General features: G+C 36.6%; 2 protein-coding genes across 3 annotated transcripts; both read right to left on the bottom strand.

Moving 5' to 3' along the window:
• Window positions 1–22,807: 22,807 nt before the first annotated feature.
• On the bottom strand, window positions 22,808–26,611 carry LOC110463726 (volume-regulated anion channel subunit LRRC8B-like). The gene is made up of 2 exons (XM_021518546.1): window positions 26,529–26,611; window positions 22,808–25,642 (listed from the first exon to the last, which is right to left on the bottom strand). The coding sequence occupies exon 2, from the start codon at window positions 25,635–25,637 to the stop codon at window positions 23,637–23,639; it is 2,001 nt and encodes a 666-aa protein (XP_021374221.1). The 5' UTR covers window positions 25,638–25,642; window positions 26,529–26,611; the 3' UTR covers window positions 22,808–23,636.
• A 9,038-nt stretch (window positions 26,612–35,649) lies between these two features.
• LOC110463672 (late secretory pathway protein AVL9 homolog) lies at window positions 35,650–68,377 on the bottom strand. Of its 2 annotated transcripts, none has more exons than XM_021518468.1 (16): window positions 68,164–68,377; window positions 65,449–65,569; window positions 64,221–64,306; window positions 63,394–63,465; window positions 62,639–62,795; window positions 61,186–61,265; window positions 55,460–55,529; window positions 53,243–54,756; window positions 51,279–51,413; window positions 50,421–50,562; window positions 48,644–48,724; window positions 47,354–47,468; window positions 46,839–46,892; window positions 45,420–45,508; window positions 44,457–44,535; window positions 35,650–39,398 (listed from the first exon to the last, which is right to left on the bottom strand). In XM_021518468.1, the coding sequence occupies exons 1-15, from the start codon at window positions 68,242–68,244 to the stop codon at window positions 44,462–44,464; spliced, it is 2,871 nt and encodes a 956-aa protein (XP_021374143.1). In that variant the 5' UTR covers window positions 68,245–68,377; the 3' UTR covers window positions 35,650–39,398; window positions 44,457–44,461. The 2 variants fall into 2 exon arrangements, 1 of the variants encoding a protein (XP_021374143.1); XR_002464415.1 differs by lacking the exon at window positions 35,650–39,398 and adding an exon at window positions 40,088–43,103 and having other exon boundaries at window positions 43,290–44,535.
• Between the last annotated feature and the right edge of the window lie 3,712 nt (window positions 68,378–72,089).

The raw sequence follows: 72,089 nt of genomic DNA, 5'->3' as shown, positions 1-72,089 counted from the left end.
TGTATATATTGTGGGTATGGTTGTATACATTGTGGGTATGATTGTATATATAATGTAAACATCTCTACAAGTGTAAACCAAATTAAGCATTATTGTCACATTATAGACATTAGTATCATAAAACAAATTTAGGCACTTCACCATCCAGCCTAACATCTTAGCTTTGTTTTCCATGTGTGCTAAATTCTTCTTTGTTTATATGTTTTTACCTCCCCTTTTCACCTTTCTCAACTTTGACCTGTCCTATCTTGACCCCTACTATCGAACCTTCATGTCTGAGTGCTTTCGTTGTGTAGTAAAACACTTGTGTGTGCGCGTGGTGTTCACGGTCGACCGCCTCTTTATACATGCTGTATTAATGTTTGACGATCATGGGTAATGATTTAGTTCAGTATCGGGTGGCGGTCGGTTGTTTCTACCAACGCACACACGGTGCATTGTCTAAACATAAGTTGTTATTTCACATTGATTTACAACAAATATTTACAAGCTGCAAGTCAGGTGTATTGTATATTATAGTAAATCTCCTATACGCTGTACATCTCACCCTATCTAGTGTTATCAACAACTCAAGTTTCCTTCTCTTACTACATCTCCTCCTTCTATCTTGTAATGACGTTCATCCTAACCCAGGCCCTACAAATCATAGTAACGATATCTCTATATTTCATTTGAACATTCGCAGTCTAAGAAATAAGTTATCGTATTTAGAACATGTAGCAACTGACTATGATATTGTTTGTGTCACCGAGACTCACCTTGATATATCTATAGCAGACGACGATATACTCCTAGGTGGCTATGAATTGTACCGCAAAGACCGTGGGTCTCCGGGTGGGGGGATAGCTGTTTACACATCCAGTCTCTTGTGCACCCGTCGTAGAGCTGACTTGGAATTTGGGGTGGGTGAAGTGGTTTGGACAGATATCCAGTTTCCAAATAAGAAATACCTCCTCTGTACACTCTATAGACCTCCTAATAGCACATTCTCCTTCTGGAATCATTTTCGTTTCTCTCTGGAAACTGCCTTACACGAAACTCCGTATGTTGTGATAGTTGGAGATATAAATGTTAATCTTTTAGTTGTAGAAAACACTCATGTAATTTACGATATTATAAATTCCTTTCACTTGTCAAACGTTATTAACAAACCGACTCGCATTGGACGCACGTGCTCTACCCTGCTTGACCCTATTCTACTCTCCGACACATGTGTTTTTACGTTCGCTGACGTAATAGACATAGACAAAGACATTTCAGATCACCAAGCGACGACCGTGGAATTGACTGTTGGGACAAATATTGAAAGGACATATAAAAGGAAAATAACTCTTTATAGTGACGCAAATTACGAATTATTTAAACACAAATTAGATGAGACAGATTGGACAGACTTATTTTCGCGGGTGCACTCCCTGGATGATAAGTGTGAAATATTTACAACGGCTTTTTTGAACCTAGCCAGGGAATGCATACCAACAAAATTAGTGACGATTCGACCTAATGACAAACCATGGTTTAATTCTAACTTACGACGGGAAATCAGGAAAAGAGACAGACTATTGCACTTATTTAAATCTAATCGTTCTCCAAATAACTTGACTAATTTTCGGAAACAACGGAATCATGTGAATAATCTTAAGAAAAGGACAAAAGATTTGTTTTACGCGGACATCAATGGCATTTTAGATCAATACTCTGATTCGAACCCTAGAAATTTTTGGAAAATTGTCCGCAGATTAATAAAAACTTCAGATAATTCTAATAGTATACCTCCCCTGAGAAACAAAACCGGAAAATTAGAAATGGCAAACGATACCAAAGCTAATATTCTAAATGATTACTTTGTTTCCATCTCGACAATCGATGATACTAACATTGACGTACCGACAGTAGAACTTCGGACAGACTCAACTTTATCTGACATACCGTTCCACATGAATGACATTATAGACATTTTAAAATCTTTAAATATTAATAAAGCTGTGGGTAGCGACACCATTAGCTACAATATGTTGAAAAATACAGCAAGTTCAGTAGCTCTCCCTCTATCCCTTATATTTAGATCTTCTTTGGATTCTGGTATCTTTCCAAACCAGTGGAAACAAGCTGTAGTGATGCCTTTATTTAAGAAGGGGGATAAACATGAATCTGCTAATTATAGACCAATATCATTACTTAGCACTGTTGGTAAAGTTTTTGAACGATTGATTGTAAAATATTTAAACAACTATTTGTTAGATAATTCATTAATATATAAATTCCAATCTGGATTTCAACCTGGTCACTCTACTGTTCATCAAATGATAGAAATTTACCACACTTTATGTGAAAATTTAGAAAAAAGACATCCTACCTGTTTAGTTTTTTGTGATATATCTAAAGCATTCGATCGTGTGTGGCACAAGGGACTGAAAGTGAAACTAGCTAGTTATGGTATATCGGGAAAGTTATTAGCCTGGTTAAGTAATTATGTAAGTAATAGACGACAGCAAGTTTGTATTGGTAATGATAAGTCTTCTATTAAAACTACTAATGCTGGAGTACCTCAAGGCTCAGTACTAGGCCCTTTACTTTTTATTTTATATATTAATGATATATCTGATAATCTTGAAAGCTTGTCTAAATTATTTGCTGACGATACGTCTTTATTATGTTCTGATGCATCCCCCCAGATTATCGAAACTAAGATCAATAATGATTTGGAAAAAATTCAAAATTGGGCTGAAATTTGGCTGGTTAAATTCAACCCTGCAAAAACGAAAGCTTTACTGATCTCTAACTTTGAACTCGAGTATTTTATCGATTTAAAATTTAATAACGTTAGTGTTGATTTTGTTGACAATCATAGGCACCTTGGAGTAATTTTGGATGAAAATTGTAAGTGGAGTACCCATATTGAAAATATTTGTATAAAAGTATCGAAACAGTTAAGCGTTTTACGTAAATTGAAATTTATTTTGAGTAGAAGAACTTTAAGTAAAATTTACAGATCGTACATTCTTCCTCTATTAGAATACTGTTGTGAGGTATGGGATGGGTGCACTCTCGGTGACGCAGACAAATTAGAAAAACTTCAGCTTGAGGCTGTAAGGATTATCACCGGGTTACCATCTTACTCAAGTAGAGAATCATTGTATTTTGAAACTGGTCTAGAAACGTTATCTGAACGTAGAACTCGGCGGAAATTACAACTATTTTACAAAATCCATAAGAATCTTACACCTAACTATCTTACCTCTTTACTTCCCCCTACAATTTCAGAAAGCACACACTATAACCTCCGTAATGCTGAAAATTACTGTATACCTAATTCACGACTTCAATTAACAAATTTGTCCTTTTTCCCCTCCACAATCCGACTCTGGAACCAGTTAGACCTTAATATAAGACACAGCGTTTCATATACAGCTTTTAAAGACACTCTTCGCAGGCTTAATACTTCAGAAGTCCCTATATATTATCTCCTTGGTGATCGAAAAAGTAATATTTTACACACCAGATTGAGAAATAACTCTAGTACCTTAAACAATCACTTATTTCATGCTAATTTAATAGATTTTCAGCACTGTCAATGTGGACATCCTATCGAAGATACATATCACTTCTTTTTTACTTGCAATAATTATGTAGATCAGAGAATTAAACTCTACCGCAAATTAAATGATTTCATTCCACTTAACTTGCAGCTACTACTATACGGTAAAAGTGAATTGTCGTATCAAGAAAACACCCTAATAGCCAAACAGACGCAGCAATTTATTCTAGATACTAACAGATTTTGAGTATATTTTCCTGCACTTCTTATATTAATGTTTACTAACTAATCCGAATCTAGCTCTCTCTCATTCTCCCTCTCTCTCCTCTCTCTCTGTCTCTCTTCACCCCCCCTGTCTCTCTCTCTGTCTCTGTCTCTGTCTCTCTCTCTCTCTCTCTCTCTCTCTCTCTCTCTCAATTAAAGCAAATGTGAATATATATGTTATATGCCATCTTGATCATTTGTAGTAATATATTGTAGGGAAAGGGCTTAATATAAGTTGTAAAACTTGTGCCCAACTCCCATTGTATATAAATTACAATAAAATATGTTTAAATCAAAAAAAGAGCCGCTGCAGATCGTTTTCTGATTATTTGCGTCTATTGACTTGTACACGATCGGTTAAAGGGGCATCACGCTGAAGTAACTATTTTTTGTCTTTTTTTCAAATACTACATAAACATATCAAGTGAGAATTTTTATGGAAAATAACGATCGGGTTTGGCTGAAATAGATTCATAAAAATGATTAAGATAATCATTGGCATTTTGTTCAGGGATTTCCCTCTACTAGCGCATGCGCATTGCACACCATTTCTTCATACAAAATGGCCGTGTGAAGTAAGCCAAAGAAAAGTGTTGTACCGTGTGATCAGCTACGAAGCGAAAAGTTGACAAATGGTCAAAAGATAGCGCAAGGAGTACGTTACGAAATCATTATTACAGGTGGGAAGTATTCAAAGGAGAAAATAACTGCCCAAGCAGTTAATACGGTGCATGTATTCTTCCGGATAGCGGCCGGTTAAGCTGAAATGGAATCGACAGAAATGCTGGCGTTGTTTATGTTATGAATAAATATCTAAAACTATTAACCTCGCTAGTATCTTTGTCTGAGTTTGAACACAGATGTACTTAGTTTAATATGTGAATGGGCATGTATCGGAGAAAGTTTACTTTGTGTTTCTATAATTATACAGTGTTTTATGCTAAAGGAAGGGATAAGTGACTGGTTAGTTTGATTTTGTCATGAGGCCCTCCATAGGTTAAAGTTCTGTTGTGATAGCCACGGCGTACTGTCTCTGTCGGTACTCGTGATCGGGGTCAAATGAGATACGTGCGCTTTTAGATTTACATAATTTATAATATTGCCGGGTTCAGTAAAATGGTATGATTTGATTATATTGCTTAATTAAACGATTTTTTGTTTGTTTTTACATACAAGATTTAAATTAGTACTAATATGAATAACCGGCTTCCTCTGGCGCGACGACGCAATACAAAAAATCTCTCGTCGTCAGAAAGCTACATTATCGCAGCTAGATTAAAAATGTCAAAATGACGGGCCAGGATGAATAACTGAGGAAGGAGAACCTACTTCTAGTAAATAGGATCGCGTAACATTTTTTTTAAATCGTAATTTTTCAACAGCTCAAGTTTTCATATGTTGCTGACTTAGAATGTATGATCATGTAACAACCTTTTCTCTATAAAGAATTAATTTTCGACTTCGGATAGAATCGGAATACAAATTGAAAACAGGGAAAGAAACATTTGTTTACGTTGTAAAAATGACGCGTGCTGCCGATAACTACGGCTTCTGTTTCGGACAAAAATGAAATGATTAAAGAAAAGTTGGCTCAACATAAAAACGGGTCCATTGACAAGAATGTTTAAATCTATGAAAAGTATTGAAAAAAAATCATTATCAAGTATCTCAACACGTCCCATATCTGACACATATTCTACATGTACGCGTAGTGGTTTTGCCATACAGTTTAGTGTGTGTGATGGCTAATATGACTTACTAAGTGTTAGCGTATGGAAACAGTGAAAGTGGGAAAGAAAATATACATAAATTTATATGCATGGTATAGAAAATAAATTGACCAAAGATATTGAGTTGTACAATGTAATAAAAAAACACACAAACGTTTCTCTTTTTTATACGCGTGTATTTTGTCATTGCATGTATGCACTTTATGAAAACATTTGAAAAGGGATATTCGTCTCTTGAATATTCCTTTTTACAGAAAGGTTTGTCCATGGTTGAAGAAAGGTGTTTAGCCCCGTATAGATGTCACATTCTGGTACTAAAGTCAATATAGATTTATATATATATACTTTATGTTTATGCCTATTATCATTGTTGACATTTAATTGTAAATGTATGACGGGAGTAGGCTGTGATAAATTGTAAAAACGTGTGCCCCATCCCTTGTTCAATTTTATTGGCAACAAATATGTTTAAAGCTAAATAAATTTAAATTTTGAATATTGGCAAATGTGCAATTAACTTCTGATGATGAATAACTACTGTTCACTGAGTTTTAATACGGACTTAAAAATCACATCTCGCTCACACCACTTGTGTTTACTGCCTAGTCATGTGACGTTATCGGCGTTATTTTTAGATGGGCTTTCCCGAACAATTCAAGTGGTCAAACTGGATATTTGGAACGGACTAATGAATATGGGGATAGCGTGGTAACATAAGTGGAAGTGCATACAATACATACATTCATTAAAAAAATATGGCTCTTCACGTGATGTCCCTTTAACAAGAGTTTCTACAATACGAACTTAATCGTAATGGTATCGTTTATTTTGGTACCTACATCTCAAAATGGCGCCAAGCCTCACGTCTCGTACACGCCGTCCTGTCTATATATATATGTGAAATAATATACGTCACGATGTCGTATGCTTTCATATTTTTATAACGATTATAGTTATGATCTCTATGTAGCAAGAAAATTACACAGAACCCTCATGTTTATATGATTTGCCGCTCGATATTCGAGAAGACGGCAAAGATACGTATTACAAACGTATGCTCTAGGAGCTTGTATTACACATATTTACATTAAACGACCAACACGGTTTTCATCAAGTAAATCGTATAATGTGTTTTTTTTTGGTGCAGTTGTTCATTTCTTTAATATACATTCGTCTCAGCATATATTTTAAGCAATACCATAGGTACACAGCTATTTCAAATTTACAACCACATACATATATACCCTCTCGTTTATCTTTTAAAGGTTATATCTTGTTTGATTATACAGGTTTGATTAATATTCCACTGGAAATAGACAAAATATAACCAAAAGTGTTATCTCGCTATGTAAACTGTAGTAAACTTGACCCCTCCCAAGGGGGATGGGTGACCCGGGGGTAATACAATTCACAATTTTGATAAAGCACTCTAGAACCCTTTTATCCACGAAGAGTATTTTATTCCAGCATATCTTGGTCTCGATAAGAAGATTGATAATTTATTTTGCAAATTTGACCCCTTTTTGCCCCGCCACTTACGTCTCTTTGGAGTTAAAATTTCTACATTTATTTCTAAGTGGTAGGTAGCAGGTACCTTGCTTATTTTCCACTTAGGAGAGAACTGATTTCATTTTAGTACATAGATTATTAAATATTAAAACACAAATAAACCTGCCATAGCCACAATGGTCTTTCCAAATATGCAAGCACTCATAAATCGTGCAAATATTCAAAATCTGTCAGTAGTTGGTGTAACGGGTTGAGTTAACTGTCTCTAGTGGGGACTCGCTTGGCAGAATATTGAGGATAACATAACACATAGTACACAATCGTTCATTTTCGTGATCTTCACTTTTATTCCCTTCCAAATTAAAGAGTTCCCTTCAAGGGAGAACATGCATGATGTTACAATTGGCAAATGATATAATCATAATTGGAGTTACTTCCCTTACACCAAAAACATACAAATGTAACTATAGTACTTATGTAATATTAATTAATCACACAATTGGATGGTTCACAATAATATATGCTACATATAACATTGGCGTTATATTACAACTCTCTTGTGAAATTTAAATTTTTGGACCAAAAGATTATAAAACAGCTATATACCGATTTGTATTCTTAGCAATAGCTACGGATAAACTAGAAGGCGTCTGCTTTACTTCACCTTCATTTCGGACTTGGTTTGTATACGCCCGTCAAATTTGACCGAAGTATTATGGTATTGGGTTGTCCGTCCGTCCGGCGTAAACTTTTGTTTGTCCGGCAATCTCCTCCTACATTTTTCGACCGATCTATTTGAAACTTGGTATACATTATAATCATGATATGAAGTTGTGTCTCTCTGAAAGGAATTTTGATTCGACAAATTTTCCAAAAGTTATTGCCCTTTGTTCATTTCAGTATTTGATTTTTTGTCCGGAGATCTCCTCCTACATTTGTTGACGGATTTCTTTGAAACTTGGTAGGCTAAATTATCATGATATGTTGTTCTCTTTCCTAGAAAAGAATTTTGATTCAACACTTTTTGCATAAGTTCTTGTCCTTTGTTTATTTCAGTATTTGATTTTTTGTCCGGAGATTTTCTCCTACATATTTTATAGCATGTCAGCTAACCACTCTTAGAATGACGCAGATCTTATTTCAATGTTAGAAAGTATTTATATTGCATTCGACGCGCGTATATTGTTTCGCCCCGCGGTACTCTTGTTACGTAAGGAATGTTAATTGATATGAGAAGTAAAGTAAGATGTGACGGCCGCTATCGGCCATCGCAATTTCATAAATTGATAATGCTATGTAGCTGGTACCAAGACGAGCACATATTCCAACGTCTATGTTATGTAAGCAAATATTGGAGGGTGTGGCCCTTCTGAGTGCAGATAGAACAAGGCCCAATAGGGGAATTTGAGGTTTAAATCTTTAAAATCCTTCTTCTTCTGTACCATTGGAGGGATCTTTCAGCAAAAGGGAACTCAATTTGGTATAAAGGGAGATCGTGCCCAATCCCTGGGGGCAGAGGGTCGAGGCCTATTAAGGGGAATCGTAGAAATACATGATTAAAATATTTTTTCTATTGTATGATTTATGGATTTGAACCAAATTTTGTGTACAGCATTCTTGGGCAAATGGGTCTCGATTATGTACAAATGGAGGGTTGTATTTAGGGGGCAAAGGGGCGAGGTCAAATAGGGAAAATTGAGGTTAATGATTAAAAACAAACCCCAATTCACACGGGCAGAAAGAAAGGACTTAATGAGGGATGAGTGTTGCTGAGAGACGGAGTCAATATTTGGAAATATTTGAAGTATCATATATGTAATAAGAAAAAAAATCCATGATTGCTGTAATATCCAGGTGAGCGATACATGCCCTCTGGGCATCTTGTTTTAATTTCATTATTTATTATTAATATTTCACAGCATATACATGTCTTGAACTCTACTTGTCGAAATTTTGTTTGCGTTATTGTTCTACCTATATTGTTTCAATGTTGTTACACATTTTACAGTGTTGTATCATACCAAAGTCTTTAAAATGATAGTTGTTATTCCCTGCTTAACGTTCAGCTTTATGGGTAATGGTAACAACTGGTTCACCCGTTATCAGTATCATGTGATCGGGCGGAGTGCTGTGCTGGGTGCCTTCGGCATGGTATTTCAATGAGGTAGCACTATACAATCGGCATCAGGTCCGCGCTATCACAATAAGGCAAGAACACCAACATACCCTCTCTCCGGCACACATACACACATGCACGTTTGCACAATATACACGAAGGCAGTCCTTAAATGACATTACCTGTTCAAACCAAACCCGTGTTGTACTATTTTTGAATTCCCCATCAAAATGACATGAACTTTTTATTGCCATTAAAACTGAAACCCACCTTTATTATTTGTATCGCCCCTGATATCAATTACGATTCACAAATTGAAATGTAAAAATTCAGCAAGACTATAAAAAAATTGCACCACCAGAAAGGACTGTGGGTGTCAAATCTAGCATTGGTTATAGGTACAGTTTACAGTTTTTATTAGCTGACGCGTCCTTCTCAAAGCTAAGGTCAATTTGCAGGCAAAACGCGAAGGAATTCTACTCTATTTTTTCGTACATAAAGGAACCCTCTCCGCCTTTATATCGTTTTAAACTGTACGTGCCTTGAATTGTTTTAATTAAGCGTTTTATAAACAGCTGATGTCATTCAACAACTCTGTTTGTATGATATACCCGTGTGTGCTGGGAGCGGTATACTCGTGTATTTTGTCTCTTTGCTGTAGCGCGGAAGTTTTTGTTTTGCATAAAGCATATCAATGTGATAATTTAACAACCTGGTCTAGGCGGCTTTCGGTGTATGTAGGATACTATTCACCGATTTCAGGTTTTATAGAGTTATTTTGTTGTCTACGCATTAATTCCATTATCTAACCACTTTGTCCTAGTCAATCTTGAAAAATGGAAGTTGAAATCAACAGGTGCCATCTATCTTTTCACTACCTGGGTTTCCCCACATGTCTATCCGATAAAACATTGGCGTTTCTGAGAATGCCACGCCATGCGATAGCCTCTGGTAATATGTGCACAATATAATTATAATAACATATGCAAATAAAAAAACCAGCCCGTTCTTATTAAATGAAACGCAGCCGGCCTTACCGCATATCGTGTCAAGAACCATTTTAAGGTCGGTTCTAGTAATCTGATGCTGCTTTCAGGCGAGCCTGACAAAGCATTTCATGACCTGCATAAACATTTGCTATTCCGGCTGGATTTACACCCGACACAATTGCAGACACAATAAACGTCAATTATTCAGGGCGATCAAGACAGGGACATGAAAATTAACATATACATTTATAATACCTTTACATTTTATAAGCGAGATCCATCTCAAGTTGAAATGGATACACTGGAAAAAAAGAGGCCCAATTGGCCTGAATCGCTGACCTGGTATTAATACAGCTACATGGAAAGTATCAGCTTTTGATTCAAAAGAATATATTAACAGATTGAAACATATGACTCTGTGACCTTGAAAGTAGAACAAGGACATTCAGTTAAAAGACTTTATAGCCTTTCATCCCAACATGTTACTTGTTATTTTACCCCCTGCGACCTTGAAAATGGGCGAAGGTCATTCATTTTAACAAACTTAGAAACCCTATATCCCAACATGCTACTGGCCAAATCTCATCACGCTGGTCCTTTTGGTTATAAAGAAGTTGTCGTTTACAGTTTTCAACTTATTTGACACCTATGAACTTGAATATAATTCAAGGTCACTCATTTGAAGAACCTAGGTAGCACTTTATGTCAGCATGTTACCCTAGGCCGCTTACTTTTTCAGAATAGCGGAGGTCATTCATTTGAACACTCTTGTTCGCCCCTCATTCCAGCATGTTACTGGCCAAATATCATCATCCTATGCTTTTTGGTTACTAAAAAGAAGTTGTTTAAAGTAAAAAGTTGACACCAGCCAATTTATGGATACCAATTATTATTAATATTATCAATGCTTAACGGCCAATCAACACCCAAAACACACACGCATACACTACACGCATTCATCTTGCACACAGGGGAGGCCGTCCTTAAATGACTGTAGCTGTTAATAGGACTTTAATTAATATTAAACTAACCCCAACCAATTCAGAAAAGGTTAGAGTTGTAACGTTTTAAAGGTTTTAACGTCATATCAACAGAAAGATCACTTAAGAACGTGCCTCTATGTCTGTTGTACCTGTGTGTATTCATGCCGGATATTGGTGTATTTGCTTTCTTGTGATAGCGCAGATACACTGCCGAGTGCTGAACTAAAGTAGTAAATAACGACTATAATTTTTAGGACTTCGGTGTGTCCCGGCCTGGGGACAGAACCCATTGCCTTCTTCACCTTTCGACAGCTCCAGTTTCTGATTACTATTTGCAAATTAGTACCTGGCAGATCTATCTCAAACTCCAAATTTATCTTCACATGACCTACTTTGCTTGTAAATAATTCAAACTTCCACCCCTCATTGAAAGTATAATGTCACACATAGCAGTATGAGAATCAAAACTTACCACAAAGCGCATATACATGTACTGTTCACATGACTCGATCGAACAGATAGGCGAAAATAAGACACAACGATCAATATTGGCACCTATGAAAAATGGCACGACGGTGGGTGCAATGATCCCTCATGGAATTCTTGTTCAGAAAATACAGGAGGGAGTTTTTCCAGTTTCCCATGAAGATTTCCAATAGTCCCTAATAACGCCAACCGATTTTCAAGACGTATCAGGAAAAAGGAAAATGGCCAACGGGTAGCCCTCTTAAATATTTAAAGCTGAAGATTATTTGCGTTATTTTTAAGAATGTACTTAAGGGATCTTTCTCGATTTTCACATGAAGGATTCGAATGGCCCATATAAATGCATATCGAACATAGCAACAGGTGGCCATCTTATATTTTGAGAGGTAATTTTTATTTGCGCTTTTCTCAGAAAGTTATGCGGAGATCTTTTTATCGAATTTGACATTCATGTTATCAAGTCCTTAGTTACATAAAATTGTACCTGCTGCCCGAACTGCATGATCGTAAGAGGCGACTAAATTTGGAATCTTATCTTTTCTCTTCTTTCTAAACAACTTTCTTCTTCCTTATGTCTCCCTTGACAATGCCTCACTTTTGGCCTTTAGTTGAGGGTTCGCCCCTGTGAGGAAGGCTTTGGGTTCTGTCCCCAGGCCGAGACATAACAGAGTCTGTGAAAATGGTAGTTTCTTCCCCCAGCTTAACGCTCAGCAATTTAGGAATGGGACGACTGGTACACCCGTTGTCAGTTTAATGTGACCGGGTGGGGCGTCCTGCTGGGTGTCTTCGGCAGTATGTTTCAGTGAGGTAGCACTATAAAGTCGGCATCTGTTCCGCGCTATCACAAGGAGACAAACACTAACATATCGCTGCCTCCCAAAACACACACGCATATAGTACACTACACGCATGCATATTGCACACAGGGGAGGCTGTCCTTAAATTGCCATAGCTGTTGATAGGACGTTAAACAATACTAAACCAAACCAAACCAACCCACATGAAGTTTTCAAATGGTCCCTACGTATGCATGTCGAGTTTTGGGACTGATTAGGAAAACAAGATGGCCGATAGGCAACCATTTTGAATTATTAAGAGTTAGAAGTTTGTTAGCGCCATGTTCAGTAGTTTTATGGGGGTCTTGCTCAAACATGTAGGTTTCAGTTTGTCCGTCATTGTGCAGGTTTCGTTCTGAGATTGATTGGTAAAAACAGGATTTGTAGCCATTTTGAATATTGCCACTTTTGTAATCATTTTTTTCTCGGGAATTACTGGATAGATCTTTATATAATTTCATAATTTTTATTTTCAAAGGTCCTTTTTGCATATATTATTTTGAAGGTTATCGGACAATGAAAAGGTCGTCAGGCAGCCATATTGGATTTAAACTTTCCAGTATATCTCTATTGACAAAGAAGGACTTGCCAAATATCTCCCAAATTTGAAATTTTATATTCCTCTTGTGACACATGAAGTTCTGTGCTAGTAAATAGGTCAAACGACTACATGACTTTGAAAATAGCAATGACATTCATAGCAGTATGAAACTGTGAATAAACGTAAATGGTGCATTTAATGATTCTTGATTTAACCAAACAAATAAGAGTAACGAAAGATCTTGCATAAAACCTTTGAGGATAGTGCGATGGTTGGCGCCAAGATCTCTTATTAGCAAAATGTGGTATTTTGAAAATATTTCGTGTAAAGCTCAACTATAATATGCTCGGGATGAAAATGGTAGAATGGTTGAAATTGTAATTGACAATGATATTACAATGTTGAGTTTGGTTTAAAGATTTTAAGCATACTTTATTCATTCCTAGGATAAAACAAAGTTGCAATTCATTTGGTCGACTATTTTTTCCCTAAGAGGCTCTATTTATTCAAGGTCTTTTCAGTGCGTGTGGCAGAAACCTTTAACAACAAGAAATGTATAAACTACATCGATCCTAATGTTATGATCAAGAATACTGCAGACTCTTCTGAAGAAGATTTGTTCAATCTTTAATTACTTACAACATGGCCAACTGGGATTGCTTTCTAAAACGCTGTACGATAACTGGGACAATGTTGACTTTCCGATCGTAAACGGGTTTTTCCTGATAGTTACATTCTTACAGTGTTTGCATATCGCATTCGATTAGGTATCCCAAGAGCTTGCTTTGAACATCATGATGTCGTGAAATATGACGACTACTGACAGAGAGAATGACAAGATAGGATTTTGAAAGATGAAGTTTCATGAAGATTATAGACGAGTCTCATAATTCTTATGCGAGTTCTACATTTTGCAATATAAAGATCGATGCTTTTCATTGTACTCATAAGTGTGCCTTAGAGGTTTGATCATCCCGAGAAAGGTGTACAGCTCGGAAAATAAAGAAATTATCTCTGGTGTTACATTTGATTTAAAAGTATATGGATGGGATTGACCAACGGGCTATACATTTATCAGTTATATTCCGCAAAAGGTGAGGAGAAGCATTTGTTTGTATCAATATTATATTTAAAGTGAACCAGGTGAAACTTATAAACAGATATCGAAATGCAAGTCAGTGGTATAGGGAAGATAACTCAACTGTTGAAGTAAGAAATTTTAGGTCAGTCTGTATGGAATATTTACTTTTCCGGGTGAATTCTTTTCTCGTTCCCACGCCTGCAGGGGAGAGCAGGCAGGAGATTTGAGTGATTCTAAAAGATGGTCATTATAGAGATCAAAATTTAAGTAACCAGAAATATTTCTATTTGGCATAATATGATTTTGATTTTTCTTTCATCTACCCAAGTTGATTGGTCACTGGATGAGTATTGTTAGAAGGTACATTACAAGGTTAGTAAATTATTTTCCTGAATCGAAAAAGAGATTTAACATTTATTATATTTGAGTATAATCGATTAAGCAGTCTAACTTTTGAGATAAAGTAAACTGTTCAAGTAGCTGTCTGTTCGGCATATCGGCAAGTTGAAAGATGAACGAACCACACACAGGTGACTGCACCATTAAAATGTGGAAAAAGATACAGCATGCCAAGATAAATGAAATACCCTATAGTCATCATTTAACTATTACACATTTTGGTATGACAGTATGAAGCAAAGTTGGTCAGAATCAAACAAGGTGTCACTAAGCAAACCTCAAGGTCACTGGATCAAAGGTCAAGGTAAAACTTTACATCTCTTAACTGTGACACATTTTGTTATGGCATTATGAATGGTCAGAATAATATAATACATCTGACCAAACTTCAAGGTTCATACATTGCCTCAAGTGTGACAAAGGATTAGCGTGAACTGCTTACAGAAGTAGCAAAGGAGCAACGGGATGCTGCTGTATAAGCTAGACTCAGAAAAGTTGCGAATGTTAACATGAACAATCAGGAAATAAGTGCTCAAGAAGCAGCATAACGCCTACTTAGTTTTTCCTTAAAAAGGTGCAGCAAAAAAATGGTTTGGATACCGACAATTTTGTCCGAGAACCGCACTCTCTAAGGGAATTGTGGATAAATATCAAATGAGACATCCCAATCCATTACTAGAAAATACATGTTTTTGGGAGTTGTCTCTCCATGGTTTGAACAGTATCGCCTTAAAACAATAAGCAGGAACACACAGTATCTCTGGTTCTATTGTTAACCCTTTTAACATTTAACAAGTTTCATTTTTTATGAAATGCGCTGAATTCATTAACATCTCAAGATGTTTACAATTTGGACAACATAGTGATTTAGCAAATATGATACTTAAAGATGATACAAATGATAAGATCTTAATCATAAATCACTGCTCTATGCCATTGTTTCCAAGAATCTTGGTCGCGTGAGCCAAATCATCGTGTTGGCTTAAATTATCAACTACGTGGCCAATGGTCTCTTGTGTTGTCATAGTTGTAGCCTACTTTATTATAGACAAAGTAGAATAGTGCAATATGTACAGGAGAGTGGTCACTGCAGAGATTATGACTAACAAATGTATTCTGAATTATTTTAGTTTTATTAGTAAACAATATTGATAGAGGTTGAATTATAAGGAGTGATTCTTGTGAAGTCATTATATATATATGGCTGTTCATATTATATTTAACAAGAATTCGACTGTGATATAATCTCCTATGATAGAAATCGGGACGAAGATTAGCATTTAAATATTCATGTCGCCTGTTAAGATTATATCAACAGCTTTATCCAATAATTTAACAAGTTGTGTTCAGCTTTTTACGTTATATTCAGAACTTCATATAAACCCGAATAAAAATTTAGGATTACCATACCAGTGTAGATACACTGTATTTCTATCTAAATGAGTTCAACATCATCATGCTTGAGATCTAACTTTCATTGAATCTGCACAATATTTTTATAGTAAATTAGAACACAACCCCTGAACCTGTTTTGTCTCTGATATACGGTTCATTTGAAAATGAATGAAACATAATATAATTATTGAGAAATTCTGGTGCCTGATGAGTTTCTGTTAAGCAAACAATATCATTAAGGTGAAGCGAAGATTCAACTACATCAAGTTTGTTCCTTAAAAAACATTACATTGAAAATTTTTATATTCTGCATTGTACCAGAGTTTAACGCAATGACAATAAATAACAGATTTTTTATAATCAAGGTATAATTTGTCAAAGCAGTTAGGGGTAGGTGAATTTTGCTTGTGTATATGTTGTGCAAATTGTACAGTTCGTTATCGATTTCAAACGGCCCATCAACTTAAAAGAGGTCATTGGGGCGAATAAAAAGTCTGTATCAACTACATTAAACATACGTAACGTCTCACTAACAGACAGTACCCTGCAGTTTTCAAACAGTTTACACACATATTAATCTTACCAGTGAATAGGTTGTTAAGCTACTTACCTATAACTCTTACCTGTGAACGCCATGGCCAAAGGGGATTCATGATCAACCCTCCAACAAACACGGGTATTCCGTCTTTGCGTATTGCAAAGTTATCTTCTCTAGGGAGCAGGTATTGATTGTTTCGTCATTGGTTTGTGTGAGAAAATTACGTCGTTTTCTCAAAAATTGATGACGTTACTCTCACAAACAAGTTACGTAACAATCAATACCTGCTCTCAAGGAAGATAACTCGGGATAAACAAACACGGGTATATGTGATTCCCCATTTATAGTGAGGAAGAGTGTTTGGTGTACTATCATATCTCGCGTTATACTTTATGTGTCTGACATTGATTGTAATTTCTCAAACTACCAACATCAAATACATTTTACTTTGTAGTTTAAAACACTTGTCACAAGAATATTTTCGACTCGTGTGATTCATAATATATTTTTATATCAAAATATTAACCACACTTGTGAAATATATTTTGTATTACTGAGGACAGTGTTAGATATCCTCTATTTCAGATTTATCAAAAATGAAAGACAGCTAGCGTTATTAAAAAATAGATGTATACGCATAATTATCGTGACGGGTCTGGGGCATCTCAAGGCCACCTGTGGGTCCAGGTCAAATCCCTGATAGGGTATAGGGGGCGAAGCCCCCAGGAAGCTCATGGATTTTAGGTAATTAGCACATATATTACGACCTGACTAGTTTTGAGTAGGATTGCACCCGCTTGCCTTTTCTTGCTGTTTGGTTTGGTTTAGTATTGTTTAACGTCCTATCAACACCTATGGTCATTTAAAGACGGCCTCCCCTGTGTGCAAGATGCATCCGTGTAGTATATGCGTGTGTGTTTTTGGAGGCTGCGATATGTTCATGTTTGTCTCCTTGTGATATCGCGGAACTGATGCCGAATTTATATTGCTACCTCACTGAAACATACTGCCGAAGACACCCAGCAGGATACCCCAACCGGTCACATTATACTGACAACGGGCCACTCCTAAAATGCTGAGCGACAAGCAAGAGTAGAAACTATCATTTTTACAGACTCTGGTATGTCACGGCCAGGGGACAGAACCCAAAGCCTTCCTCACAGGGGCGAATAAGGCATTGTCAAGGGAGACAATTTATAGAAGATTATTGTTTAGGAAGAAGAGAAAAGAGAAGATCCCAAATTTAGTCGCCTCTTACGATCATGCAATGGGAGTAGCAGGTACAGACCTTACGCCCTACTTGCAGGGACTGCTTGGCGATGATTCATATTTTTAAATTGGCTAAAAAATATAATCGCGTAACCAGTTTTCTTTAGCCAAGCTTGACGCTACACGTGTATTTCCCGGTTTGCGATGGAGTCCGAGTTACTGCTTATGGCATACCGCAGCGTCCGTCGTCCGTCGTCTGTCGTCCGTCAACTTTTTGCATTTTAATCTTCTTCTTCAAAACTACTGGGCCAATTCTGACCAAACTAGACATGAAACATCACTAGGACAGGGAACTCTGAATTTATGAAATGTATGGGGGCGTAGGCCAAATAGGTGAAAAATGGAGTTATCTTTAAAATCTTCTTCTCTACTTTTACAAGTAGTAGAGAGTAATGGCACATTTAATTATAATCATCAACTAGCCCTCTTTTGACTTTATGAAATTTAAGGCCCTGGGGTCAAGGAGTCGAGAGGTAGGACGGGGTCAATATTGTGTACTTGATATGTAATTATGTATTTATACATTTAATTTTCTTCTTCAAAACTACTGGGCCAATTTTGACCAAATTCGACTTGGAACATCACTAGGAGATGGGGATCAGGGGTCACTTGTATAAAATATCTCAAAGTTAAGGAAATGTTTTATACAAGTGGGCCCTGACTTTATGAAATATATGGGGCTACACCCCAAGGGGCCTGAGGGGCGGTGCCAAATAGGTAAAAAAATGGGGTTATTTTTAAAAATCTTCTTCTCTACTCCTTCAAGTAATGGCAAAATAAACTATAATCATCAACTAGCTCTCTTTTGAATTTATGAAATTTTGGCCCTGGGGTCACGGGGTCAAGTGGTAGGGTGGGGTCAATATTGTATGCTATGAATCGTTGTATCAGTTGAGATCTCCATCCCATAACCATATATAGCATTGTTGGGCATCAAGAGATAAACACAGTCATGATGTAAAAATAGGCCATGGGATCTTTCCCCACCCCTAGGGACTTAATTTCTGGGTGGTTAATTCTTTGAAACCGTTGAGATCCCCACCCGATACACATATATAGCATTGCTAGGCATCAAGAGATAAACACCAGCATGATGTAAAAATAGGCACTGTGGTCTTTCCCCACCCCTAGGGACTTAGTTACTGGTTTATATCTTTGAAACCGTTGAGATCCCCACCCGATACCCATATATAGCATTGCTAGGCATCCAGAGATAAACACAAGCATGATGTAAAAATAGGCCCTGGGATCTTTCCCCATCCCTAGGGACTTAGTTACTGGGTGGTTATATCTTTGAAACCGTTGAGATCCCCACCCGATACACATATATAGCATTGCTAGGCATCAAGAGATAAACACAAGCATGGTGTAAAAATAGGCCCTTGGGTCTTTCCCCACCCCTAGGGACTATATCTTTGAAACAGTTGAGATACCCACCCCATAACCATATATAGCATTGATGGGCATCAAGAGATAACACAATCACGATGTAAATATAGGCCCTGGGATCTTTCCTCATCCCTAGGGACTTAGTTCCTGGGTTATATCTTTGAAACAGTTGAGATCCCCACCCTATAACCATACATACAATTGCTGAGTATAAAAAAAACCAAATGCACATATGCTTCCATGATGGTCCTGGGGTCTACCCCACCCTTGGAAACTTGACCCCTGGGTCATAACTTCGAAAAAAAAGGATCCCAACCCCAAAACTTTATATACAAATGCTGTGCATGGGGAGATGAATGCAGTCATGATATTACAATTGATCCTGGGGTGTTGCCACAACCATAGGGACCTAGTTTCTGAGTCATAGCTTGGAAATAGTTGAGATCCTGACCCTATAACCATACATAAAATTGATGGGCATGAAAAACATGATACAGATATGCAACAAGGATTGGCCTAGGGGTCTGGCCCATTCTCTTGAAACTTATTTGGAGAATATTTTGCCATGATTGCTTAGATATCAAGGTGAACGATACAGGCCCTCTGGGCTTCTTGTTTTGTTTCTGTGTTGATGTTGTTTATTTGTTTTCAGTTTTTGTGTCGTCTGCAACGCGAGGCGTCATATAGGTATTACTTTGTCAGCGTCGGCATCGTCGTTTGCGTCGTCCCAAACAAGATTTCCGTGTGATATAACAAAATTGGTACTCATATTGCATACCAATATAGCTCGGACAAGTTCGCATTCCAGAAGTTTACATGCATGTTTAGTGGAGTTATGCTCCTTTTATTGCCAAATGAGAGTATTGAGTAGGAAATGAAATAACTCTTTTAATTTTTTAATGAATTCCTTTCAAATTTTGTACGGTAATGCTAGAAGCAATAATGGTCAACATGTATTATGGGTTGTCTGTCGAGTTTCAACTTTCTGCGTTTTTGCATATCTGTTTACAAGATAACTCAAGCCAAACACCCTTCTTATTAAAAGCGCTGAGCAGGCAACACATCCACTCGTGTGGAATTCTTGTTTGTGTTTTATTTCAATTTCAATTTCAATTTATGTTTTCAAAGACTTTCTAGCACAAAACAACTCAGACGAAAACATACTGCAATATTTTCTATTAACCAACCGTGGGTGTAATGTTTACTGTCTTCGCTTAACCCGATTAGGTTTGCGCCCGATGCAGTTCTTGGACATTTATGAGAAAGTGGTAAAGGTATTTTTCGTGCAACGTGCTTGCCCTTTTTCACGTGTTTTCGTTATTGATGTCCGTTATTCGTCGTGGTTCAAGCAAATAGCCAAAATTGCCCCGTGCAAGGAATAATTCTTTCTTTCGTTAATTGTGAATTTCATTTTGATTTCGCATTCTTACGTGCACAGACCCCCAACCCCCTTTGCCCACCCTCTTATGAGTCAATAAGGAATTAACTCTCGAAGTCTCTCTTTATCTTTGCCGGCACGTTAAGAGGTTTAACTGTATTTCAATCATTTGATATTATTTTGTTATTTTTCATTCAGGGACGTGCCTCAATGTGTGGAATATTGACAGAGCATAGAATCAGTTAGTATTTCGTTGACCTGTTTGCTATTTATTAGTGTATAAAGCAGTTTTATTTCATTTCAGAATATTTTATTGTACTGATCTGACGCACAAAAGGAATTTGGCAACATGCATAGCTTATATAAGCCCTCTCCTTACAAAAAATGACAGTATATGGACATCATATACACGGTACTTTTACATGCTTTTTTAAGTATTAAAACAAGATTATTTGAATTGAATTTTATTGGACAATACATTGTACATATTTCAATTATCACAATTATTGTAAGAGATATTTTTTACAAAACTATTTGAGAACCTAATGAAAACGTCTGGTGTCTCTAATGTAATTCTGAACCGTCTCCACATTATTTCTATTCATATTTATGTCTTGTGATTGAAAACCTTAAGTAAAAAGTAACTGACATAATGTTATGTTAACTTTTCTATCCTCGTGATATTTACAAATATTACTTCATAGTGGTTGAACATCCGTATAAGATGAACGTACACAATCCTTTTTCAGAACTCCATGATATGTCAGTGTGTCAAAGCAGTTCCTCCACAACTATCTTAAGGGAAATATCTGTGCGAGATAAGTATTCTTAAAAGGAACCAAACCTGAATTGTCAACCAGATAGCATATTGGAAAACCATAGGACACGACTATGGAATTTAACGCTGGTTTTGACCAGCACAAATACATGCAAGACCACATCAGTTATTATAGCCCAATAAATGGATAGTTTGCTAAGTTTTCCGAGACGAGACAATCAATAAACATCCTTGTCTTCTATTTTTGGAACATTAAAGATATCAAGAATAGACCTGTTGTATCCCACAAGTGTTTCGGTAAATATAGGGCCCTTTGAAGAGTCAGGCATTTTCCTCGGCGTCTTCTACGAAAAGGACATGGAAGAAACAAACAAAACATTGCAACACTTTCTTTGATTTTTTTGATTACTATCTTTCCTGTCTTATTTCTTTTCAATCTATTTTCTGTTTCAGGCCCAAAGTTCCGAAAAATGTTAGTTGTTATTCCCTGCTTAACGTTCAGGATTAAGGATAATAGCAACAACTGTTCACCCGTTGTCAGTATAATGTGACCGGGTGGAATGCGGTGCTGGGTGCCTTTGGCATGGTGTTTATGTTAGATAGCAATATAAAGTTGGCATTAGATCCGCATTCAAGGAGGCAGCTACACCAACATACCCTGTATTTAGCACACATACACGAATGCATGCTAACACAACACACATGGAGGCACGTCCTTAAATGACATTAGATATTAAGAGGACGTTGAACCAAATAAAACCATTCTGTTTTAGGTGTTGTCTCCAAAGGCAACGTCCAACATATCCGCAAAATTGCAGAGGCGAATACGACATTAACATCTTAAGCTTGGTTTTGGTTTGGTTTAGTTTAACGTCCTATCAACAGCTATGGTCATTTAAGGACGGCCTCCCCTGTGTGCAAGATGCATGCGTGTAGTACATGCGTGTGTGTTTTGGGAGGCTGCGATATGTTCGTGTTTGTCTCCTTGTAATAGCGCGGCACTGATGCCGACTATATAGTGCTACCTCACTGAAACATACTGCCGGGGACACCCAGCAGGACACCCCACCGGTCACATTATACTGACAACGGGCGAACCAGTCGTCCCACCCCTAAATTGCTGAGCGCCAAGAAGGAGTAGAAACTACCATTTTTACAGCCTCTGGTATGTCTCGGCCACGGATCAACCAGAAGCCTTTCTCACAGGGGCGAACGCTCAACTAAAGGCCAAAAGTGAGGCATTGTTAATGGAGACATTAGGAAGAAGAAAGTTGTTTAGAGAAAAGAGAAAATATAAGATCCCAAATTTAGTCACCTCTAACAATCATGCAATGGGGCAGCAGGTACATTTCTAACGCGTACCTGCAGGGACCTCATCTTAAGCACTCAAATACGAACAAACCATACACTGAGTCACAATTTTAAGTGAACAAGCAAATTCGCGGAATTTATATCCCCCGCTTGCAGGACATATTGTAGGTTAACATTATTCATGTTAGGTTTAAACATGTGAGTATCGTGCTGTTGAGACATAATGTATAGCTTGAAACTTGTAAATATGCACAAATCACAACGGTTGGCAAACTTAGCATGAGTCGGATGTGCATACGAAATAAGGTTGAAACATCTGAACAATAACTACAACAATTTTTACACGGAAACCAAAGAGTGCGCGGGATGGGTGGAAAGACAGAGGAACACAAACATTGTTATCAAGTGAGTTATTAAGCGGAAACTGCAGAAAATGACGTTTTTCTTTAATCAAGGGGTCATAACTCTGCAAAATGGAGTCCGATCACAATAGTTGTGAAACCTAGCTGAGCCCTTAATGCGTTGAATTATACTACGTAGTTTGAAGACAATCGGATAATATTCGCGAGAGTTAATGAACAAAAACGCAGCAGATAATAACGTTCTTCGTTATTCAAGGGGCCATAACTCCGCCAAATAGGGTCAGCTGAAAATGGTCATCGAACGTAGCCGATCCCTTAAAGCATTTAGCCCTGTGACAAAGTTTTAAGAAAATCGGTTAACATTTGTTGTAGTTATAGCAGACAGACAGACAGACAGACCTAAATTAATAAATAGGATACTGAATCAAATATAACATGAAAAACTGTTTTCAACGAGAAACTGTTGCAGTCCCTAGAAACTGTTGCATTCCCTTTTGGAATCTAACCCCTTTTTTAAGAATATATGTCACCAGTAATAGAGCATTGTTGATGATATTCCCCGGCATCTTCAGGCAATACTGTCATCACGAGCAGAATCACCAATGCATCACTCACAAACTGGTCCGTCATCAAGATGAAGTGTATTTGATCCACAATGTATTCAAATAGTTCATAACATGTGAAGGAAACAAGTCCGGTGTTTGAGAAAATTACATGACTTCTATGTCAGCACTGCAAGGTGTATTATTTCGACGAACGAGCAGACAGAATTGTCCCTTGTGTTCGACCAGGCTGCACATAAATAGTTTTTACTTGGTTTCTAAGAGGATAGCGATATATGCTAATGTAGCTTGCTTCCATGTCATTTTCCATTCTCTGTATAATTCCAAACCCTTCTCTGTCGGTTTTTTCTAAAGCATCCTGACTTAGATCTTTCACCCCACTGAAGAACTGACGCAAAATGGTTTTATCGTCAATGTCCCCCCCTACGGCTTTTTTTTTAATTAAATGATCAAAAACATACGAACGTTTCACCCTGTCCGGTATATGTTCTACGTGAGATTTCAGCTTATCCAGTGACTCCTGCAGCCGCTCTTTGTGTTTCACCCTGAGGTAGACATTGTTTCCAGAATTTGCATCTAACTGTCCCCTTCCTGTAAACACGACAAGTTCAGTGTCTTCGGTCAATTTCGCTGTGTCAGCATCCATTATCAGTTCCCGTAAGTGACATCCATTTGTACCCAAGTGTTCGAATGAAAACGAGGCCTTTGCCTTTTCGGTTTTAATGCCAACTAATGACAGGGCCTTTAGTCGTTTCCAAGATTGAATACTCCTCATCGTTACCGAAAGCAACGGATTATTGTCTAATACCAGCTCCAATATCCCCGTCTTATCCGGCCTAGTCTGATTATCTTCAGGGATATTCGAGATCAGATTGTTGGTAAGGTTGACTTCAATCAAAGAATTTGCTGATAAAAGGCAGCTAGGAAACTCCTCAAGTTTACAATTGACAAGTCGAAGGACTGTTAGATTCGGAATGCAGTGAAAATAATCAAAACTCTTAGGCTTAAACCTCAATCCTTCTAATCTCAAGCCGTTCTGTTCTTCATTTATCACTTTCAGCTTTTTCAATGGAAATTGTTTGTCAGTTGCCCGCTCTTTCACATCCTCTGTTATCTGACTATCCATGAAAAGACTGAATTTTTTAACGAAAAATCGATCATTTGAATTGAGAAGATGTAACAACAGCCCAAGACTACCGTAGACTTTAAGAGCGGGTGGTTTCTGAAAATCAATCTGAAATGGTACACGACATTTTCTAATCACCCAACAGAGATGTGTAGCTGACAGGAAACAATGAAAACAATTACACGTGCAATACATAACCGCAAGAAACAAGTTTAATGTATACAGTCGATAGATACAGGCGATTCTGCTGTATTCCTCTAAATCACAGTAATACTCACTTCGCATATGATCAAACCAAAAGAATATAAATGAGATGCAAAAGAAACTGGTCAGTGAAAGTAATGTCAGGAGCACGTATTGAGCGATACAGATGACACAAATTGTAAAGTTATGCAGTGACAATTTCGTTGTCGGGGGAATTTTGTCGTCAGTGTTTAAAGCGGCAGTGGCGGTGATGTCTGTTCTCATAGATAAAACCTTCTTATGAAGTTTCAGTAATTTCTGCAGTTTTGCTGGATCCGAAGCATCGTCGTGTGCATTGCTGAAGGTATCAAGCTGTTCTGTTTCCTTGTCCGTACTGAAGATGACATCATACGCACAGCCAAATGTACCGATAGCGTCATTACATTCACCCACCATACCTACGAATCGTTCTATGTATAGCGCTGAGCTAGGAAGTGTTGTCCACAACCGACTGCAGATAAACAGAAAGGCGGCATTTATCAGATAGATAAATGCAACGTTCTCAACAAACCACGGAATCATCTTTTGTCGACACTTATCGTCAATGTAAGAATACACTGAATCAGCATCCAAGCTCACCGTCTGGAATTGTGGACAAGATTGCAGAGAATATTGAGATGTGTTGTAGACACACTCGTTCATGTTGCAACTAAAGGTGTCAAATTCTATTTTAATGCCAGCCTCCATCACCGATATACTGAACAAAAATAACAACAGGATATCTGCAGCCCGAACCCAAGCAGGCTTGAGTAGTTTAGTTGTGATTTCGTCTTCGCGAAAATGATCCGCTAGAGTCTCAATGATCGAATCCATGGTACCTGTAACGCGTGGAATTGATTTATATATCATAACAATTTAATCAAGATCAGGTGACAGAACATTAAAATATTATTTATACGAATACTGTGTGAGAATATTAAAATTCCAACTTTTGAAACTTTGTAGTGCGGACAAAGATTATTTTAGATTTACATTGCTATTGATGATTGATTTAAATCCGAGTTTAAAAGAAGATTTGGAAGTCGTATTCAAGAAGTTGGAATAAATGTCTCATTTTGTTCGAAAAGGTGGGTATAATTTGTACTGACTGGAAAGCCAAGTTATCTGGTTTGATATTAACTGGCAACGTTAAAATTGAACAACTGCTCGGGTTACAATTCGAGCCAGAACTTATAAGAAGCATAGTTATTTACGCCGGCTAAAATTTTCGCGATTTTACCCAAAATTAGAAAATCAAATCTACACGCATTATAATAACGCGAATTAGATATGTGAAGAAACTATATTTTCGCGGTGTTTTAGTATAGAGACGGGACTCTCAGCATATGAAGTGTCGAATATTCAAATGATAGGCCCTATTACAGCATATTGAGCAACGAAAAAAATAGTGTATTTCATTAAACAAATCATCCACAAAACTATAAGATGTATGATATATTCTATTTTCAAACATCATTACTTGCTATGAATGCTATTTCATGACAATATTACGTTTAAAAAGTTCATTATCGTAGCTCACTTTTACGCTTGTCATATCATTCTGCAGATCCTATTTTCGCGATAACGTTATTGATCCGCTAAATCGTTAAAATGTCCTCCACACTGAAATATTCTGTTACATGACATATCAACCAAAGGATAAACATGCATTCACTCAATGTATAAAGGATTATGAATTAGTGGGAGTAATATAGCCGAACTTACCTCAGTTGAAGTAGACGATGATACAGAAACAATAGTTCTATACGACAGGCAAGGCAATGAACGTGTCAGTAGGTACTCGGTGGGTTGATTAATGGAATATTGAGAGAATCGTAACAACACACGAGCCTATAACCTCTGTCTACATCAATATCGCCAACGACCTGCTAAAACATGATAGGCGTGATAACCTCTGTCTACATCAATATCGCCAATGACCTGATAAAACATGATAGGCGTGATAACCTACTGTGTACGAGGTATTGCATTCTCTTGGGTGGTCGAGTGGAGGTTTAAATGGTGAGTAATTTATCTATGTATGACGTGAAAATGTGTGCAATCTATTTGAAAGGCTATGCGCAGCAATATTATCTTGATGTGACCTTATCTAGGCGCTTGTGAAGTTTAGAAATTGCTCGATAATGTCCGATTCGATCTTTTGCTGATTAAGATGACTGCATACAAACAGTAATATATCACAGCATGCATAACAAATGACACCTACATGATATTGCACCTTTAACATATGGTAATATATATAGTATGCCAACAATTAATTACATTTCATAATACAGTTTTATTTTCCTTCTGTGACTTTTTTATGATGCGATATAAAATATGACATTGTTATAGCCAGAACAGTCTAAGCAAATCATAAGCAATGACGAACATCTTATTCATTACTCATCGGTTTTAAGACTATCCTTTCATTTAATACACAATAAACATTGTATTTTATCAAAACTGATGTAATTTTTACTGCATTATCCATTTATATCCATATGTAATAGCCACCAGGGTTACGGTTAGTTCAAATCAGCTAACATTCCAAACTTTGTCGCACGAAGTCACGTGAGCCGAAAGGATGCAACATAAGTAACAGTGGCTTTATGTTTTACTTAAGCCCAGCTTCACATGCATAGGTAGAAATAATCAAACTTAGCATAAACATACCGGCAAGTGTGTCTGGCCAAACACTTTAGGCCTAGCTAGCCTGACACGTGCCAATATGTACACCGTATATGCACAGCAGTTGTTATAAGATCAACGCATTGTAAGGAAACTAATCGCATAGAAACAAATTTACTAAACGGACCGTGTAGCCTGATTAATTAATCTAACAACAAAATAATACATATTTGTACATACATTTGGGTGAATTCGATCAGTTTTAGCGTTAATGCATAGAATCCAAATATCCAGTCAGAAGAGGGTGATTAATAATGTTTAATTTTACACGCCCCGAAACGCTGACCGAATACAGATTATAGCACTTGTCAATCCAAATGCAAACCAAATTTGGTTATAATAGAAACTTCTAGAAGAGGTATTGCGCGGAAACTAATTAACGAATCAGAAGTAGATGCTTATGCCTCATTAATTATGCGTTCTTATGATTGCATTGGAATGACAATAAAACTCAACCTGACACATGCCAATATTTATTTGAACACATCATCTGGTAAAATATTAACCCTTTAAGAGGTTTATTACAAGGTTTTTTCGGAACCCATCAAAATGCCTCGATTACACAAACATACAATCTGATTTGAATTTACGTTCTGAACTAACAACACTGAAAAATTCGAGTGTTATAATAGTAGTGATACTAGAACTTTTACGTACATTTTTGTATTTGTACAACCGTTAAAACACGACAATATTGATATTAGATGGGAGACGGACTTGGCCCTAACAAGTTCGTGAGATAAGCTGCGTTTTTGACAAACTATGTACGATAGTACACATTATCATCTACCGATATATACTACTATTTACCACCTACCGGTAGCATGATAAATTCATTATCATTGATTGTCAGTCTGAAGTTGAGAACGATTTGAGAACAACTTGAGAACGGATTTTCCCATTCCACAGCACTTGGGAACGTAATTGCACAAAATAAGAACGTCTGCTCGCGCCAAATGACTTCCGAAACCGGAAATAGCGTCCACATAAAAGTGATCCGCGTAAGAAAATAGTCCGTCATAAACATATCAATACAAAGTTACGGGAAAATGTTGTGAGAAAAACAACACCATTTCAAGTGTAAATGTGCATATGGAAAAGCCAATGACGATAGGATTGTTTTAAAAATATATTTTGTCTACGTAGTTTTTCAGGTTCTTTGTATTCCTCCGCGCAAAACTACTTTTTGTTTTTTCGGAAAACATGGTGTTTAGTTGAGATTTTTAAATGGAGAAATATATAAGGTAGTATTATATAGATGATAAATAGTTTATCGTACAGTATTTTCAGTGTTTGTCGTTCAAACAATTTTCTCATCGCTCGCACGTAGATAAAATCTCGAGACCACCTGCAGTGGCCGCTCGATTTTATCCACGTGCTCGCGATGAGAACATTGTTCTCACGACAACACCCTGAAAATACAGTGTGATAATCTATAAATACCAAACGATATTTGACCTGGCCTTTGGTAATTTAAATCCATGTGAAAACATTGTCAAAGGTAGCTTGAATCATATAAATTTGCGTCTTGAAGATAACGATTTAAAGGAATCCACAGGTTATATGCAATCAATATAGTTTATAGACATTTTAACAGATGTGTTGATATAACGAAGCCGGAACATGATATTTGGGGAACGTAATTTATATCTTAAATGCTAATAGAAAGGTGTTTTATTACCTGCTTTATCAATATTAGAACACTAGATTAAAGAAAAGCACCGGTCGTACTTCCTAGTTGTCTGGTATATGATCAAGGTAGACAGGATACTGTGGTATTTTATTAAGTACTCAGTCTTTATCATTTTACACACTGCACAATTCCTAATTTTCTATAATGGTGTGTTGATAGACAGATAATCAATGTACCTGCAAAGCTTGATTTCCTTTGAAAATACACAAAGGCGGTTATCGATTCTGTCACAAATTCTGACTGCACGCAGCCCTTGTCTGCAAACCATTGGCCACACTGTTAGCTAATTATATAATGTCTAAGATAGCAATATTGATTTGTCCTCGATTTTAGAAAGCAACATTTAGTCCACCATTGAGCTAGTTATTTAGTTACGTGATTGTTAACTGCCTGCAACATTTAGTCCACCATTGAGCTAGTAATCTAGTTATGTGATTGTTAACTGCCAGCAACATATAGTCCACCATTGAGCTAGTTATTTAGTTATGTGATTGTTAACTGCCAGCAACATATAGTCCACCATTGAGCTAGTTATTTAGTTACGTGATTGTTAACTGCCTGCAACATTTAGTCCACCATTGAGCTAGTAATCTAGTTATGTGATTGTTAACTGCCCGCAACATGTAGTCCACCATTGAGCTAGTTATTTAGTTACGTGATTGTTAACTGCCTGCAACATTTAGTCCACCATTGAGCTAGTTATCTAGTTATGTGATTGTTAACTGCCAGCAACATATAGTCCACCAATGAGCTAGTTATTTAGTTATGTGATTGTTAACTGCCAGCAACATATAGTCCACCATTGAGCTAGTTATCTAGTTATGTGATTCTTAACTGCCCGTAACATATAGTCCACCATTGAGCTAGTTATCTAGTTATGTGATTGTTAACTGCCCGCAACATATAGTCCACCATTGAGCTAGTTATTTAGTTATGTGATTGTTAACTGCTCGCAACATATAATCCACCATTGAGCTAGTAATGTACACTGTATTATGTGATTGTTAACTAATTTATCACAACCTAGGTCGTCTTAAAGCGGTTCACAAATTATTATCCGTAGTTATCGGGCCCTTGCAACCAGCCAATATCTTTCTCAACTCCACAGGGAACACACAGCTGGTGCTGCCATTTCCACGCTCATAGCTACATCTAGCAATTTCAGCACTGCATATAACCACGTACGTCTCATTTACAGCTGAGTAGACTGGAACAAGTAAAGTATCTTGGTCAAGGATACAACACAGTGCCATGACTGGATTCGAACCCAACTCAAAAAATAACAAGAAGGAACTATTGCTATACAGATATTCACTTATTCACTTGGATGAGCGGGTGGCGCAGTGTTGGGTGACCTGACCGACCACGTGGGTTTTCTCCAGGTACTCCTGGGTTCTTCACACACTAAATCCCTCTGCACGCTTCCATCCGGGCGAATAGGAGTAAGAAAACTTGTTTCACAATTGTTGTAAAAGAAACAAATTATGTATTAATTATTTATCTATTATTGGAACGCCAATTAACGAATAACACAAACTGTAACTTGTTATTGTTATATTAATTAGAAACGTATTTTTCATTCTTAAAACGTCAATAAAAGTACAGATTTCATAGAAGAAATGTGAAATGTGTTTTTTTCTTTTAATGATATTCATGGTTTTTTTTAAGAATTCATTGATTATACCACAGATTTAGATCTAATTCATTGATTTTACCACATATTTAGATCTAATTCATTGATTATACCACAGATTTAGATCTAATTCATTGATTATACCACAAATTTAGATCTAATACATTGATTATACCACAGATTTAGATCTAATTCATTGATTATACCACAGATTTAGATCTAATTCATTGATTATAACACAGATTTAGATCTAATTCGGTGAATACAGTCTTCTGCACTCGGATTTAGTAATGAAATGGTATTGTCATACTGTAGGTTAACTAAACGCCAATATTTAACGCTGATCAAGAATGGTTAGTGGTGCATTTTCTTTCAAGGTTTGCTTTCTGAAATCATATGTACATTGTATATATGTATTACTAAATAAACTACCGCTTTATCTCATGATGACATCTTAATGTCAAATTTAAATTTAAGACAAGATTATCTTTTCATTCTTTAATGTCTCTGGTCAAAATGAAATACAGCTCTATAAAACATCGAAAAGCAGATCGCAAAGTGTTTACATTTTTAATTTAAAAAAAATGGTAAAAAGGTATTGTAACTTTTCCCTTTAAATTGATGATATATGTTTCGGTTCAAGCTACACATTTTTTTAATCAGATGCGTGTGGCGCAAAATAATAAACGTCTTCCGATAATATGCACACAAAAAGTTATCGTTAGAGGCGACTAATGAGGAGCCCCCCCCCCCCCCTGCAAAATCGTATTTTTTTCTTTTCCGTTGTCTCGTGCTAAGGCGATGTTAAAGAAACCAAAATTGATCTACAACACATGGAATTTTAAAATTGTCTTTTCCCACTACCCTACTCTTTTACTTCTATTATTACAGATGTGTAACGTTAAACCCTCAAGAAACAAAACCCAAAAACAACATTTTGTAAAATATCTACATATAAAGGTGGGGTCAACATTCGGCCCCTACTTTAATTTCTTTTAATGTTTCGCCAGTCACTGGGTTCCTAACAAAATGAAGGATTTGTTTGTTTTTTTGTTTGCTTTATTTTGTTTAACGTCCTATTAACAGCTAAGGTCATTTAAGGACGGCCTCCCCTGTTTGATAAATGTCACAGGCGAATATAATTTTGAAAATGAACTATGATTTTGTAAAGTGATTACTGTTATTTTGATACTAAATATGTCATATTGATATGCATGCACTAAGCGGAGTGATACTTTAAATAAAATGAATATGCAAAATTTCCAAAAAATTAATTTAATATAACATTGTCAATTTGCCTATATATAATTACAATGGTAGTCTATACAGTATACTTCTTTCAAGACTTTCCACATATAAATTCTGTATACAGATACATTTTTATGTAATATTGAAACCGGTAAAATACTTTTAAGCATGTCAAACAATTTCACTTATTCTTGAAGATTTGATTATCGATGTTTATTATGGTAAATATTGATTCATTGTCTGTTTTTGTATAATACCAAAACACTTTATTATATTAGGCATGTTTTAAAGTTACGTGCAGCAGTAATAACTCATAAATATGTATTCTTTAAAAGAAATCTTTCTTCTGGGACACACCTTTAGGTTTTATTGTGTTATAGACAAAGATATGCAGATATTAAAAAACCCCACTATAAAACAAGAGGCCCAGAGGGCCTGTATCGCTCACCTGAATATGTTTAAAATAATTGGTATGAAGTAGGTGCTGTAAGTACATATGAAATTTCAGAAAGATCCATCCAGTACTTGAGATATAGCGAGAACAAACTTCAAACAGAGCCCCACCCCTATATGCAACCTAGGGGGTCATACACACCAATTATACAAAATTGAGTCCCTTTGACCAAAGGATGCTCCAGACTAAATAAGGATAAAATCCCATAATCCCGATGGTCGAAGAAGGATTTTAAAGGTTTTACCTCTATTTCTCCTATTGGACCCCGCCCTTCTGCCCCTTGGGAGAACACACCCACTGCATGCTTATACAAAATTGAGTCCCCTTGGCCCATTGATGCTCCAGACTAAATTAGGATAAAATCCCTTAATCTCTATGGTAGAAAAGGGTTTTTAAAGGTTTTACCTCTATTTCCCCTATTGGGCCCCGCCCTTCTGCCTCCAGAGGGGTCAGACACACCGTTTATACAAAATTGAGTCCCTTTTGCCTAAGGATGCTCCAGACTAAATTAGGATAATATCCCTTAATCCCTATGGTAGAAGAAGGATTATAAAGGTTTTACCTATATTTCCCCTATTGGGCCCCACCCCTCAGGTCCCAGGGGGGTCACACCCACCATTTATACAAAATTGGTTCTCCTTTACCCAAGGATGCTCCACACCAAATATGGACCAAATCCTTTCATNATTTATACAAAATTGGTTCCCCTTTACCCAAGGATGCTCTACACTAAATATGGACCAAATCCTGTTATTCCTACGGAAGAAGGAGGATTTTAAAGAATAATTTGCTATGTTTCCCCTATTTGGCCCCGCCACTCAGGCCCCTTTGGGGCCACACCCATGGTTTATACAAAATTGGTTCCCCTTCTCCCAAGGATGCTTCAGACCAAATATGGAACAAATCCTTTCATTCCTACAGGAGAAGAAGGATTTTAAAGAATAATTTGCTATGTTTCCCCTATTGGGCCCTGCCCCTCAGCCCCAAGGAGGACCAGACCCACCATTTATACAAAATTGGTTCCCCTTTACCCAAGGATGCTCTACACTAAATATGGACCAAATCCTGTTATTCCTACGGAAGAAGGAGGATTTTAAAGAATAATTTGCTATGTTTCCCCTATTTGGCCCCGCCACTCAGGCCCCTTTGGGGCCACACCCATGGTTTATACAAAATTGGTTCCCCTTCTCCCAAGGATGCTTCAGACCAAATATGGAACAAATCCTTTCATTCCTACAGGAGAAGAAGGATTTTAAAGAATAATTTGCTATGTTTCCCCTATTGGGCCCTGCCCCTCAGCCCCCAGGAGGACCAGACCCACCATTTATACAAAATTGGTTCCCCTTTACCCAAGGATGCTCTACACTAAATATGGACCAAATCCTGTTATTCCTACAGGAGAAGAAGGATTTTAAAGAATTTGCTATATTTACCCTATTGGGCCCCGCCCCTCAGCCCCCAGGAGGGCCAGACCCACCATTTATACAAAATTTGTTCCCCTCCCCCAAGAATGCTTTTGACCAAATTTGGTCAAATTCTGCTCAGTCGTTCATGACTAGTAGCGTTTTAAAGGAAAAGTTGACGGACTGACGACGGACGGACGGACGACGGACGCTGCGGTATAGCATAAGCTCACCATGGTCCTTCGGACCAGGTGAGCTAATGATCTTAATGATAAAACTGATTTGTCACTTTATTACTTTTTTATTTTGTCATTTGCCCATTCATTAAACAAAATATGAAGGAATATTACATTACTTTTTATCTTTAACTCAAAACAAGTAAAGCACGGAAAGATATCCTTGTCTACTCCCCAAACCAAATATTAATTTAGCACATTTTATTTTTGTTACCTTGAAAGACGGTCAAGGTCACCAACCTGGACAAAACTCATATCCATTCACATCAACAACCTACTTGCCAAATATCAAGACCCAACGACCTTTGGTTATGAAGAAACACGAACTAAAGGAAAAGTGTGAAGAAAGCTGATTTTTTTGTTATTTTTAAATCAAAGATGTTATATGATAAATTTACCGCTTGTCATTTTTTTGGACATCTTGATGTTTAAAGATATTATTGGTAGCCAACACTTAAGCAAGTATGAAAAATAGTCTCATTTTAGAACTATGCAAATCAACGTGTCCAAAATGGTAATTCTCTCAGTTGTAATGAAATTTCACATTCTTTTCTGCTTAACTCTTCAATAAAAAGAGCATTTCTTTCTTGAAACAGTGTAATACTCGGTATCAAAATAACAGTTGGAATATGTTGCACATAATAACGATATAATTTTATAGTAATTGTGTCATTTAAATGCTCTAGGAGGAATTGTATCACCACACTTTTAACACCCACACAGGTGTAAGTCAATGGGGTCCCATTTGTCATCAAATGAATTCTGAAACTTACTGTTCCTGATTTAAGCTTCCTTTACCCCATACCTTTTTATACGCCCGTCAAATTTGACGGGAGTATTATAGTATGGCGTCGTCCGTCTGGCGTAAACTTTTGTTTGTCCGGCATTCTCCTCCTAAATTTTTCGACCGATCTCTTTGAAACTTTGTATACAGATGTACATTATAATCATGATATGAAGTTGTGTTTCTCTTAAAAGAATTTTGATTCGCCGATTTTTGCAAAAGTTATTGCCCTTTGTTTATTTCAGTATTTGATGTTTGTCAGGCAATCTCCTACATTTTTCAACCGATCTCTTTGAAACTTGGTATACATTAAAATCATGATATGAAGTTGTGTCTCCCTTAATTTCAGTACATTTGTGTATTTGATTTTTTTGTCTGGAGATTTTCTCTTAAATTTCAGCTTACCACTCTTAGAATGATGCAGATCTTATTTCAATGTAAAAAAGTATATAACACTATATACGGCATTCGACGGGCATATATTGTTTCGCCCCGCGGTACTCTTGTTGTATTTATCGTGCTTTAAAATTCCGAGCGCGGGCCGGCGCTAATGTTAATGTTGACCCTACCTTTGGGTAATTTTAGTACACTTAATGTAAAATGTACTCATGAGTCTTTCAACAAAACTCAATATTGTGTTTAATTGACATGTACTTGAGAATATTTCCAAACACTGATACATAAATAACTAACAAAATCAGAAGTTTTTCAAATGTTCCATTTAATTTAAAAGCATCAGTAGTTACAACGTGCATCACAACTGATAAATGACATCTCAAATAATGACGCAAACTTGACTAAAACAATACATTTCCAATCTTTTACGAGAAGATGCAGTTCCATACCCACTGAGGTTGGGAGTAGAATCAAAGGTTATACAAAATTTTGGACAAATTTAATGGGTCAATAATAATAATAAAAAAATCCCGCACATAATACAAAACCTTGAAAGATAAACTTTAATACAAAAAGTAAAAACCCCTACTTATACCGTTTCATAATATTTAACATCACGCTAAACACTACAATTAACACGAATAACAAATCCAATTTTGGTGTCAATTTAAAAATGCAAAAATGCCAATACATTTATTTTACATTATTATTCAAATTTTTTACCTCTGGTACATAAATCATATAATGCATTATTTTCCATGTTCCTGTTTACTTTCTGTACTTTAAGCATGATTTGAGTATTGTATTCCATGTGAATGTTTCATTATTAACTGTTTTAAATATCATAATGTATGTACATTTCTGAATTTGTTTTGGAATTCTTTTGATATTGAAAAACTATAAATGCTACATGTTTTCATATTTATAAAACACATATTAGCACAGCCTTTGGGGAAAATGCTTTGAAAAAAAGGCAAGTTTTGTTGGTGAAACTTTTTATTTCATTTTCACGGTGGGAGATTCAGTTACCTATAATAAAACCTGCTGTTTTAATTTGTACAACATTTGACAGAACCTTTCACTTATGAAACCAACCCTGAACTCAAATTACACCACTGGTTAGCATGCCATCCCAATTACATCCTTAACCTTTTTAACCACTGAAGACCATAATGGACACATCCATATCCATGCATGGTAGAGTCTACTAAAGTTACATAGGGGTGAAAGGGTTAAGCTAGTAACTATACCCATATGCATACATTCAAACATTGCAACACCAGCCAGATTTTGATTCTGCTGAAGTCGAAATACTTACACAGAGTCAAACTATTTCAGATTACTATTCATTGGCAAGTTCAACATTTTATCTGAAACTTGACTACATACTATCTGATGATAGACAACAAGGCGATTTTCACCAAACAATACAAGTACACTTAACACCAATAAGCTTATTCGCTTAAATAGTAATTATTATTTAGCAAATGCATTTTTAACTTTTCAAGAAAGATGCTGTAAATGTCCTTATTTTGTGTGAAACAGATCTTTCAAAATTTTAAAAGACCCTTGCATTTGGTATTCATCTTTTCTTTTCAAGCACATTAACTAATGTCCATTCATATATATTGCTAATATTTAAGTAAATTATTTTGCACTGACATTGAACTGAAGCTGTGAGCGACATTTTTAAAAACTATATCAGGTGAGGTACATGTATATGTGTCACAGTGGTGAACCTTCATACGTTTGTGGTGGACTCAGCTAGAGGGATTTCCCACAGAGCACTGGAGTACAATGTAGTTATATTCCCAAGGCTAGGGAATATCCGAAAAAAAATCCCTGAATTACAGAAGTGCAAACATAGGGACCTGGGTATTAAGTATGATAATATCTTTCATCCTCGGTACTCAAGGCATTCCGCTCACTTTCGCTCTTTGCACCCCTGGAATATGTCAAAGCAAAATCACTCTGTATGTGTGCCACCTTTTAGATAAGACAATAAGCTTCTTTTATCCTTTAATGTACATCAAAAGAATTTCGCCGTCATGTAACGAGTCTTTGGCTTTGAAGTTGGGTGTCCCTCTTCTGTAATCTTCAAAGGACAGGTGTAAACCTAACAAATAGTTAGCCGTGTGCCTTCAATTTTACTACGACATATTCCAGGGGTGCAGAAAGTGTAAGCAAGTTTTTTTTACCCGTGTCTAATCAAATAGATAGCCGCCTGTCTTCAATTTTACTAGGACATAATTAATTTTTATAGGGTTCATTTATACAGTAGAGTATGTTTAAACTTTAACTTAGTTACTAAGTGCAACATTTATGTAAGAATAAAATGCAAACTAACCATGACAGCTTTATTGTTAAAACTTTATAACTTTGTAGTTTGAGATTGTTGCAAATATTTCATTCTATCCACATAACTTTCTAAGGCTGAAGTCATTTGCTCTAAATAACGGAAGAAATGACAGGTTGTGATTTCTATTATTAACATTTTTATAGGATATCTAATCAATTAAGAAATATTACTATTATAAATTTCAAGGTTATTAAGATGGATTGCATCTGAACTAATCTTAACACTATGTACATGTCAAATGCACAATCACATAGCTTGGATGACAAGTCACTATTTCCATTGAGTCTTTACCCAAATAGGTATGGTTCACATTTAAATTCAAGATTAATTCTTGTGAATCTTAATGTGAAAATGCATGTGGTTGATATATTTGTGATTAACATTTTTCATAGTATGTGTATAAAGCAACAAATATACACTGAAGTGTTTCTCTGTTTAAATTGTGTATAATGCATGAACACACATGGCCTGTACAAGTTAATTAGTACGACTTTGTTAAGGACCTCATATAGTTAAGTTTATCATACCGTAACAGTTGATACAAACAGTACGATTTTATCGCTTATCACTGCACAGTATGTACATAATACATAAACACACAAAAACAATACACATATGTCAATAAATAATATTGTGTCGCCCAAGATTTCATATATATTTCTTTACAATCATGGGAATCCATTTTCTATTTTACAGTAATAACATTTACATGATTATAATATGTCCCTTTTACAACAGACTTGAGATAATTAATATACATGAACAAATTCCATAAAATAATATCAATAAAATTATCATTCTGGATCACATGATTAGCTTATAAAAATGAGGGTTTATATCTACATGTATTGATAACAGACAAGGCAAGTACACTTTGTAATAACACAATATTGGGGTGTTTCCTTTGTATCTTATTCCCTTTTCATTTCACAAGTAATAAAACTGGGAATAGCACATAATTTTTACTGGAAATAAAGTAATATATCATTAACCCTTTCACCCTATGTAACTTTAGTTAACTCTACCATGCACTGATCTGGATGAGTCCATTATGGTCCACAGTGGTGAAAGCATTAAGTCAATATTATTTGTAGAAAAAAGTGAAAATTGGAATATTGAAGTAAGACTTAAGGTTAAACGCTATTTAATTCAATGATCAATCTAAAATGATAATAACACATACATGTACAAGTAATAACAAATGAATAGGAAGGAATACAATATTTGAGCTCTTTCAAATGCTTCTAACAGAATTGCAAATTTGAACCACCAATAAAAAGTGATGGGTATAAGCTGTTCAATGTTACCCGTTTTCTGGCACAGATATGGAGTACATGTGGTTATAATAGATCGAAATGGATCTTGATATGCTATGCACCGAGGCTGGTCTTCACATTTCACTCAACATCAATACATGTACTTAAGGGGTTATGCTCACACACGCTCTCTGCCCCCGTTCACCGTTTAATGTACATCAAAGGAATCCTGCAACAGCGTTAAGGTGAAATTGACCATCTTTGAAGTTGGATGTTGCTCCACTTTAATCTTCAAAGCAGGGAGACAGCATAGTGGTAGGACAGTTGATGTTTTACTCCATACCAATCAACTAGCTAGTCGTGTGCCTTCAATTTTGCTATGACATATTTCTTGGGTGCTAAGAGCGAAAGTGAGCTTAACTCCTGGAGTGTCTAGGATGTGTTTCAATAAATACATCATCCATTGTTATTTATTGAAACATGACGACCAGCCTCAATACACAGCATATCAAGAACCATTTACAGTAAAACACTTGGTATTAGATTGTGTTGACCTTTAGCCAACTCCAGAACATTTCTATATTAATGTTAAATGTCATAAATCTCTTTTAGAAACAACAAATGTCTCTACAATTTTAAACAATCTGAAAAAACTGTTGATCTTTTCCAAACAACCATATAGCTACTTTTGATATCCAGGTTGACATTTGTGTTTTACCTTTTCCTTTGTTTTACATATTTTTTTTATTGACCATTTACTTGCCCTTATAACCTCTCCGGTGTTGACGGGCTGTTTAGTATGTAATAATAATAAGATTGAATAACAAAATTCACTATTTTAGTTAGTACTGTAGTGAATGTCTTTATTTTTGAGAAACATAATTTGGTTCATTAGCAAATTTAAATATTTAGCATGTACTATTTATTTCCATAGATACTTTCTATCAATCCTTAAATAAAATCCTCTCAATTGTGAATTCAAGCACTCACAAATAAAACATGTATAATTTGAAAAATAAACACAAAAATAGTGTTATTTACAGTAACATTTTTTCATTCACCCCTGAAGACACATTTTAACCTTTCCAATTCAAGGGTTTTGAATAGTTCATTATGAAATATCAGGGGTGAATGAGTTAAACACTTTTTAAATATATTATATCTCTTTTTTCTCTTGAATCATATATACATTATTATACATATCTTAATCTCAGTAACAGAACTGTAACAGGTAGTATAAACCATTATATACAATGAGGTTTAAATCTCATGTTAAATAACTACACTGAGCAGTAGATACACTCTAGGAGTCCCAGGTAGATACGTTATTTATACATTCTATAGCCATTATTTGTTGTTGGTAATAATTAATCTTTTATTTAATCCAAACTAAGAAAGCAATTATAATAGTTCACATCTCCAGCGTCCAATTTTCAGTAATTTTTTGTATTCTTACAGGTTATTTATTTTGTTTGCGAAGATCTGTGCAAACTACAAAGATATTTAGTTTGATAACACTCAATAAAATGCAGTATCACCGCCATAACTTACTTATATATTTGTAACAAAGGTAAAAAAAATGTTCAATGCCTCTGCCAGTATTTTAACCCGGACATCTGGTCTACTTAAGTCTTAAGCTCTACCGAATGAGCTAAAGAGAAATTCTCCCTAACCATGTCGTTAGGAAGCAATTGGTATTTCACTAGTTTGATATAATCCGTTATCTAGGAAAGTGGTCGTCACAAGTTTTCCAGGGGAAATAGCGATTCTTGTGTTTTCCAGGGGAAATAGTGGTTCTTGTGAAAGTATTGCTGAGTATATTTGTCAATATTACCAGAGTCCCTATGTGGGCTCCAGTGTAACAGAGGTAATATTTTTTACCAATGCCTCTGCCAGGAGTTGAACCTGGGACCTCTAGTTTACTAGTCTTACGCTCTACCGAATGAACTAAAAAAAATCTCCCTAGCTGAGTTGGTAGGAAGCAGCTAGTACTTTACCAGGGTGACATATTCATTATAATCAATAAATCTACCTTTTATTTAATCCAACCTAAATAAAGCAATAAGTTAACATCTTTGAATTGTTTTTTTTGTTTGTTCAGCATCCAATTTTTAGTCAATTTTCGTATTTTCACAGGTTATTTATTTTGTTTACAAAGATCTGTGTAAACTACAAAGATATTTAGTTAAATAACAATCAATCAAGTACAGTATCACCACCGAGATGGCTATCAATGATGGTGTGTAATGATTTTAAATGACATTGTCATGTGACAGTTACGTAATACAATATCGAAAGCAAGTGTTGAATTTGATAGTAACAGTTTATTTAAATGCAAATGTGTTATCATCACATGTAGATAAAATTGGACCCGACTTTAATATTGTATTAACTAGCAGTCACATATGACAATGATATCATTAACACATGAAGAAACTGAACAGTTTGTTTACCTGTTAATGCAGTTTTTGTAAGTGAAATCACAGCTGACCTGAACAAGTCAATGTGAGATTGATAAGCCTAGGTATAAAACCTTGCATTCACAATCAAACAACTATATTCACATATTCACTGCAAGTTCATAGGGTTATGAATGCAACTTGATCAGCGTCATTTGAAAGCTTCCCATCCCACGGCAAATTAAGTGAGACAATGGTCAGAAGTGAACATTATGGTGATGTTAAGACTGCTCCAGGAATCTAGTTTGCACTGACAACACAGATATTTCAATTTCAAAAACATAAGGGAATATCTGTATTTAAATCAACAATAACTATAAAAGTTAGAATGCTACTACATGTATTTATGTTCTCTGAAACCCTGGAATTTGTCATAGCAAAATTGAAGGCTCAGTGTTTGCTACATTGTGAATGAGACAGGAAGCCTAGCTTAATCATTTGATGTGCTTGAACATAATCTCACAGTTGCCTAATAGAAAATTTGAAAGGCTTTGAAGTTGGATGTTGGTCCTTAGTAATCTTCAAAGGACAGGTATCAGCCTAGTGATTGGTCAGTTTTTTAACCCAAGATCAATCAAATAGCTAGCCGCATGCCTTATACTTTGCTATGACATATACCAGGGGAGCCGAGAGCGAAAGTAACTGTAATCTCTGGAGTATCAAAGATGGCTAATATGTCTGTAACTTGAGTATCCATTCAACCCAGTATGATCATTGAAAAACATGCTGTTCAATCCCTACGTGATTCATCAGGTATGTCTACATCATAGTATGGCCTTTAGCTGATGGGGAAAACATTAATAAATTTTATAAATTTTATAAATGCACGAAAATAAGATGTGCATCTATCATGGTTTAGACGGCTTGCACATAGTTCTCATGTCTTACAAGGGGAGATAACAAAGTTGTACCAAAAAATATTTGCCTTTGCCTTCAGGAATACATTACTTATAAATCTCTACTTCAATCTTAAAGTAACAAAGGAGACATTATACATGCCACATGGTTGATCATAAAATATAATTAATTCGCAATGTATTGTAGTACAGAACAGTGATTGAAGGAAAGCTCTGGAACAAATTCAGAAGTCATGGTTGATTTTACACATTCAAACATTACGCTTGAACGTCATCTCAGTAAACTTAACAAATGGAAAATATTCTTGAATAGGGGGAAATAATAAAATAGGAAGGAACACATAATGAACAGGCAGCAGTGACCACAAAGTAATAACAGGAGTAAGATTTGCTGTAGTGAAAAGTACCAATACTACACGCGTACACCACTGACACAAAATTTCAATTCTTCAAAAAAAAAATGTTTCCACTTTGGAATCAAACACTACAACATGAGAACAATAATAATCTTTATGAAAATTCTCCATAACGTACCTGTTTCAAATGAAATGAGAATGATGTTTTTATATCAACAAAGGATACTTTCTTAACCCCAGAATACTTATAACGATACATAACAATTATAATTACAACAATTTTTTATTCAGACTTCCCACTGACATGAACACATCACAGATTAATTGTAGAAATATGATATTAATCACGAGAAGAAAAAAAAGTAACAAGGTCTTACAACATCACTAAAGTCACTGTAATCTTCAAAACTTTAAGGAAGAGTCACATATGTAATACTACCAGTGTCAAATCCAACAACGAACATCTAACAGACCCCTTCAATCAACGACAAGGTCAACAACGAACATCTAACGGACACCTTCAGTCAACGACAAGGTCAACAGGACATCTTACCAACGGACACCTTCAACCAAGGCAAGGTCAACAGGACATCTTACCAACGGACACCTTCAATCAACGACAAGGTCATGATCAACCATGAACATCATAACTAACAGACACCTTCAATCAACGACAAGGTCAACAACGAACATCTAACGGACACCTTCAGTCAACGACAAGGTCAACAGGGAACATCTTACCAACAGACACCTTCAATCAACAACAAGGTCAACAGGACATCTTACCAATGGACACCTTCTATCAATGTCAATGTCATGAATAACAAGGAACATCTTACCAACGGATATCTTCAATCAACAACAAGGTCAACAGGACATCTTACCAATGGACACCTTCTATCAACGACAATGTCATGAATAACAAGGAACATCTTACCAACGGACATCTTCAATCAACGACAAGGTCAACAGGACATCTTACCAACGGACACCTTCAATCAACGACAGGGTCAACAGGACATCTTACCAACGGACATCTTCAATCAACGACAAGGTCAACAGGACATCTTACCAACGAACACCTTCAATCAACGACAAGGTCAACAGGACATCTTACCAACGGACATCTTCAATCAACGACAAGGTCAACAACAAACACTTCACCAAACATCAACTCCAATAACAAAGTCAAAGTCATCCATAATTTTTAGTGGGGTTTGGGGCAGGGATTGTGCATTAGATATTTTAACTGGTCGTGTTTTACTATTACTTCCACTTTTCTAAGATAAATTGTGTCTTTGATGAGTTCCATTTCCATTGTATTCAACTGTTCTGATAAAATAAGATAAGACAGCTGGAAGAGATTGTCACTGGGGAAGATCTCAAAACCAGAAAAAAAATATTCTTTAACTTGCACTGTCAGCTTTAACAAAAGCATCATAGTTTTATATCTAATATAATAACCCAGACATATTTTAGTAAATATGTGGTTATTTGGACAAGAACGGTGACAATAACCTTAATAACCTGATTTAATCTAGGACAACAACTCTTCTGCAGGTTCATAAACCACATATTCATCTCAACAAACAAATAACAATGGCTATAATCTTCGGCCCCTCTTTGTTAATTCTTTGACAAAAGTTTAAACTGTTACCATGGTGACATTGACATTATTACTACCTGGTGAATAAAACTGTACCCATGGTGATACTGACATAATCAGTACCAGGTGAATAAAACTGTACCCATGGTGATACTGACATAATCAGTACCAGGAGAATAAAACTGTTACCATGGTGATACTGACATAATCAGTACCAGTATCAGTGTTCAGGTCTGTTCCTTGTTGCCCTTACTGCTGAACCAGGAGGACATGGCTGATCGAGCTTGAGTGAGGGCGCCACCTTCAAAATATTGACCACCATTACACGTTAGCCGTGTGCTATTTACATGCCTTTAACATGATAATCCATATATACAAGCAGGCTGTGAGCTGTTAGTATTTATCATAATGTTTCATATCTAAACGTAACTCTGATCAATTTATTAACATTTAGTGTAATCTAACCCTCAAAAGGATGGGCTTCAATAAAGCGTTAAGAAATAAACCTCATTGTTGATATTGTGAAGATCATTTTAATAAAGATTAACAGTTTTACAAAAATTATCATGTGCCTGATTATGTACAACAACATTGTAGCTGTGTAGTTAAATCAATATTAATATGTTTTACATAGAAATACAAAATTCTTCAGTAATAGTATTTGTCAAAATTATATATAAGTGCTATTGGCAACACAAGATAAATACACATTGTGTGATCAAACTTATAACAAGAGATCCCAGAGCGATCTTGGCGCCCACCATTGTACCATCTTCGTTACTTCCATTTCAGTTTAATCTTTTCTCTTTTTTTCTCTTATCTGTTTGATCGAGCCATGTAAACAGTAAATGCACCATGAGGTATAACTCACACTTCTGTGTATAAAAGACAACCTTCAAAGTGAGTTTGTCTTTTCATATATTTACTAGTAAAGTACTTAATGTGAAAGAAATAGAACGCATCATTGCAATATAGGAAAGATCTGTTAAGTTCTTCCTGCAGTCATCTTGTTTAAATCATCACTCAAAATAAAACAGGCAGCAACTAAGGACTAAGGAGAACCTACATATCAAATTTGAGAACGATCGCTCAAGTACTTCCTGAGAATTAGATCTGATGATGGTGGGCTAAAAAGGAGGTATAATCATCTATTTGTAGTTAAAATCAGTTCTGTGATATACTGACCTACAACTTTGCCTGTTTGCATGACATATTTGCCGGTCTGAGACACTGCAGCATTAATCTTCTTGCCTCGCTCTGTACTCTGCATTGTACTGTTGACAGAACATGTACAGACATTAGGTGTATGTGACAGAAGACATAATCAAGTATCATAATCACACACATACTTATTAACCCTTTCACCACTGTAGACCATAATGAAATCATCCAGATCAATGCATGGTAGAGTCTACTAAATTTACATAGGGGTGAAAAGGGTTAACAAACCCAAAGATTAAGCCTGGTTTATAATATGACATTAATACAGAAGATTGTACTTTCACTAGCCTGATACCTACAGCTAGTAGATTTCATTCTGGGGCTAGTGAACATCTTCAATATTTACAAAGGCGCTGATGTGCCTGACTGTTTCCCAATTGTCTATTTTTAGTAAAAGTGACCTTGACCTTAGAAAGTTTTTAAACCCTATTGCACATCTACAGATCACAGTGTATCACAATATCAAATTCAAAAGAGATCAGTCTTTAAGGTTCCATGATAAGGAATGATCCCCTCCCCTGTTTTCAGTGACATTGACCTTGAACAAAGAATGTTTTTAAATCCCAATTACACATCTACATATTACAGTGTAAAATGTCAAATTTCAAAAAGATTGGTCTTAAACTATGAATTCCAAGATATCTCCAGAAACGAAGATATCCCCAGGCTTACAGATGGATCAAAGGACACCATGATTACTGTATGCCATCTGAATCTCCGGCTTTCCTTTTTTTAATGTCCTTTATATAGATAAAATATCACTTTCTTTTAAAGAGATATGAATACATGGATGATGGCAAAGTCTACTTTAAACAAGGCTAAATTTTGCAAGCAATCCTTAGTTCTCAATCTCCAGACAGAAATTTGATATCTAAAGGCCTAGGAACAACAATCTGTTTGGGTACCACACCTAATTTAGGACAAGCATTAAGCCATCCTAAGAGGTACTTGAAGACCCATCTTCGCTAGCCAAGTGTTCGCTTCGTATACACTCCACTTATCCTTGGCGGATATAGCCGTGTTTACCGAACCTTCAAAATTTTGTGCGGTCCCAACCTCTCGCATCCAATAAAATCATAAGTGGAGTGTATACGAAGCGAAGATGTTGAAGACCAAATTTGGCAATTGTTGGTGATAAATTATAATGGGATATGCTGTGGACAGTTTGATAAAGATATCTGTAGGCTGACTGACAGACAGACTGAATACGAACCTACAATCCTCTCCAGTAGTACCAGTAGGGACCAACAAATACCATTCTAATCATGGTTCCAAACAGTTTTGTCAAAAGAATCATGCAAATGATTTTACTCTTCATGTAACAGTATTGCAGCAACATCTGCTTGCATAGAAAACCTGCCTAGCTATTCCATAACAACTTACTGTGATAGCCTCATTCTGATGTCCGACACGCCCAGGTTACCATGGTACGGATGCCTGCAATGATGACAGCAATATAATTGAAATGCACTGTGCAAAATATAACTAGAGAAACTGTGAGCCAGCTCACAATGGTATACCCCCTGCTTGTGCTTACATTTGTTTCTGGAGCAGAAATTAAAGTTTCAAGGGCCCATAACTCCAGGAAAATAGTTGAATCACAAATTCCTTTCTATATGTACATCTACACATGGCGTACTTTCACTGTGGCAAGTTAGGAAAAAAATCAAACTAATGGTTTAGAAGTAGTTGGGCTCACAACAAGGATCATGGACAGATGGACAGACAGGGTGATTCCTATACATGTACACCCCAAACTTGATATAATAATTGTTATGCATCATTTGATGAATTTCAATTCCATATTAATGAAATATCATTTCAATAAAACAAAAACAAGCAACTCTTCCTATACAGAAATGACATGAAATGCTCAAGTGATTATCGTAGATCCTTACCCTAAGGCAATATTCTTCATGCCCTCATGTTCTGTGCTGGTCCATACACGGTAGCTGTGTGTTGTTTTGAATGCTTGAACAAAAGACATACCGAAATCCTCTTGATGTTTTACATCTGAAAGGAAAATTAAATCAAACTTTAAATAAATATAGATCATGATCTCTTTAAAATGACTTTCAATGAGAGAAATGTCTAAGCTATAAATGAGTTACAAACTGGGGCTTATGAAGCTATACCCCACCTCTTGTCCCTCCTCACTGCTTTCAGAGGTTACTTACATGTATCACACTACAACAACAAAGTTTTGGTTCAAACAAGCATTACACTGATTATGACCTTTGACCACAACATTCAATGACCTTGACCTTAAGGGCATAGATCCGAGTGTTATAAGACTCCTGTTGTTGTTTCAAGTTTGATTTTACCAATGAGAAGTTAGTCTGACCAATCATTTGACCCTTGCCACAACTTTGTTGTTTGACTTATGGACCTGAAAATGTAAGCTGACATGCAATCTACCTTAGATGCATGCACCTGTGAAATTGTGAAACACAAATCAGAAGTATATAGTTAAGACGATAGTTTGATCTTTGATCCTCATACCACAACCTTGACCTTTGGGAAAGGAACATGAAGTGATATTTTGCCTGGTCATGACTAACCCAACCCAAGGCTCCGCCGACACTTAGATAACCAAAAAAGCATGCAGAAAGTTAGAGATTTCTGCATTACATGCATTACACCCTTAAGGTAGAGGATGATTGTTTTTCTCCCATCTATGTTTTAAAAACAATACTTTTCAGCAAATGCAATCTTTTTTTATCCTAGTTTGCATATGACCTCTCCCATCATTTCTTATGTTCCCATGACCAGATAGTATTGTGTCTTTCTGCATGCAATCAATCATACCCTGGGGAGGGACAGAGAAGTCTTGAACAGGTTAAGGGGAGACAATCCAGTCAAAGGTGGGAGAAATGCATATCTACTTTGTGTGTAGGTGATCAGAAGTTATAAAGCAAAGAAACTGTTACAATTTACAGGGAACACTATATAACACCCAAATTCTCCCAACTGACGTTATAAGGAATGAAAATATACAAATTTACAAGACAAACTTTAACCAGTCTTGTCATTTTTCAGTTTAGTGCTCTATTCCAGATTCTTGCAATAGCCCCAGATTCAAAAGATTCTAACAAGAGGATTTCTTATTAAAAAGCAGTGCTTGGAACAACTTATATCTTTGCAGAACTGTTTAACTTTCTGAAAGGAAAGTACTGACTGTTACATACCGTCCTGTTTACAGCTGACTAGTAGAGACTGGAGATAGATCCGGAACTGAGCTCTCAGCCACTCGTCGCCTCCCTCCCACTCTGTCACAACATAATACAACATGATCATCGTCTATACAACTACTGAGGTTACTACCTCTGTTATATATTGAAATGTAATCAAGCCACCACTGATTTATTTTCTCTAATACATTGAACAGAACTGATGTAACTAGAACTTTTCCTGGTGTGAGATTAATATAATCTTTCCCCACCTCGGGGGAAAGACAGAAAAATCTCAACCCTTGGAAAATGACTTTTTTAAATGTCTGGCCCTCGGCTTTCTGTCTTACTCCTAAAGTGAGGAATGATAATTTTCTCCCCAATCAAATATAAGTGGTAACTTCATGAAATGCAAAAGTTATTTAATAATTTCCAGCAGATCAGAGTTATCTTCCTTGATCTGCTATTGTTGACATAACGTCAGTGCATTGTTGACCTGATGACAATGCATTGTTAACCTGATTTAATGCAATTGTTATGACAAGGAAATCCTTTGTCAGTACACTAGGATAACACAGAAATATCTTTCCTTTACCAGAAGTGTGGATATCTTTGTCTAATGGGGGAGAAATCCTTGTCTCATCCTATGATTGTGATGTCAGAAGGGATATCCAAGTCACAATAACTGTATGATGTCATGTCAACAATCTATAAATGCCACATCACCAGTGTATTGAACCGAAATATCAATATGGCATTGACCAACAACATAAAAGAAAAGGAATCATTCACCTCTTCGAGGATGAAATTTGGGAATCTCAAACCACAGAGAACGATTTAGCTGCTAAATATTCAGCAAGCCTCATATTTGGCAACTTAAGAATCTTTTCCCTTAGGTTGAGATCCTCTTTCTCACTCCCAAGGGGGTGAAATATTATACTAATTCCACTTTCAAGCCAGTTGGGTATAAAGATTTTCCATTTTCTTTTGAAACTGTCCCAATAATTGAAAATTGCACAATCCAGTGACTGTAAACTGTAATATTTGTATCCCGTCACATTTTTGCTTCTAGCCTAGTAGGTGTTTTTTGGAAAGAAATTTGGCCAGTGTCGAATTCCTTTCCATTCATTTCTTTTCAAGTACAAAGCTATCTTACATCTTCAAGAGTCAAGAAGCTTTATTTAATGTCGCATATACATGTAACATAATAACATTAGCACTGTAGTGCTATTCTTGCGACAAAACATATATAATATTTAACAAAGATCACAGTACTTTTGAATATATCTTACATGCATTTATAACTCAAATTACCAAGATGTACATGTATTTCTCTGTATGTTTTTTGGTAAATAATTACATGTATAATACAAATTAGTTTTCTTTATATTATACAATTATATATTATTCAAAAAAATCTTTTTAAAGCACTTAAGCTACATGTACTTGGAATGAAGTTGACTGAACAAACAAGATTCACGATATGAATATTTCAAAACCCTTATACCAAACATTCCACTGAACATGGCCTGTAATGTTATGGTAAATCTATAGGAAAGCAGCAAAGAAACATTTGGTTCAGTCTGTCTGTTTGCACTTTACGTCCTATGGTCTTTTAAGGACAAGCCAGGTTTCAGTGACGAGGGAAAACTGAGTACCCCGAGAATAACCACCGACCTGTGGCTAGTACCTTAGACAGTTAGACGCCTTAACTACTTGGCCACCGCGACCCTAGTGTTAAAGAAACAATAAAGTTTTGGCAAAAAAATGTTGATATCATATTTAACCAGTATACCTGTCCCATCAAAGTAGGCACCCTCTTCGTCATCTTCAATAACAGCCTTCACAACAATGTCTGCAAACCGTAGGTCAGCAGTGGTCAAGCTCAGGACCTTCTGTAGTTCTTTATCATGGATATCCACATGACCCTCCGTTGTCTGTCAAATAAGCAGATACTTTCGTCAGGATTACTTGATAATTTCACACATCTGTTAAAATTCACAAATTACTGACAAAAAAACGATAAACAAAAAATAAATCTGAATTTGCTGCCTTTCGTATACATATATGTATATATTTAGTTTAGACTGATGACTATCAAGAAGGAATTTTCATACTGCAATATATGGCAATGCTAAGGAAATATTGTAATTTATGTACGGTATCACATTATATTGCATTCTTAGGAATTCAGTATATTTATAATGATTTTATATAGAAAATAAGAAAAGTGAACATTAGTTCAAGTTCAATGATAAATTAAAAATTTCTTTGGAAATTATCACATCAAGCAAGCTACAGTATCAACATTTTCTTCTGTGTCTTCTAACAGAAGATTTAGAAGAAATTCAAATTTATCCACTGCCCCCTTCACAACAATCTGGACTTTTCCTTTGTTAACAACTCGTCCTTTCATTGGTGTCTCCCAAGGTTAACTTGCTGTCAGAATGATGTGTTCAGGTGAGTACGTGTCGTGCTTCAGTATCCCGGTTATCTCTGTGTAATGGTACTTTACAACGGCCCTTGAGTAATCTCATCATCAGTGGGCACCATCGCCATATAGACATATAGCTGATGTGAAGACATAAAACCCAGAAACAAACACACATGACTTGCTACAAACATGTACGGCAATGTTCACACAGACACTTACATCAATGACCACGTCGGTGAGATGTCGCTTCTGTTTAAACAACATATTAGTGGCCCCAATAACGAAGGCTCGTATGTTGACATCCTGCATTAGGTCGTAGTATTGTAGCGACAGGTACGGGTGACACACATTACCCTGAAACATCACATACACTATTTGAAACGATACATGTACATGTAAGTCAAGTCCCATATTGACACCTGACTCTCAAAATTAGATAAAGCAGTTAATTACATCAACAGAATATACTATTTATGTCAACACTTATCTAGTGTTCCTATGATAGTGATAGGTTCTAGGACTCTTTGGGATTGTATTGAATACCAGGTTTGGGATTGTACTGTATACCAGGTTTGGGATTGTACTGTATACCAGGTTTGGGATTGTATGTACTAGGTTTGGGATTGTACTGTATACCAGGTTTGGGATTGTAATGTACATACCAGGTTTGGGATTGTACTGTATACTAGGTTTCAGATTGTACTGTATACCAGGTTTGGGATTGTACTGTATACTAGGTTTGGGATTGTACTGTATACCGGGTTTGGGATTGTACTGTGTACTAGGTTTGGGATTGTACGTATACTGTATACTAGGTTTGGGATTGTACTGTATACCAGGTTTGGGATTGTATGTACTAGGTTTGGGATTGTACTGTATACCACATTTGGGATTGTACTGTATACTAGGTTTGGGATTGTACTGTATACTAGGTTTGGGATTGTACTATATACTAGGTTTGGGATTGTACTGTATACCGGGTTTGGGATTGTACTGTGTCCTAGGTTTGGGATTGTACGTATACTGTATACTAGGTCTGGGATTGTACTGTATACCAGGTTTGGGATTGTACTGTATACTAGATTTGGGATTGTACTGTACACCAGGTTTGGGATTGTACTGTACTTTACCCTTCACATTTAATTACTATGTGTATTATGTTGTTCAATTATATTCTGTAATGATAAATTCGCTTTCATTATGAAGGGCCAAAAAGGTGAAAAATTAACCTGTGGCAAAAAATTCCTGGCATAGAATACTGGGTAATTATAACTAATGTATATTACCGTATTTTTCCGACTATAAGCCCATGCCTGGTAATAAGCTTATCCATATATATATTACAGGTCAGCAGAAATGCCAACAAATGCTGTTTCATTGTCTTTTAATGAGCCCAGCCCCCAACTCTTAATTAGAAAGTATGTGTTGACCCCTGGGATTATTGCAGGATAATTACGGAAAGACTACAATGACCTGTCCTGTTGACCTCTGATTGATAAAAGGTCAGTCAATGTTCATATAGGGAGCAAACAGAACTATAATTCATTGTGATTACCAAAGGTATAGATTTCAAAATACTAACTTGTCTAAGAGGGGATACTTGTGAAAACATATACTGCTTACCGGTAACTTTTCGCCGCAGTTTAACTTCTGCCTTTGGTAATGAGGGTGAATTTATCGTAAGCGCCGACATGAATAGCCAACATAATAAACATATCAATCGAATGTGAAGGGAGAAATTAACACTCGGCGAATACAGATTCCACCAGCGTAGGGCGAAAGTTTGACTAGGCGAAACATTCCTGGCATACAGTATGAAGTTGACATGTACAACTGATAATGAAATCATGTCCATTTAGTGATAACACCAAACTCTATTTAAGTAATAGTGGACTCACTTTTTACCAAAGAAGGTTGAAATGCAAACTCATAAAATAGATGACAATCATGTAAGAAATGAAGTCTGTAGAGCGATGATGTCATCACAGACAGGTGGTCTTATACAGAGAATTTTCACACCTAATAGCACTAAGCAGGGGCCCCGGGTATCATGACAGTATTTTCAAGATATTCTCTCTTTCAAGAATATGACCAGAGGTAAACCATTGTCAATATTTGGAGGAACTTTACCTTAGAGAATAGGACCAGTGGGAAACCATTGTCAATATTTTGAGTAACTTTACCTTAGAGAATATGACGAGCGGGAAGCCACAATCATCCTGTTGTAGTCTTGAGGCAAGGTAGGAGTTTGACATTTCTAATATTGGTACATCTCCCGGGCTGTTGTTGCTACTCTGTCCACTGCTACCGCCACGTTTCAACCGCGACGTCTTTCCCCGCACTGTACCAAATGCTGAGCTCAGCTTGTTCCGTAGGGCAGCGGCCTTACTCCCTGGACTAGACAATTTTCCATCAGTATCCTGCAGACTGATGTCATCTTGAGATTTATCCCCATCAGATTTTTTACTACTGGTTTCAGATGAGACTAGATCTACCTCAATCAAATCACTGGTATCAATATCAGCCTTGCCGTCCTCACTAACTTTGCTCTGTTGCCTAGATACTGTTTTTTTCCCAGCCTTTAAACCCGTCTGGTCAGCGTCTGTTACATTATCAGAGTATTCTCCACTACTTTCCTTGTTACTAGACTCCAATTCATGCTCAATGGATAAAAATAACCGATCCTCTTCCCAGGAAAAACAATCTTCTTTATCAATCTTCTGAATACTTTCTGGGGAATCAAGCTCCTCAACACTGTCACTTAGTTTGTGTTGGAGCAGTCCTTCTTTTGCACCTTCTAAGCTTACGGATAGCTCTGGGTTTGAAGACTTTTTCAGGGTAGATTCCGAATTCATTTTCTCTAGCATTTCGGAGTACTCTTCCATGTCTATGACAGAATCGCTGTTCTGGATTGTGTAGCCTGTCTGGACTGCCTCTATATGTGTGATAAAATTCACATTAGCCAGTGGGTTGGTGTTCTCGGTCAAGACCACTTGCCCAGGGGAAGTAACTGGACTTGGAGATGAGGAATGGAAAGAGCTTCCACGTGATCTACTGTTGGGTACTTTAATCTCAGTCGACTTCATGCCAAGTATAAAACTTGTCTCGCTATTCAGTTCACTGCTGGTATCACAATTGCTGTTTGGAATGGACAGATCATTGCTCTGATCCTTTTTTGTTTGCTCATTTAATTCTCGTGGTTTTTCATTGATATCACAGTCCTCTGTAGTATTAGACACCGGGAGAGTCTCACTGTCCTTATCACAATTTGAATTTCTATTTTTTATAGAGTCCGACTTTAACTGTGTTATTGCACTTATATCCTCACCAGTTAAAACACTGCTACTGGTTACATTGCTTTCGTCATCAGATACACTGGAATGTAAAGTTTTGGAATCTGAAACGTAGCTTTTTTCTGCGAGTGGATTGCTTGTCCCAGAATCTTCATCACATCCCCTTGTTATTGTCGGAGAATTAGGTTCTTCAACATTGAGTTTGGATATCTGTGTGTCTATAGAGAGCTGTATTTCGGGGTCCAGGGAAAGTTTTGGGGAACTTTGCTGTGAACTATCACTATGATAGCGAATTTCCAAGAATTCTTCCTCGTCACTGCCAATTTGGGTGGACCTCATCGTAGGAGATAACTTCTTGCTGGTGCCAATAGATGTAGCTTCCTCTAAACCGAATTCTATCATTCCTGTAATCAAAAAACATATATTGATATATATTTTTGTCTCATCGAAGAGGCTTAACTATGATAAAGTAACACAATCTAACGTTTCTAATGATAGCCTCTGATATATAATTTTATAAACAACAAAAGGCCCAGGGGGTCTGTATCACTGACGTGGAAATTTAAGCAATAATGACAGGATAATATCTTAAAGAGCAATCTTGCAAACCAGCATGCAAGGTACTAACAAAATATCTTTACTCTAGGCCTCTTGGTTATTCACAAGTTATTCAAAGTTTTATAACATAGTTGACCTGAAATGAAATTTAGTCAAAATCATTTATTTGGATTTTTATAGAAATCCATTCCAGGTAGGTACTTGCTGGCCAAATACCTTAGGTCCTCCAGTTCTGAAGAAGAAGTTGTTCAAAGAAAGAGTTGACAGACAGACCACATACCATAAGCTTACACACGCTTTGTGCCAGGTGATCTATAACTGTCCATTTTTTCTATTTAGTGTAAATGTTTTTTGTTCTTTTATATTCCTTCTTATAAAAATAAAAATAAATATGCAAAGGTAAATTAAAGGGGAACCCTTGATCTCTGTTTAAACAATATTTTCTATAAAAATGATAACATATAAAGTTTATGCATCTCTTTAACATAAAATTGCTTGTTTCCAAACAATTAACATGCAGATAAATATCTACATTATTAATGTACTTACCTGGGAACAAGGAGAATATTGAAAGTAGTGTATTACAGAGTTTCTCCACAGGGGGTCCACAGAATAGAACCTAAAAGATTCAACACAATGTATTACAATACTAGCTTCCCTATAAGGAGGGATGGGGTACATGTATCAACATTTTTTCTGGAAAAATTCACACAAGACTGAACATATGTATATTTGCTTAAAATTATTTTTGAAGAACAGTATATTTTTTGAACATAAATATTTGGAGTTGTTTATTTATTTAGCATTTGCCTTAGTGCAAAAAAAATAATTTATATTCTCATTTATATACTTTATATAAAGTTTAAGAATTGCTCATAGCATAGTCAGGTCAGATTTGCTCAATCATATTCTACAGACATAAATATACTTATGCTGTTCAGTATTCAACTTTCTCCTTTCATTACCCTACTATGCTGTTAAACCATCCTTTCATAACCCTACTATGCTGTTAAACCATCCTTTCATAACCCTACTATACTGTTATACTTTCCATCCATTACCCTTTCTATGCTGTTACCTTCCTTTTGTAACCCCTACTATGCTGTTAAACCATCCTTTCATAACCCTACTATGCTGTTATACCTCTCTTTCATAACCCCTACTATGCTGTTATACCTTCCTTTCATGACCCCTACTATGCTGTTATACCTTCCTTTCATGACCCCTACTTTGCTGTTAAACCTTCATTTCATTACCCTAACTATGCTGTTATACGTTCCTTTCAATCCCCCTACTAAGCTGTTATACCTTCCTTTCATTACCCCTACTATATATGCTGTGATCTTCCTTTCTTATGCTGTTCAGTATTCAACTTTCTCCTTTCATTACCCTACTATGCTGTTAAGCCATCCTTTCATAACCCTACTATGCTGTTATACCTCTCTTTCATAACCCCTACTATGCTGTTATACCTTCCTCTCATAACCCCTACTATGCTGTTATTTCTTCCTTTCATTACCCCTCCTATGCTGTGATGTTCCTTTCATGACCCCTACTATGCTGTTATACCTTCCTCTCATAACCCCTACTATGCTGTTATACATTCCTTTCGTAACCCCTACCATGCTGTTATACCATCCTTTCATTACCCCTACTACGATGTTAAACCTTCCTTTCATACCCCCTTCTATGCTGTTATACCTTCCTTTTATAACCCCTACTATGCTGTTAAACCTTCCTTTCATAACCCTACTATGCTGTTATACCTCTCTTTCATAACCCCTACTATGCTGTTATACCTTCCTTTCATGACCCCTACTTTGCTGTTATACCTTCATTTCATTACCCTAACTATGCTGTTATACCTTCCTTCCATTACCCTTTCTATACTGTTACCTTCCTTTTGTAACCCATACTATGCTGTTATACATTCCTTTCATAACCCTTACTATGCTGTTATACCTTCCTTTCATAACCCCTACTATGCTGTTATTTCTTCCTTTCATTACCCCTACTATGCTGTGATGTTCCTTTCATGACCCCTACTATGCTGTTATACCTTCCTTTCATGACCCCTACTATTCTGTTATTTCTTCCTTTCATTACCCCTACTACGCTGTGATGTTCATTTCATTACCCTAACTATGCTGTTATACCTTCCTTCCATAACCCTTTCTATGCTGTTACCTTCCTTTTGTAACCCGTACTATGCTGTTATACATTCCTTTCATAACCCCTACTATGCTGTTATACCTTCCTTTAATAACCCCTACTATGCTGTTATACCTTCCTTTCATGACCCCTACTATGCTGTTATTTCTTCCTTTCATAACCCCTACTACGCTGTGATGTTCCTTTCATAACCCCTACTATGCTGTTATACCTTCCTTCCATAACCCCTTCTATGCTGTTACCTTCCTTTTGTAACCCCTACTATGCTGTATCACATTCCTTTCATAACCCCTACTATGCTGTTATACCTTCCTTTAATAACCCCTACTATGCTGTTATACCTTCCTTTCATTACCCCTACTATATATGTTGAACAAACTTGGTAGCCCTTTATCTCAGCATGCTACTGGCCAAATATCATTACCCTGGGCATTTTGGTTATTCAGAAGAAGTTGTTTAAAGGTTTTTTAATACAATTGACCCCTGTGACCTTGAATATAATTGAAGGTCATTCATTTGAACAAACTTGGTAGCCTTTCACCCAAGCATATTACTGGCCAAATATCATCTCCCTGGGCATTTTGGTTATTGAGAAGAAGATGTTTAAAGTTTTTGACATATTTGACCCCTGTGACCTTGAAAATAGGTGAAGGTCATTTATTTGAACAAACTTTGTAGCCCTTCATCCAAGTTTGCTTCTGGCCAAATATTGACACCCTAGGCCTTTCGGTTATTAAGAAGAAGTCTTTTAAAGTAAAATATTGACGCCGGACGGACGGACGACGCGCCACGGCATAAGCTCACTTGGCACTTCGTGCCAGGTGAGCTGATAACCCCTACTACGCTGTTATACCTTCCTTTCATTACCCCTACTATATATGCTGTGATCTTCCTTTCATGACCCCTACCATGCTGTTAAACCATACTTCCATAATCCTACTATGCTGTTAAACAATCCTTTCATAACCCTACTATGCTGTTAAACCATCCTTTCATACCCCTACTATGCTGTTATACTTTCCACCCATTACCCCTTCTAAGCTGTTACCTTCCTTTTGTAACCCCTACTATGCTGTTAAACCATCCTTCCATAACCCTACTATGCTGTTAAACTATCCTTTCATAACCCTACTATGCTGTTATACCTTCCATTCATAACCCTACTATGCTGTTATACCTTCCATATCTTCCTTTCATGACCCCTACTATGCTGTTATACCTTCCTTTCATTCCCCCTACTATGCTGTGATCTTCCTTTCATGACCCCTACCATGCTGTTAAACCATACTTCCATAATCCTACTATACTGTTAAACCATCCTTTCATAACCCTACTATGCTGTTAAACCATCCTTTCATAACCCTACTATGCTGTTATGTTATACCTTCCTTCCATAACCCTTTCTATGCTGTTACCTTCCTTTTGTAACCCGTACTATGCTGTTATACCTTACTGGCCAAATATCATTACCCTGGGCATTTTGGTTATTCAGAAGAGGTTGTTTAAAGTTTTTAAACATATTTGACCCCTGTGATCTTGAATATGGTGAAGGTCATTCATTTGAACACACTTTGTAGCCCTTCATCTCATCTAGCTACTGGCCAAATATCATCACCCTGGGCATTTTGGTTATTCAGTAGAAGTTGTTTAAAGTGTTAAACATATTTGACCCCTGTGACCTTGAATATGGGTGAAGGTCATTTGTTTGAACAAACTTTGTAGCCCTTCATCTCAGCTTGCTACTGGCCAAATATCATCACCCAGGGCATTTTGGTTATTGAGAAGAAGTTGTTTAAAGTTTTTAACATATTTGACCCCTGTGACCTTGAATAAGGATGAAGGTCATTCATTTGAACAAACTTTGTAGCACTTCATCTCAGCATGCTACTGGCTAAATATCATCACCCTGAGCATTTTGGTTATTCAGAAGAAGTTGTTTAAAGGTTTTTTAATACAATTGACCCCTGTGACCTTGAATATAATTGAAGGTCATTCATTTGAACAAACTTGGTAGCCTTTCACCCAAGCATATTACTGGCCAAATATCATCTCCCTGGGCATTTTGGTTATTGAGAAGAAGATGTTTAAAGTTTTTGACATATTTGACCCCTGTGACCTTGAAAATAGGTGAAGGTCATTTATTTGAACAAACTTTGTAGCCCTTCATCCAAGTTTGCTTCTGGCCAAATATTGACACCCTAGGCCTTTCGGTTATTAAGAAGAAGTCTTTTAAAGTAAAATATTGACGCCGGACGGACGGACGACGCGCCACGGCATAAGCTCACTTGGCACTTCGTGCCAGGTGAGCTGATAACCCCTACTACGCTGTTATACCTTCCTTTCATTACCCCTACTATGCTGTGATCTTCCTTTCATGACCCCTACTATGCTGTTAAACCATACTTCCATAATCCTACTATGCTGTTAAACCATCCTTTCATAACCCTACTATGCTGTTATACTTTCCACCCATTACCCCTTCTATGCTGTTACCTTCCTTTTGTAACCCCTACTATGCTGTTAAACCATCCTTCCATAACCCTACTATGCTGTTAAACTATCCTTTCATAACCCTACTATGCTGTTATACCTTCCATTCATAACCCTACTATGCTGTTATACCTTCCATTCATAACCCCTTCTATGCTGTTACCTTCCTTTTGTAACCCGTACTATGCTGTTATACCTTCCTTTCATTACCCCTACTATGCTGTGATCTTCCTTACATGACCCCTACTACGCTGTGATGTTCCTTTCATGACCCCTACTATGCTGGAATACCTTCCTTTCATTACCCCTACTATATATGCTGTGATCTTCCTTTCATGACCCCTACTATGCTGTTATATCTTTCTTTAATAACCCCTACTATGCTGTTATACCTTCCTTTCTTACCCCTACTATGCTGTGATCTTCCTTTCATGACCCCTACTATGCTATGATCTTCCTTTCATGACCCCTACTATGCTGGTATACCTTCCTTTCATAACCCTTCTACGCTGTGATCTTCCTTTCATGACCCCTACTTACTCCCATAACATGAGAGGCCGCTGGTCGGCCTTTTTTCAATCGGATATGATTTTGCCGACTGCGACCTCTCATTTCCGAAGCACTAATTCTTTGATGCAGTTTCGGGCGGAACAAAATCGTCTTGAAAAACTCGCATAAGTGGTTAACAGTTCATGACAACGATGTCTACTCACGGTTTATATAATATAGATCTTATATATATGTCACAGACACAAATATATAGTATATTACGGAATAGAACACTCAAAATACATGTCCATGTCGTTGTAGCACATCTCTGACCTACATTTAAAACATGGCTTCTGGATTAATACAAAATATCAGGGGGGATTTCAAACGGAACGAAATGATACGGAGTTTGTTTGTATTCCGCTTGTGAAACATTACATGTAATCCATTTTTGTATTAACCGGAAAAATCATGGCAAAAGCTGTCTGCTTCGCTTTGAATGAGGAAAAACTCATTATTTATGTCTTTGACATGAAATTTTTCTCATATAATCATGGATTTATGGAAAGGAATATTTATTGGACCCTTTTGACCATTTAAATGTATGTAAACACGATATACTCTTTCTTAATCCGAACTTTGAAAATGTGATAGTCAGCATCGGGAAAATCAGCTATGGGCAGTTAGAGGTTACGCGGCGCCTGTCAAAGTTTTTCGCCGTGTAAAACCTCTAACATTGTTGGAGTAGACCCCTACTATGCTGTTATACCTTCCTTTCATTACCCCTACTATGCTGTGATCTTCCTTTCATGACCCCTACTATGCTGTGATCTTCCTTTCATGACCCCTACTATGCTGTTATACCTTCCTTTCATTACCCCTACTATATACGCTGTGATCTTCCTTTCATGACCCCTACTATGCTGGTATACCTTCCTTTCATTACCCCTACTATATATGCTGTGATCTTCCTTTCATGACCCCTACTATGCTGTTATATCTTCCTTTCATGACCCTACTATGCTGTGATATTCCTTTCATGACCCCTACTATGCTGTAATCTTCCTCTTTTAACATGTTTATGCTGTTGTGCAAAAAAAAAATATGTTTAAAACTATACTTACCCTGCGTTCTAGTAGGATAAGTTTGAACAACAGGACAATTTTGTGTCTAAACTGGCACACAACATCCCTCACTGACATACCTACAATGAAAATAAAACATTTTAAGTCAGGTTCAGCATCATAATCAGCCTTCAGTAAATGACCTTACCCTCATAAATTTGTTAATTTTTCTGTGAAACCAGGTGTTATGGAAAGTTCACTATTTGTTTGATACTGGATAAATAACATTCTCTGCTCTCATTTCAATATTGAAACAAGGGATGTTATTTTTAATTAATTTCATTACCAACAGTGAACTCAAAGAAAAAACCAGAACTAGAACTGTAAGCTAAAGGCTAACTAATACCCCCGCTCCTATAAACCAGACATGTAAGCTAAAGGTTTTCTAAGGCAAAGCAATATGGTCCACCACCAGAAACAAGTATTTCGCACAAAGGGGCATAACTCCATCAAAAAAGGATGAAATCCCAAATTAAAATGCTGGTGTACAACTACATAAGATACCGATCATTCATGCAAAGTTTCAATGAAATCCACCTGTTAGTTGATGAGGAGTTGCACAGACAAGTATTTAGCACAAAGGGGCATAACTCCATCAAAAAGGGTCAAAATCCCAAATTAAAATGCTGGTGTACAACTACATAAGATACCGATCATTCATGCAAAGTTTCAATGAAATCCACCTGTTAGTTAATGAGGAGTTTTCCGGATTAGTTACTGCGTCGACAGACATCCAGACAGGGTGATTCCAGTATTTAACTTCGTTGCGTGGGTATAATTAGCACAATCTGGAGATATTGTCAAGAATTGACAAGAGGTAATTCTGGAGCAATCTGATAACAATCTGGAGATATTGTCAAGAATTGACAAGAGATGATTCGTTCAGGACCATTATAGAGGATCGACAATCATTTTTTTCTCTCAAAAAGTTTGATTTCCCGTTTGGACGTGAAAAGGTAAGGGTTACCTGCCCAACCATGTGGGTTTGCTCCAGATACTTCAACATTAAACACCCCAGCGTGCTAACATCCAGGCCATCAGAAGCGATTCATATAAGTAGATATAACATGCTTCACAATTCTTTGAAATATATATGGTTTATATAGAAAAAAAATCATAAGTCTGTCGGGCCTTTCTGTCCTCTAGGGCTTCTTCAGGCTGTGACCTTCCTTTTGTAACCCGTACTTTGCTGTTATCCACCTGAAGAAGCACTAGAGGCAGAAAGGCCTAGCGGAAGATCCGACAGATCTATGATTTCATTCTATATTTTCCTTCGCAAGGACTTGTTAAGGTTTATATTAATGATTAAAGTTTATATTAATATTCTAAGAATTTTCAATCATTTTTAAAGGAAAAAAGATGCTTGGCAACAAGTTAAGTGTCATATTGTGCACAAATTTACAATTCTTCTATTTCTCTAACATCTTACAGTAAAAAACTTGAAAACACCTACCCATGAAGACTCGTGACCCGTCTCTCACCCCCTCGGTGACGGACATTGTAAGGTTACGATACGTCTCCTCCAATAAGCCCACCTTGGTGAAGTCTCGCTCCTCAAAGTAGGCATGTGTGATTAGTTCCAACTTGGCCTTCACCAATCCAAACAGAGGCTGTAAATGGAGATAGGAATATATCAATAGGTCAAAGTCTTCATCAGTCACAAATACTAAATTTCATTACAATGATTCTGTAAAATGCATTGAGAGATGTGGTTAATATGGAACAATTCTGTAGAAAAGGACTTTCATAAACAAAAATTTCATAAAAATTAGAGTGACAATGGTAACAAAACTGTTTAACCATATGGTACTCTTTATTTTTATTCATGTATAAAGTTTCATGAAAATCTGTTAACAAAGTCAACAGAGGAAAGATTAGAGTAAACACGTACATACACATACGTCACACAGATTTAACACTATATCCCCTCAACAATATAGTAAGAAGAGGAAAATTTAACAATATTTGGGTTTAAACTGGTGAATACAATGTAGACAATGTAGCGATACAGTAAATTATTTTGCTCAGTTTTACAGCGGAATACAGACTGTTTAATTCCCCTAGCTAAAAAGTGCCATATTTTCCCAAAATGACCAAATCATGAGGAAGATATTCTCAATTTCAGTAAAAGACAAGCATACTTTGACTATAGCTGTATTGAAATAACCATCTTTCACAATTGACCCTGTAGCACATTGTATCACTTACCAGACGACTGAGAACACACACACTTTTCTGTACAGTGCTTCTTGTCACATCCGCTGTCTTATTTACCAAATCCTGTGTGAAAAGACAAATTTTGCAATAATAATCTGCAACACCGTATAACCACAGATGAAAGGCACAAATATAATTATGCTTATTAAACAGCCTGTGAGATATGCTTATTAAACAGCCTGTGAGATAAGATTTAAAAGGGAACAGGAATATTTTTTTTAGGTTTTCTTTGTTTGGGGTTTAACAACCTCACAGCAGCTAGATCATTAATATGAAGACAGCTAGGATTCTCAACGGCTCTCTCAACATTGAAATTAAAGCAACTTAAATGGGTGCATAACACCCTAAGCAATGTACTTGGTCTTGTAAGGCAGGTGGTACAATTTCATACTTATTTCAAGTACTAGCCTGCAGGCAGCTTTTGAAATATTCTACTAGCCCTGCCCTACTACATGTAATACTTTTCCTAATACTGAGTATGGGCAAGGAAGTCTAGTGATTTGCAAAACATTGTCAGAGTGTTATAGAAGATTGCACAGAAATGTTAATGGCAATGCAATGATAATTTAATTATTCTAATTAGGTCTGGCATTATTAATGTCTATATTTTATAAGATCAGTCAATCAAAATGAATTGCACCAATTACACTATTCCAGACTGACATTTTTGTCAAGTATTCCATAATAACAGTGGTACACAGCCCTGAAGTATTTGAGAAAGTTAAACTGTTATCCAATCCAGCATCTGCAAGTTCTTATAAAATTGTAATCAAAACAAAACATTGAAGATTAATGGCTATTCCATGTAATACACTTACACAGGCGTCCATCTGTCTGTAACAAGCTACTCCGTACACAGTAGTGCAGTTCCCATCACGTGACGGCAGGTGGAAAAATATTGTGTCTAAAAAATAAAAAACTTACATAAAACTATATATCGCTCAAAACAAATCACAAATGCTTCAAACATCCTTTTCACATAATTGTTTTATTCATGAAAGGAACAACAAAAGCTTATATATAAATTTATAACTAAATGTAATACAAAGTATATAAAAGGCCTAAAGTAAGGATAAAAACTTTTTAATCTAATCACACTTACAACTGTGCTTGTTCATACATGTTATCTCCCTTGAATTACTTCAGATTAGCTAATTTAATCATAATATGACAACGGATTATCCCAATAATACCCATGAATCCAGAATAATATATTTAATGTTAAAGATTAACATGTTTTTAATTGATAAATTAGCTATCAAAATGAACATAGCAAGATTTTTTGTCAAAAATCAGAAAACTTTCTCCAGGCTAACATCCAGGTCAACAAGAGTGATTGTGATTAATGCAAGTTGCACTAAATTGATTAATAGTTCATGTAAACTAAATAGATTTAATATATTTATGAATAAGAACTATGGCAATGTCAGTCACAGGGGTCAGGGTCAAAGCTAAAGGTTATAAAAAGTTATGCAACATGCTGTAAGTATAGAGCATATCTATATATTCATGTGATGTTGCATGACCCTAACTAGCTCCAGTACCTCGTCTATAACTAACCTAAAAGCAAAACATTAGCCTAGCTAGGTCACAGGTCATGGTCAAAAGCAAAGGTCACAGAATGTCTTGAGATATGTTGTACTCATCAAGGCACATAGGCATGTGAGGTTGCATGACTCTTGTTGTAGTCCAAAACAAGAAAACTTCACCAGCTGGCCAGACATACTTAAATACAGACAAGGGCAACACTTATAATATCCTGTACTGATTTCTGACAGAGCATACATTTAAACCCATGCATATCTTTTGTACTTAATTGATGTTGAATATTTCTCCACAATATTTCTAAATATAATAATTAGACAAATAAAATTAATGGTCACAATATTAAGAGGATGTTTTCAAATCTTTCATGCTATAGCAGCTTTGTTACCTGATTAGAAGAAAAATATGATACTTAATATTGAGAAAAATATATAGAAAATTATTTTCCTGAAAATGTCCAGTTTAATTTTAACATAATCGGCTTGAATAAGATAACCATACCTTGTGTGAAGTTATGAGCGCCATCAGGTATAGCCAGGGATGGCAGGTGTTTCCACACTTCTGGTACCTCATGACTATCAACCTCATTTCCCGCAATCAGTGGTGGGTAGGAAAACTCAACCTGTGCAGTGAAACAGTAAATATGGTTAACCATGTGTGTGAGAGTCAATACGGTTAACCATGTGTGTGACAGTGAATATGGTTAACCATGTGTGTGAGAGTCAATATGGTTAACCATGTGTGTGACAGTGAATACGGCTAACCATGTGTGTGACAGTGAATATGGTTAACCATGTGTATGAGTCAATACGGTTAACCATGTGTGTGAGTCAATACGGTTAACCATGTGTGAGAGTCAATACAGTAAACCACGAGTGTGACAGTGAATAAGGTTAACCATGTGTGTGACAGTGAATACGATTAACCATGTGTGTGACAGTGAATATGGTTAACCATGTGTGAAAGTAAGTAAGGTTAACCATGTGCGTGACAGTCAATATGGTTAACTATGTGTGTAACAGTCAATACGGTTAACCATGTGTGTGACGGTCAATATGGTTAACCATGTGTGTGACAGTGAATTCGATTAACCATGTGTGTGACAGTCAATAGGGTTAACCATGTGTGTGACGGTCAATATGGTTAACCATGTGTGGGACAGTCAATACGGTTAACCATGTGTGGGAGTCAATACGGTTAACCATGTGTGTGAGTCAATACGGTTAACCATGTGTGTGAGAGTCAATACAGTAAACCACGAGTGTGACAGTGAATATGGTTAACCATGTGTGTGACAGTGAATACGATTAACCATGTGTGTGACAGTCAATAGGGTTAACCATGTGTGTGACGGTCAATATGGTTAACCATGTGTGTGACGGTCAATACGTTTAACCATGTGTGTGAGAGTGAATACGGTTAACCATGTGTGTGAGAGTCAATATGGTTAACCATGTGCGTGACAGTCAATATGGTTAACTATGTGTGTGACAGTCAATATGGTTAACCATGTGTGTGACGGTCAATACGTTTAACCATGTGTGTGAGAGTGAATACGGTTAACCTTGTGTGTGAGAGTCAATATGGTTAACCATGTGTGTGACGGTCAATATGGTTAACCATGTGTGTGACGGTCAATACGTTTAACCATGTGTGTGAGAGTGAATACGGTTAACCATGTGTGTGAGAGTCAATATGGTTAACCATGTGTGTGACAGTGAATGCGATTAACCATGTGTGTGACAGTCAATAGGGTTAACCATGTGTGTGACGGTCAATACGTTTAACCATGTGTGTGAGAGTGAATACGGTCAACCATGTGTGTGAGAGTCAATATGGTTAACCATGTGTGTGACAGTGAATACGATTAACCATGTGTGTGACAGTGAATATGGTTAACCATGTGTGTGACAGTAAATGCGGTCACCCATGTGTGTGAGTCAATACGGTTAACCATGTGTGTGAAAGTAAATAAGGTTAACCATGTGTGTGAGAGTCAACGAATTCATGTAATATTTTAAAATTTATTTATTATATTTATTTAGTTATAATATTATAAATATTGAATCTGTGAAAAAAAAATCTGCAGTTTTATATTGGTTTTGGTTGATGTTCAGTTATTACTCATTTTGTTCTGTTTAAAATTGGTGAAAATTGGAAGTTCATTGCATTACAAGGTTTACGTTTCATTGAAAACACTGTTTATCGAAATAAGAATGTCTCCTTGGCTCTTCGTTAGTGGAAATAAATTGGCGAGGAGATACGGACTCATTTGCATACAACATTTTCGTACATTTGTCAGACTTCAAAAAAGACCAGTTCATGAATGAAATGTATCACCAGTTTTTCAGTTATGGGCTCATTTTGAGCAAGATAAAAGTGCATTAAGCAAAACTGCATATTTATGCATGTTTTCTTAATCTGTGATTATTTCTTATGTTTTCCGAACAAACGTGCAGTAATTATTAGTTTGTGTCAGTTTACAGCCGATGGCCAAACCTCTAACATATCCTTGTGCTGTGTCCAGCCACAGTAGTCTGACGTTTAATGATATATGTATAATAGTCTTTATATATAAAAAATACCCTGTATACTATAAAAAAACTTTTTTTTTATATAAAGACTATTATAGATATATTAATTAAACGTCAGACTCCTGTGGTCCAGCAGGTCATGTAGTTATAAGATATAGCTTGATAAAATGGCTGCGCGGAAATACATAACGCACAGAAACTGATGATGACTAGACGATATTATAGACAACCTCAACAAGTGTATTATCACGGACTTAGATAATTCTGTGGTATTATAATCAGACGGATCCTGAGCTTGACTTGATTGTTCACTTCCTAGTTGGACCACAGGGGTTCGTTACAAATGTCTAATACACATATGCTGTACTGATATGGATCACAGCACACATATGTGTATTAGATATTTGCAACGAACCCCTGTGGTTGGACATTATAACTTCTTATTTGGTTCGTTATATGTAAATCAGTCAATCCAGTTATTCGGAGCCAGGTGTCTTTTGAGTTGTATTTCCGCTTCAACCAATAGTTACAGTATTGATTTGCATGATGCTTTCGGGTTTCTTCGATGAAACAGAATTGTCTCATCGTGAAATTTAGACGTAAAAATGCGTGATTCCCTAGGAAGCCGTTACAGTAGTGACTGGCGTGGGATCCCCAAGCTACTCATGTTTGAGCCGTGTACCTGGCAGCCTTTCTTGTGATGGAATCCTATAACTACAACGTGTAGTACAGGCGAGTCCCTCGTTACTTCCATGCCTGCCATCTCCTCACATCGCTTTGGTTTACACCATGATATTTCTAGTTTGTAAACCAAATGTCATCATCGTCTGCCGCAGAACCGATGGGCGAACTTCCGGGACAAACTACATGTGTGACTCTCTGATACCATCTTTAAATCAAATAATAAATAGAGAGACGATCCGAAATTTTAACGTGCCGTGCCGTGTACAGTAACCTCACTGTGATTGGCCAGATAACAGAAAATATGACGTCTGGCTTTTAAAGATCCTTGTACCGCTATCTAAAACTGTGAGCAAGCGATGGATTTTTCGCTTTGATGAATAATTTTCAAAAGAAAATCAAAACATAAAATGACTCATAAGTAAACATTTTATGTGTACGTAGATCTAAGACCACGGAAAGGAGTATTTTTATTACCTAGACGGTACAGTACATGTACGTATATATTTGTGTTTATTATTTTACTCATGAGAAAGTTAATTTACCCCTGAAAAGTTTTAGAAATTACGCCCTGATGTTTTGTTTTACTCCTTCCAGTTCCACTTTTATTTTACTGCTAACTTTTTTTTTGTTTATTTTAATCACAACTTTTCAGTCATGCTCTGGTGACCACCGGTTGTATGCAGCAAAGCCAGTTTACGCCGCATATGGCCATCAGTGATCACCCGTGTTGAGTATCTTTTCCCCGTTATATGGCTCTAATTGTTATATCTAGTGGTACTATAGCAAATGAGTTACTATTGCATTCTTGAAAAATTATTGGATAAACTGTAATTACAAAAAATGAAGCTTTGTTCTGATTTGCCCATTGGAAACAATGAATGCTGATATTTGTAGACATGCTATTCCGACTTTGCATATTGCAGAGTTATCTTCTCTTGTGAGCAGGTATTGATTGTTACGTCATTGGTTTGTGAGAGTAACGGTATCAATTTTTGAGAAAACGACGTAATTTTTTCACACTAACCAATGACGTTACAATCAATGCCTGCTCACAAGAGAAGATAACTCTGCAATACGAAAAGACGGAATTGTTGCAGTCAATGCAAGTACCTATAGCAAACTACATACCTGTGATAATTTTGACGTAAAAATGCGTGATTCCCTAGGAAGCCGTTACAGCAGTGACTGGCGTGGGATCCCCAAGCTACTCATGTTTGAGCCGTGTACATGGCAGCCTTTCTTGTGATGGAATCCTATATCTACAACGTGTAGTACAGGCGAGTCTCTCGTTACTTCCATGCCTGCCATTTTAAACATTTACAAATGCATGGGAATTAACTATTACATGATTACATAACTTCTAGTAAATACAACTTTTACGAAATACAATGTACAATCAAACTGAAGATTTGACTACCACAAAGTTACTGGACAATATATTTAATTCACAGATAGCAGTCTAGCGACATATATACTTTTACATACAAACACTCTAGCATACCTTAGTGTGGCACAAGGCCTTGGCTACAACCTATATGTACGACGCCTTCTTCAATCATATGCGATACAGATATACTGTAATTTGAATAAAAGCCATCTAAATAAATTTGTCGAACCTTATTAACCAAATGAGCACAACGTTATAACGCCTCTTACAAAAAATAAAATTACATGACTTCCATTATTACGGTGTAATATAAAACAAGAAGCCCAGAGGGCCTGTATCGCTCCCCTGAATATGTTTAAAATAATTGGTATGAAGTAAAGATATAGCCCTCCATGGTAGGTGCCGTAAGTACATATGAAATTTCATAAAGATCCATCCAGTATTTGAGATATAAGAAATTTCAAACAGAGCCCCACCCCTATGCCCCTAGGGGGGTCATTCCCACCAATTATACAAAATTAGATACCCTTGGCCCAATGATGCTCCAGACTAAATTAGGATAACATCCTTTAATCTCTACGGTAGAATAAGGATTTTAAAGGTTTTACCTCTACTTCCCCTATTGGGCCCTGCCTTTCTGCCTCCAGGGGGTCAGCCACGCCGTTCATACCAAATTTGGACCAAATCCTTTATTCCTACAGAAGAAGAATGATTTTAAAGATTTTGCTGTTTCCCCTGTTTGGCCCCGCCCCTCAGCCTCCAGGGGGCCACACTCGCTGTTTATACAAAATGCCTAAAGTCCCTTTTGCCCAAGGATGCTTCAGACTAAATTCGGATAAAATCCTTTCATTCCTACAGAATAAGAAGGATTTTAAATAATTTGCTATGTTTCCCCTATTGGGCCCCATCCTCAGGCCCCTGGGGGAAAGACCCGTGGTTTATAAAAAATTGGTTCCCCTCCAGCTAAGGATGCTTCAGATTAAATATGGAACAAATCTTTTCATTCCTACAGAAGCAGAAGGATTTTAAAGAATTTTCTATATTTCCCCTATTGGGCCCCGCCCCTCAGCCCCCAGGGGGCCACACCCACCGTTTATACAAAATTGAGCGCCTTGGCCTAAGGATGCTCCCAACCAAATTTAGTCAAGATCTACTTGGCCGTTCAGGACTAGTAGTGTTTTAAAGGAAAAGTTGACGGACGACGGACGGTGCGGTATGGCATAAGCTCACCATGGTCCTTCGGAACAGGTGAGCTAAAATACATTAATCATATAGATATAATTTCTTATTAAATGAATCATCTATGCTTAGATTAGATCAAAAAATAATAATCACTCAAATAAAACACATAATACCTATACGTTGGGTATTACACAACTCTCTCCGTACGTCACCTGTGAGTCCTCAAAAGGTACTAGCGTAATTCAGTATAGCCCACAAAGAAACACGCGCAAAATCTGACCTCCCAGAACGAACCAATGAAAACACACACAACTTGACGTAAATGAACAACAATATGGTATACCAACGTATCAACATACGTAACGAGCAGAACATCACAATACACCTGTAGACATAACATCACAGTATAGAATACAACACGCGGACGCGGTAGTTACATTACTCGAAGTATGGAATATATACATGGACAGTCGACGCGCTACGGACGGACTTAGTAAACAAACATACATAAAAGCAAATACATTAATTCTATCCCTGTTACATCATAATCATTCTAGTGTTAACTTTCAATATGCCGTAAATACCTATAAAATTGAGAAGTTGTTTCTTATGAGATGAATTCGCTATAGTCCGGAAAAAGCCATGCTGAAGATTTTATAGGAATAACAACACTATTCGAAGAGCGCAGAGTAGAAGACAGGAAAGTCTGACAAGTCTAAAACGTTCGCCTGATAGCTAGGTTGTTCTTTAGCTGGCGACCAGTTTCAAATTCAAACATGCGGCAGCACTTGTCAAGTCAGGATAAATAAAAAAAACTATTTGTAAAACATGACAAAGATCTTAAGTATTGTCTGAGAATAGCGAAACAAATGTTGTCAAACCCCACGATGACAGCCTGACCGTCATGTTTTCTTGTGACCAATCTCAAAATCGAACACGCACCACTAAGGTTGGTTGGGTGCGCGTACTACCATTAAATTGGAGAAGGATCCGTTCAGAAATTCCTGGGAAACGACAGACACAAGAATTGTTGCAAGGCGATTTGAACAGCCCACACTTTTCTCAAAACCTACTTCCATCTAGCGGTATGCCTATATAACTTTTACAAAGTACATAGTTATTAATATAAGTACCCATATATGGTGTGAGAAGCATACCTCATATATTTCCATGGCTGACTAGTCGAAGGAAGAGTGCCGTTTTTAAAACAGGACTCTATACAAATCAATGTGGCGGAAAAGTGTCATTATTAAACTTTGATAAATGACCCCAACAGCAGTGGAAAACTTACCCGGGATGAAACTTAATTTCCCTGTAGATGACATTCCAACCTCCTACCAACAAGAGACAATTGT

The sequence above is a fragment of the Mizuhopecten yessoensis genome, unplaced genomic scaffold, assembly GCF_002113885.1.
Source record: "Mizuhopecten yessoensis strain PY_sf001 unplaced genomic scaffold, ASM211388v2 scaffold10921, whole genome shotgun sequence".
In the NCBI taxonomy this organism is placed as follows: Eukaryota; Metazoa; Mollusca; class Bivalvia; order Pectinida; family Pectinidae; genus Mizuhopecten; species Mizuhopecten yessoensis.
The sequence above is the reverse complement of the archived record's forward strand: the minus strand, read 5'-3'. Positions and strand labels throughout refer to the sequence as shown.

Bases quoted from the DNA above. Each gene is read 5' to 3' on its own strand.
- LOC110463672 (XM_021518468.1), bottom strand. From the start codon at position 68,244: ATGGCAGGCATGGAAGTAACGAGGGACTCGCCTGTACTACACGTTGTA. The intron at 50,563-51,278 runs GTAAGTGTCTGT...CTTATTTGACAG, and splicing joins TCACCGACGTGGTCATTGAT to ACAACGGAGGGTCATGTGGA. The intron at 48,725-50,420 runs GTATACTGGTTA...ATGTTGTGACAG, and splicing joins TGCCTACTTTGATGGGACAG to AGTGGGAGGGAGGCGACGAG.
- LOC110463726 (XM_021518546.1), bottom strand. From the start codon at position 25,637: ATGGATTCGATCATTGAGACTCTAGCGGATCATTTTCGCGAAGACGAA.